Source organism: Nicotiana tomentosiformis, chromosome 2 (genome assembly GCF_000390325.3).
Source record: "Nicotiana tomentosiformis chromosome 2, ASM39032v3, whole genome shotgun sequence".
NCBI classification, from domain to species: domain Eukaryota; kingdom Viridiplantae; phylum Streptophyta; class Magnoliopsida; order Solanales; family Solanaceae; genus Nicotiana; species Nicotiana tomentosiformis.
The window spans coordinates 138,779,898-138,851,986 of NC_090813.1; the positions used below are offsets into that span (position 1 = coordinate 138,779,898).

General features: G+C 37.7%; 5 protein-coding genes and 1 long non-coding RNA gene across 8 annotated transcripts; 1 reads left to right on the top strand and 5 right to left on the bottom strand.

The window, feature by feature from the left end:
- Positions 1-4,829: 4,829 nt before the first annotated feature.
- Positions 4,830-5,376, bottom strand: LOC138905432 (uncharacterized; the record flags this gene model as incomplete). The annotated part of the gene is made up of 1 exon (XM_070193957.1): positions 4,830-5,376. A coding segment is annotated over one exon (510 nt), but the record flags the coding sequence as incomplete, so codon positions are not given.
- Positions 5,377-18,010: 12,634 nt separating this feature from the next.
- LOC104087818 (tubby-like F-box protein 5) lies at positions 18,011-20,940 on the bottom strand. The gene is made up of 5 exons (XM_009592380.4): positions 20,765-20,940; positions 19,505-19,880; positions 19,315-19,402; positions 18,918-19,047; positions 18,011-18,794 (listed from the first exon to the last, which is right to left on the bottom strand). The coding sequence occupies exons 2-5, from the start codon at positions 19,850-19,852 to the stop codon at positions 18,125-18,127; spliced, it is 1,236 nt and encodes a 411-aa protein (XP_009590675.1). The 5' UTR covers positions 19,853-19,880; positions 20,765-20,940; the 3' UTR covers positions 18,011-18,124.
- A 4,799-nt stretch (positions 20,941-25,739) lies between these two features.
- LOC104087819 (laccase-11-like) lies at positions 25,740-28,491 on the top strand. Its single transcript, XM_009592381.4, has 6 exons — positions 25,740-25,892; positions 26,210-26,361; positions 26,462-26,706; positions 26,827-26,955; positions 27,115-28,038; positions 28,129-28,491. Exons 1-6 carry the CDS (start codon positions 25,794-25,796, stop codon positions 28,257-28,259), a joined length of 1,680 nt encoding a protein of 559 aa, XP_009590676.1. The 5' UTR covers positions 25,740-25,793; the 3' UTR covers positions 28,260-28,491.
- A 690-nt stretch (positions 28,492-29,181) lies between these two features.
- On the bottom strand, positions 29,182-31,097 carry LOC104087821 (syntaxin-112-like). The gene is made up of 3 exons (XM_009592386.2): positions 30,991-31,097; positions 30,177-30,655; positions 29,182-29,739 (listed from the first exon to the last, which is right to left on the bottom strand). The coding sequence occupies exons 2-3, from the start codon at positions 30,639-30,641 to the stop codon at positions 29,182-29,184; spliced, it is 1,023 nt and encodes a 340-aa protein (XP_009590681.1). The 5' UTR covers positions 30,642-30,655; positions 30,991-31,097.
- Positions 31,098-32,553: 1,456 nt separating this feature from the next.
- LOC104087820 (phosphopantetheine adenylyltransferase) lies at positions 32,554-45,327 on the bottom strand. Of its 3 annotated transcripts, none has more exons than XM_009592383.4 (7): positions 44,922-45,327; positions 40,170-40,311; positions 40,011-40,082; positions 34,079-34,138; positions 33,615-33,709; positions 32,965-33,034; positions 32,554-32,849 (listed from the first exon to the last, which is right to left on the bottom strand). In XM_009592383.4, exons 2-7 carry the CDS (start codon positions 40,287-40,289, stop codon positions 32,733-32,735), a joined length of 534 nt encoding a protein of 177 aa, XP_009590678.1. In that variant the 5' UTR covers positions 40,290-40,311; positions 44,922-45,327; the 3' UTR covers positions 32,554-32,732. The 3 variants fall into 3 exon arrangements, with proteins under 3 accessions (XP_009590678.1, XP_009590677.1, XP_009590679.1); XM_009592382.4 differs by having other exon boundaries at positions 40,170-40,304; positions 44,922-45,325; XM_009592384.4 differs by having other exon boundaries at positions 40,170-40,323; positions 44,922-45,323.
- Positions 45,328-52,934: 7,607 nt separating this feature from the next.
- LOC117274540 (uncharacterized) lies at positions 52,935-53,560 on the bottom strand. Its single transcript, XR_004504651.2, has 2 exons — positions 53,296-53,560; positions 52,935-53,229 (listed from the first exon to the last, which is right to left on the bottom strand). It is a non-coding gene; the product is annotated as an uncharacterized lncRNA (long non-coding RNA).
- Positions 53,561-72,089: the final 18,529 nt, after the last annotated feature.

The following is a 72,089-nucleotide window of genomic DNA, read 5'->3' on the forward strand; positions in this document are numbered from 1 at the left end:
AAGCTCGGAACCCCTCTGTTTTTGTACTGCCCAGAGGTTTTCGCACCTGCGGCAACTTAGCCGCTTCTGCGCCAACCGCATGTGCGGAAAAAGTCCTGCATCTGCGCGCCTTTTTGCGCTCATGCACAAGCCACTTCTGTGCGCCTCCCTCCGCATCTGCGCACACGCAGGTGCGGAATTTCCCTCGCACCTGCGACCACTATCCCACAGTCCATTTGCGCATCTGCGCTTTCCAGGCTCGCTTCTGCGAGCTCGCACCTGCAATGGTATTTCCGCAGGTGCGATTGCAGCAGAGGGCAGAAACTTCAGCTATTTCTTCTAAGTCCGAATTTGATCCGTTAACCATCCGAAACTCACCCGAGGCCCCCGGGATCTTAACCAAATGTACCAACAAGTCCTAAAACATCACACGAACTTAGTCGACCCTTCAAATCACATCCAACAACACTAAAACACGAATCACACATAGATTCAAGCCTAATGAATTTTGAAATTTCCAATTTCTACAAACGACTTCGGAACCTATCAAATCACGTCCGATTGACCTCACATTTTGCACACAAGTCATAAATGACATAACGGAGGTATTCCAATTTTCAGAATCGAATTTCGACCCCGATGTCAAAAAGTCAATCCCCCGGTCAAACTTTCCAAAAAATCAACTTTCGGCATTTCAAGCCTAATTCCACTATGGACCTCCAAATAATATTTCGGACATGCTCCTAAGCACAAAATCACCATTCGGAGCTATTGGAATCATCAAAATTAAAATGTGAGGCCGTTTACATATAGGTCCATATCCGGTCTATTTTTCTAACTTAAATTTTCAATTATGAGACTAAGTGTCTTATTTCATTCCGAATTCCTTCCGGACCCGAACCAACTAACCCGATAAGTCATAAATCAATTGCAAGACATAATTTGAGCAGTAAATAGGGGAACGGGGTTGTAATATTTAAAACGACCGACCGGGTCGTTACAAAAGATAAATAGGATTCCTACACTATGAGATATGCCACATCATCTTTTCAATTCCCTCTTTTATATATATATATATATATATATATGTGTGTGTGTGTGTGTGTGTGTGTGTGCGCGCGCGCGTTGTTCCTCTCAAGATATGAAGTAGAAGTACAAATTTACTAATACATATAGTGAATCATATATTAATAGTCGGATGTTATGAATATATTATATTATGGATGTTCATTTAGTACTCCGTTGTAAATAAGCTTCCTGAAGAAGCTTATCTATATGGGAAACTTATTCTTTCGGTACCCCGTTATGGATAAACATTACCCCGGTAAAAGATTATCTATATCTGGTACAATGAGCTTATCCTTTCGGTACTCCGTTATAGATAAACATTATCCCGGTAGAAGATTATTTATATCTGGTACAGTAGCAGCTTACACATCAGCTTGCTTTCTTCTATAAATAGAGGAGATTTCAGTTCATTATGTACATAAGTTTGAAGTTTGAATAATATATCAGTTTCTCTCTATACTTGTCTATACTTTACAGTCTTTATTCCACAACACGTTATCAGCACGAGACTCTGCCATCTCGAGCAAATACTTTGAAAGTATCAGAGGTACGAACTTTCTTTTTCTAAATAATGTCAAATCTTTCTAAACTTGAATTTGTAGCCCTGGATATATCGAGCAAAAGCTACATGTCTTGTGTGCTTGATGCTGAAATTCATCTTGATGCGATGGTTCTGGAAGACACCATCAAGGACAAAAATCAACCATCAAACCAAGATTGTGCCAAAGCAATGATATTCCTACGCCATCATCGTGATGAAGGATTGAAAATGGAATATCTCACTATTAAAGATCCAGTCATACTGTGAAATAATTTGAAAGATATATATGACCACCTGAAGATGGTTGTTCTTCCACAGGCACATTATGATTGGACTCATATAAGGCTACAAGATTTTAAATCTATCAGTGAGTATACTTCTGCTATGTTTAGAATTATTTTCTAATTGAAATTATGTGGTGATAATATTACTGATCATGATATGTTGGAGAAAACGTTCACCACTTTTCATGCCTCGAATATGCTCCTGCAGCTGTAATATCGAGAGATAGGATTCAAAAAGTATTCTGAACTTATCTCACATCTTCTTGTAGCCGAGCAACATAATTGTCATGACCCAATTTTCCCTCTGCGTGACGTCGTGACGACACCTAGTCTCTACAACTAGGTAAGCCTAATATTTTGCGGAATAATGAAATAAAAATATAAATTTAACCAACTATTCAAAAATACATAACAAATCCCAAAACCCGGAACACTGTGAATCACAAACTACAGAAGGAAAAATCTAGTGTCTCTATACATTAGAGTCTAATAAGGAAAAATACAGAAGATAATGGACATGGGAAAGAGTAGAAGGGGACTCCGAGGTCTGCGGACGCGGAAAATATACCTTGAAGTCTCCAAAACTGTCCCGGCTCACTGATAGTGCGGTTGATAAGGTGCACCTGGATCTGCACACGAAAAATATGTGCAGAGAGTAGCATGAGTACACCACAATGGTACCTGGTAAGTGCCAAACCTAACCTCGGTCGAGTAACGACGAGGTCAGGTCAAGGCCCTACCGGAGTAAATATAATAAATTAAACAGTAAAAGATATAAGTAAAATTTACGGTAACACAATTAAAGAAATTCTTGAAAATTTAACAGTTAAGGGAGCCCTCGGCTCAGAACAAGGTAAACACAATGGGGAATCTCCCGGGATACCGTCCCGTAGTTCTGAATGAATATGCACTACAGGGGGATCTCCCGAAATACGTCCGTAGTCCCAAAGTAAATATGCAGTGCTGGGGGATCTCTCAAAATACGTCCGTAGTCCCTAGTCCCAAAGTAAATATGCAGTGCTGGGGGATCTCCCGGAATACGTCTGTAGTCCCAAAATAAATATGCAAGACAGGGGGATCTCCCGGAATACGTCCGTAGTCCCAATTTAAATATGCAACGCAAGATGAAATGGAAGGTAAGGCATCGAGTTATACAATTTATACAGAACACAGATAAGGAAAATAGGGACTTAACTAAGCATGGCGCACAGAATGTCAAATAGGCAGATAAAACATGTAAGCATGCTTCTCTAGTCTAAGCTGAACAATTAAACGTATTAGTGCAATTTAATAAGGGAAAGACAGTTTATGATTTAGAAAGGAAAAAATGGGATTTTTGCAATAATAGCCTGTGTACGTACTCATCACCTCACGTACACGGCGCCCATACCTCAATTAATATCAAACATCCTAAGGGGAAGTCCCCAACACAAGGTTAGGCAAACCACTTACCTCGAACCACTCAAATCAACTAGATATCACGTTCTTGCCACGAGTATCCGACTCCAAATGGCCTGAATCTATTCAAATTAATTGCATAATGTAAATATAACTACAAGTGACTAATTGAACTAATTAATTCGAAGCTAAAGCATAAAATTAGGAAAAACACCCAAAACGTCTCCCCGAGCCTACGTCTCAGAATCGGTTAAAAAATTACAAATTATGAACACCCATTCACTCACAAGCTCACTCGAACAAAAATCATCTAAATCCGACGTCAAAATCCCATTCAAATCTCAGATTTTCAATTGGGGAACCTTTTTCCCCTTTTCCAAACTTCTACCCTCAAATTTCATAATTAGACGAGGAAAACAATAATGGATTAATGAAATATACACGAATTAGAGTTAAGAATTGTTACCCACTGATTTCCTCTTCAAAACCCTTGCAAAATTGCCTTCTCCCGAGCTAAAATTCGAATTGGTGAAAAATGAGGAATGAACCCTCGAATCTGCCTCTTCAACCCAGCGATTTCCGCACCTGTGCTCATGGGGCCGCATCTGCGAAAAAAATCATCGCAGGTGCGAAGGTCACTTATCCGGCCTGGGGCCGCATCTGCGGGTAATTCCTCGCACCTGCGGATACCTCACCTGCGGTCCAAATCGGCGCATCTGCGCATTTCAGTAAGGCAGTCAGGCTCCGCACCTGAGCCCACGCTTCGCACCAGCGGGCTCGCAGGTGCGGTCAAACTTGCGCACCTGCGCTCCATCACCAGCCCCACATGTTCCACATCTGCACACCTGCGGCTCGCGCACCTGCGGCCTCCCTTCCGCAGGTGCGAAACACCAGAACTAGCAAAGGCACCAGATTTTTCCTAAGTCCAAATTTATTCCGTTAAGCATCTGAAATATGCTCGAGGCCCCCCGGGACCTCGACCATACATACCAACCAATCCTAAAACACTATACGAACTTAGTCAAGTCTTCAAACCACATCGAACAACACCAAAATCATGAATTAGGCACAGATTCAAGCCTAAGAATTTAGAATTGTTTTTCAAATTCTACAAACGATGCCGAACCACATCAAATCTAGTCCGAATGACCTCAAATTTTACACACATATCACAAATGACACTACAAACCTACAACCACTTTTGGAATTCCATTCCGAGCTCGATATCAAAATTTCCACTATCGGTCGAAATCGCCGAAAAAACTAACTTTAACGAATTCAAGCCTAAATATACTACAGACCTCCAAAACACATTCCGAACGCGCTCCTAAGCTCAAAATCACTCAACAGAGCTAACAGAGTCGACCGAATTCCATTTCGGATCCGTCTTCACACAGTTCTGACTGTGGTCCAATTTCTAAGGCTTAGACTCACAACTAGGGACTAAGTGTCCCAAAACTCCCCGAATTCCATAACCAATCACTCCGGAAAATCCCAAAAGCAGAAACAATGTGGGGAAAGAAGATATTAGGGGATCAGGGCTCTAATTCTCAAAACGACCGAACGGGTCGTTACATCCTCCCACTCTTAAAACAATCATTCGTCCTCGAACGAGTATAAAGACATACCTGAAACATTGAAAAGATAAGGGTACTGGCTGCGCATAACCTGCTCGGTCTCCCATGTCGCCTCCTCGACCGGCTGACCCCTCCACTGGACCTTTATTGAAGCAATATTCTTTGATCTGAGCTTTCTAACCTGCCTATCCAATATGGCTATTGGCTCCTCAACATAAGATAGATCCTTGTTCAACTGGACAGAGCTGAAATCCAATACATGGGTCGGATCACCATGATACTTTCGGAACATAGACACGTGGAATACCGGGTGAACTCCTGCTAGGCTGGGAGGCAAGGCAAGCTCATAAGCAACCTCCCCAACTCGCAGCAATATCTCAAAAGGACCAATGAACCTCGGGCTCAACTTTCCCTTCTTCCCGAATCTCATGACGCCCTTCATAGGCGATACCCGAAGCAAGACCCGCTCACCAACCATAAATGCCAAATCACGAACCTTCCGGTCTGCATAACTCTTCTGCCTGGACTGGGCTATGCGAAGTCTCTCCTGAATCACCTTCACCTTATCCATGGCATCCTGGACCAAATCTGTACCCAACAATCGGGCCTCGCCCAGCTCAAACCATCCTACTGGAGACCGACACCGCCTACCATACAAAGCCTCATACGGTGCCATCTGAATGCTGGACTGGTAACTGTTGTTGTAAGCAAACTTTGTAAGTGGAAAGTATTGGTCTCATGACCCTCCGAACTCCATCACACAAGCACAGAGCATATCCTCAAGAATCTGAATCATGCACTCGGACTGCCCGTCCGTCTGTGGGTGAAAGGCTGTGCTCAGCTCCACCCTAGTACCCAACTCCTTTTGTACGGCTCTCCAAAATCGTGATGTGAACTATGCACCTCTGTCTGAAATGATGGATACTGGGATACCATGAAGGCGGACAATCTCTTTGATATAAATCTCAGCCAACCTCTCAGAAGAATAAGTGGTGAACACTGGAATAAAATGAGCTGACTTGGTCAGCCGATCCATGATCACCCAAATAGCATCGAACTTTCTCAAAGTCCGTGGAAGTCCAACTAAAAAGTCCATGGTGATCCGCTTCCACTTCAACTTTGGGATCTCTAACCTCTGAAGTAATCCACCCAGCCTTTGGTACTCATATTTGACCTGCTGACAGTTGAGACACTTGGACACAAACCCAACTATATCCTTCTTCATCCTCCTCTACCAGTAGTGTTGTCTCAAATCCTGGTACATCTTTGCGGTAACGGGATGAATGGAGTATCGCGAGCTGTGGGCCTCCCCGAGAATCAACTCCCGAAGCACATCTACATTGGGCACACAGATTCGGCTCTGCATCCTCATCACACAGTCATCACCAATAGTCACATCTCTGACATCACCTCGCCGAACCCTGTCTTGAAGAACTAGAATATGAGGATCATCATACCGGCGCTCCCTGATATGGTCATAAAGAGAAGACCGAGCAACCACACAAGCTAATACCCGGCTAGGCTATGAAATATCCAATCTCACGAATTGGCTGGTTAAGGCCTGAACATCCAAGGATAAGGGCCTCTCAGCTGCCGGAAGATATGCCAAACTCTCTGCCCGGCGACTTAAGGCATCGGCCACTACATTGGCCTTCCCTGGGTGGTACAATATAGTGATATCATAGTCTTTAAGTAGCTCCAACCACCTCCGCTGACGCAAATTAAGGCCCTTCTGCCTAAGCAAGTGCTGCAAACTCCGGTGATCAGTGTAGATCTCACAAGTAACACCGTACAAATAATGACGCTAGATCTTCAGGGCGTGAACAATAGCTACTAACTCGAGATCATGGACCGGATAATTCTTCTCATGCACCTTCACCTGTCTAGACGCGTAGGCAATCACCCTACCGTCCTGCATCAATACTGCTCCAAGGCCAATCCTCGAGGCATCACAATAGACAGTGTAGGACCCCAAACCTGTAGGCAATACTAATACCGGGGTTGTAGTCAAGGCTGTCTTGAGCTTCTGAAAGCTCTCCTCACACTCCTCAGTCCACCCAAACGGAGCATCCTTCTAGGTCAGCCAGGTCATAGGTGCTGCAATGGATGAAAATCCCTCCACAAAGCGACGGTAATACCCCGCCAAACCAAGGAAACTGCGGATCTCCGTAACTGATGACGGTCTAGGCCAACTCTGCACTGCCTCCACCTTCTTCGGATCTACCTTGATCCCATCACAAGACACAATGTGGCCCAAGAATGCCACTGAATCAAGCCAGAATTAACACTTAGAAAATTTTGCATATAACCTCTTCTCCCTCAAAGTCTGAAGCACGGTCCTCGGTGCTGCTCATGACCTTCCCGAGACCGGGAATATACCAGGATGTCGTCAATAAATAAAATGACGAAGGAATCAAGATAAGGCCAGAACACACGGTGCATCAAATGCATAAAGGTTGCTGGGGCATTGGTCAGCCCAAATGACATGACAAGAAACTCATAGTGACCATATCTGGTCCTGAAAGCAGTTTTCGAGACGTCCGTCTCCCGAATCTTCAACTAATGATAGCCAAAATGCAAGTCAATCTTGGAAAATACCCTGGCACCCTGTAACTGATCAAATAAATCATCAATGTGAGGCAAAGGATACCTGTTCTTCACTGTAACCTTGTTCAACTACCGATAATCAATACACATACGTATAGAACCATCCTTCTTCTTCACAAATAAGATCGGAGCACCCCAAGGTGATACACTGGGCCTGATGAAACCCTTATCAAGCAACTCCTTCAACTCAGGAGGAGCCATACGATAAGGAGGAATAGATATGGGCTGAGTGCCCGGCAACAAATCAATGCCGAAATCAATATCTCTATCGGGCGACATACCCGGAAGATCAGCTGGAAACACATCAGGGAAATTCCTCACTACTGGAACTGACTCAACTGTTGGGGTATCAATACTGACATCTCTCACATAGGCCAAATACGCATCACACCCCTTCTTAACCATTCGCTGAGCCTTAAGAAATGAAATGACCATGCGGGGAGTATACTCTAAGGTACCTCTCCACTCTAATCTCGGCAAGCCTGGCATAGCCAGCGTCACGGTTTTAGCGTGACAATCAAGAATAGCATAATGGGGTGACAACCAGTCCATGCCCAAGATAACATCGAAATCTACCATACTGAGTAATAAAAAAAATCAGCTTTGGTCTTAAAACCACTAAGAGCAATCAAACACGACCGATATACGCGGTCCACAACAAGAGAATCTCCCACGGGAGTAGATACATAAACAAGGAAAATCAAAGAATCCCAAGATATCCCCAAATGTGGAGCAAAATAAGAAGACACATATGAATATGTAGAGCCTGGGTCAAATAATACTGATGCATCCCTATGACAGACTGGGACGATACCTGTGATGACTGAATTTGAAGCAACGGCCTCTGAACGGGTTGGAAGGGCATAGTACCTGGCCTAAACTCTCCCTCTAGGGCGACCTCAACCTCCCCGACCTCCACCTCGAGCTAGCTGAGGAGATGGGGTGGCAGCTGGGGCTGAAAGAATGGCCGGAGGACCCGATGGAGCACGTGGAGGCTGATAAGTCTGTGAAGGTGCACCCTTCCTGGCTCTGGGGCAATCTCTAACCATGTGATGAGTGTCACCACACTCAAAATAACCTCTCGGAGGACGCGGCAACTGAGACTAACTCGGACCTTGCCTGCTGGACTGGCCGGTAATAGCACCTCGAGCAGGAGGCACACTGGATACTGGCAGTGCATAATAGGGCTCCTAAGGTATAAGAGGAGCTGGAACACCATTGGCTGTAGGAAGAGCTGAATGAACAGGGCAACTCACAAAACCCCTACCATAGCATGCTTCCGGTGTACGAGCTCCTGAGTAATGACAAGTCTCTCAAGACCTTGTGGCCTCCCTCTTCTCTTTGTCCCGGGCGAACATGCCCTCCACTCTCCTGGCAATGCTTACTGCCTGCTGATAAGTGATGTTCATGTCCAACTCCCTGGCCGTACTGGTCCGAATACTGGGGTGAAGTCCCTCAATGAAGCGACGAACCCTCTCTCTGACTGTAGAAACTAGAGCCGGTGCATGGCGAACTAACTCATTGAATCTAACTGCATACTCCGACACAATCATAGCACCCTGACGCAGCTGCTCATACTCTACGCGCCAAGCATCCTGAGGCTCTAAGGAACATACTCACACAAGAACATCTCCGAAAACTGAGTCCAAGTGAGTGAGGCTGCCTCGTCCAGACTACTCAGCTCATAGGTACACCACCACTGATATGCCGCTCCCCTTAGCCGGAAATTGGTGAAAGAAACCCCACTCGTCTCCACAATGCCCATAGTGCGGAAAATACGATGACACTCTTCAAGAAAAACTAGAGCATCATCTGAAGCTAGTCCGCTGAAAGTAGGTGGGTGGTACTTCTTGTACCTCTCAAGTCTGAGTTGCTCTGCCTCAGAAGCAGCTACCCTGGTCTCATGCTGAACCGGAGCCACTGGGGGCATAGGAATATACTCTGTGGCCTGATCAACCTGGACTCTCTGCTTAGGAGTGCGGGCTGCGGGAGTCTGTGCCCTTCCCCCGACCTGAGATGTAGCGGGAGCTATCGGAAATAGTCCAGCCTGAGCCAGAGTGCTGAACATGCTCATGAACTGAGCTAAAGTCTTCTAGAGGGCTGGAGTAGCAATAGGGATCTCTGGTGCCGGCCCTCCAGCTGGAGCTACTGGGGGCTCCTCTGACGTAGCTCTCGCAGGTGCTCGAGCTGCACCACGTGGTCGTCCTCTACCCCGACCCCGGCCTCTGACAGCTTTGACAGGGGTCTCGGGTGCCTGATCGTCGGTCCTCCCGGTACGGGTCTTCACCATATGTAAGAAAGATTAGAATAGAATTATAGAATTTTTTATGTCAATAACTCGCACGACAAGGAGATCAAAGAAATATGATTGTTCTTAACAGTTACTTAGCCTCCCAAAGATAAGTACGGACGTCTCTGCACCGATCCGCGAGACTCTAGTAAACCGGTTTGTGACTCACGACACCTATGAACCTAGAGCTCTGAAACCAACTTGTCACGACTCAATTCCCCTCCGTGTGACGTCGTGATGGAACCTAGTCTCTATAACTAGGTAAGCCTAATATTTTACAGAATAATGAAATAAAAATATAAATTTAACTAACTATTCAAATATACACAATAAATTCCAAAATCCAGAACATCGTGAATCACAAACTACAGAAGGAAAAATCTAGTGTCTCTATACATCAGAGTCTAACAAGGAAAAATACAGAAGATAATGGACATGGGAAAGAGTAGAAGGGGACTCTGAGGTCTGCGGACGTGGCAAATATACCTTGAAGTCTCCAAAACTGTCCCGGCTCACTGATAGTGCGGCTGATAAGGTGCACCTGGATCTGCACACGAAAAATATATGTAGAGAATAGCATGAGTACACTACAATGGTACCCAGTAAGTGTCAAGCCTAACCTCGGTCGAGTAGTGACGAGGTCAGGTCAAGGCCCTACCAGAGTAAATATAATAAATTAAATAGTAAAAGATATAAGTAAAATTTACGGTAACACGGTTAAAGAAATTCTCGAAAATTTAACAGTTAAGGGAGCCCTCGGCTCAGAAAAAGGTAAACACAATGAAAAATCTCCCGGGATACCGTCCCGTAGTTTCGAATGAATATGCAGTACAGGGGGGTCTCCCGGAATACGTCTGTAGTCCCAAAGTAAATATGCAGTGCTGAGGGATCTCCTGGAATACGTCTGTAGTCCCAAAGTAAATATATATTGCTGGGAGATCTCCCGGAATACGTCCGTAGTCCCAAAATAAATATGCAAGACAGGGGATCTCCCGGAATATGTCTGTAGTCCCAATTTAAATATGCAACGCAAGATGAAATGGCAGGTAAGGCATCGAGTTATACAGTTTATACAGAACACAGATAAGGAAAGTAGGGACTTAACTAAGCATGGCGCACAGAATGTCAGATAGGCAGTTAAAACATGTAAGCATGTTTCTCTAGTCTAAGCTGAACAATTAAACGTATTAGTGCAATTTAATAAGGGAAAGACAGTTTATGATTTAGAAAGGAAAAACGGGATTTTTGCAATAATAGCCAGTGCACGTACTCGTCACCTCACGTACACGGCGGCCACACCTCAATTAATACCAAACATCCTAAGGGGAAAGTCCCCAACACAAAGTTAGGCAAGCCACTTACCTCGAACCGCTCAAATCAACTCGATATCACGTTCTTGCCACGAGTATCCAACTCCAAATGGCCCGAATCTATTCAAATTAATTGCATAATATAAATATAACTACAAGTAACTAATTTAACTAATTAATTCGAAGCTAAAGCGTGAAATTAGGAAAAACGCCCAAGAAGTCTCCCCGAGCCCACATCTCGGAATCGGGTAGAAAATTATAAATTATGAACACTCATTCACTCACGAGTTCACTCGAACAAAAATCATCTAAATCCGACGTCAAATTCCCATTCAAATCTTAGATTTTCAATTGAGGAACCTTTCCCCCCCATTTCCAAACTTCTACCCTCAAATTCCATAAATAGACAAGGAAAATAATATTGGATTAATGAAATGTACACGAATTAGAGTTAAGAATTGTTACCCACTGATTTCCTCTTCAAAACCCTTGCAAAATCATTTTCTTCCAAGCTAAAATTCGAATTGGTGAAAAATGAGGAATGAATCCTCGAATCTTCCTCTTCAACCCAGCAATTTCCGCACCTGCGCTCATGGGGCCGCATCTACGGTCACGCACCTGCAGAAAAAATCATCGCAGGTGCTAAGGTCACTTATCCGGGCTGGGGCCACATCTACGGGTAATTCCTCGCACCTGCGGATACCGCACATGCGGTCCAAATCGGCGCATCTGCGCATTTCACTAAGGCAGTCAGGCTCCGCACCTGCGCCCATGCTTCCCACCTGTGGGCTCGCAGGTGCGGTCAAACTTGCGCACCTGTGCTCCATCACCAGCCCCACCAGTTCTGCATCTGCGCACTCTCTCCGCACCTGCGGCTCGCGCACCTTCGTCCTCCTTTCCGCAGGTGCGAAACACCAGAACCAGCAAAGGCACCAGATTTTTCCTAAGTCCAAATTCATTCCGTTAAGCATCCTAAATATGCCCGAGGCCCCCCGAGACCTCGACCAAACATACCAACCAATCTTAAAACACCATACGAACTTAGTCGAGCCTTCAAACCACATCAAACAACACCAAAATCATGAATTAAGCACGGATTCAAGCCTAAGAATTTAGAATTTTTTTCCAAATTCTACAAACGATGCCGAACCACATCAAATCTAGTCCGAATGACCTCAAATTTTACACACAGGTCAAAAATGATACTACGAACCTACAACCACTTTCAGAATTCCATTCCGAGCTCGATATCAAAATTTCCACTATCGGCCAAAATCGCTGAAAAAAATTAACTTTCGCCAATTCAAGCCTAAATCTACTACAGACCTCCAAAACATATTTCGGACGTGCTCCTAAGCTCAAAATAACTCAACGGAGCTAACAGAGTCGATAGAATTCTATTCTGGATCCGTCTTCATACAGTTCCCACTACGGTCCAATTTCTAAGACTTAGACTCACAACTAGGGACTAAGTGTCCCAAAACTCCCCGAATTCCATAACCAATCACTCCGGCAAATTCCAAAAGCAGAAATAATGCGGGGAAAGCAGATATTAGGGGATCGGGGCTCTAATTCTCAAAACGACCGGCCGGGTCGTTATAATAATGGGCTATTAATGAAAAACCATGAAAGCCGACCTACTGGTTCTTGTCCATTCCCTGAAGTGAATGAGACGAACTTCCACCAAGCTAAGCGTGGAAGAGAACGTGGCCCTAGTCGTGGTCATGGTCGTGGTCGGGGAAGAAACACTAATCATGGTAATAATAATACACCAAAGAACCCTCCTCACCACCAGCAGTAAAAAAGGAAGGAACAAAAGCATGAAGCGGTGCAAGCAGCAAACGCTGAAAATGCATGCTATAGATGTGGAGGAAAAGGGTACTGGTCACGTACATGTCGTACGCCAAAGCACCTGGTTGAGTTGTATCAAGCCTCTCTGAAGAAGACAGAGAAAAATATTGAAGCAAATTTTATTTCTGAAGATAATTTAGACTTCATGCATTTGGATGTACCTGATTACTTTGTACTCCTGAAAGGAGAAACAAGTCATGTGATCGGTGATGAATTTGTAGAAATATAAATATTTAAATTTTTGTTGTTTATAGTAGATAGTATGATTATATAATTGTTGTACATAAATAAAAGTTATGCTTTGATAATGATGTTTACTGTCATATTTATTTTATTTATGTCATTTTGAAGAAATTTTCTCTCATTATACCAGAAGTGTCTGAGAGATATTTGGTAGTACAAAATTTATCAAAAGCTCCTGTGGAGCTAACTGTTTGTCTAGAAGACACATGACACAAGTAGTGCCTGAATAATATTTGATTGTGGACAATAAACTAAAGGCTCCCGAAGAGCTTACATGTAAATTTGTCATTCATATTATATGATTGTGGTCAAAACATATGTTATAATAAACCAGAAGTTTACTGATACGAATGACCATCATACTGAGACTACAAATAATCGGAAGATTGAAAATCTTCATGTTTCCACAATTATAGAGGTAAAATAATATGTATGTGAGAAGTTACCCGCCTTATTATTTAATTTGTACTATATCATGTATCACAGTAAACCAGAAGTTTATTAATGCAAAAGCAGTCACAGTAAATCAACAAGTTTTACTGAGGCAAATGTAGCTACAGTAATCAGAAATTTGCTGATACAAAAGTAGCCACAGTAAATCAGAAGTTTACTAATGTAAAATTTTATGCCATAGTAAACTAGAAGCTTACTAAGAGATAGCACATGCCATGATAAACTTGAAGTTTTCATTTGCCATTTTTAAATGAGTTATTTGAGAATTCAGATAAGCATATACTGAAGAACTAGAAGATTCTTCAAGAATTCTCTTGTGTTGCTTATTCTCATCATAAATTGATTACACCAGCTAAAGTTGGGACTAAGACCCCTGAATTCTGAAATATATAAAAGGTGAATATGGGCACATTCACCTATCATGTAAACCACTTATAAATGCATATATGAGATGGTTACATGTGTGTTTATTGTCAACCTGCAGTTTGTCATTTCAAATTGCTTTTCTCAATTAAGAGCATAATTTTCAGATTATGCAATCAAGATAGTTCATCTTGATGATGTTGGTTTATATCCAAGCTAGTTTAGCATTGAATACCTTCTATTAATGATTAAATTATTTCTTATGAGAACAAAACCTCATGTGTTGATCAAAAATTTTCTAAATTGCATACAACAGCACTTGCATGCATCAGACCAACAACATATGATAAGTCCTCCCCTTACAATTGGTTTAGGATCAGAAACCAAATATTTTACTATCTAATAACTTTTGATGTGTGGTATATGATTAATTTCTCTACCACAATGCACAAAGATAGGTTTTCCAAAGAAGATTGGAGATATGTGTTAGTTTTTCTAACATTTGGGGGATGGAATAAACAGCTGAAAAATATGCTATATAAATCGAATTATCATTAATAAGATCCTCACTTAGAACATAATTCAAGTCAAATGCCAGAAGCATTTGCTGATCCAAAATTAAATATCATATTTCAGCTGCAAATGCTCCTATTAAAATTAAAGTCCCTGAAGGATAAAGTTTATTGCACGCATGAAGCGTAGTAAACCAATCGGTTCCAAAGGTAACAATCCTTGAAAAGGATAGGAGCAAATGATCATAATGAGGAGGAAATGAGCTCTAGAAGAGCCCACGAGATAACATTTTATGAAACTCCAGAAGAAGTTCAGGAACCTGAAAATAAAGAATGTGACAAGATCTCAACAAGTTATGTAACTTGCGAACCGATACAAAATAATCGTCGATGATATATTTGATACAATATAGTGCATAATATTATAAAAGATTGTGAGGATCAGACCTATAGTCCAGACACCTGAAGATGTCATGCCATTTATATACAAGTCATAACCTATATGACTCATTTGATCAAATTTATATAAAGATCCCTGAAGGATTTAAAATGCTTGAAGCATATAATTCAAAGTCTCGAGAAATGTACTCAATCAGATTACAAAAATCATTGTATGATTTAAAACAATCAGGGCACATGTGATATAATCGCCTCACTGAATTAATGAATGAAGGCTATATAAATGATGGCATTTGTCCGTGTGTCTTTACAAAGAGAACATCATCAGAGTTTGTTATACTTGCTGTTTATGTTAATGACATAAATCTCATCGGAACTCCAGAAGAGCTCCAAAAGGGAAAAACTTTGTCTTAGTCTGCAAATTGAATATTTAGTAGACGGGATCTTTACCCATCAATCTGTCTATACAGAAAAGGTCTTAAAACGTTTTTACATGGACAAAGCGCACCCATTAAGTACACCAAATGGGTGTTCGATCACTTGAAGTGAATAAGGATCCGTTCTGACCTCCAAAAGAGGATGAAGAACTCCTTAGTCCTGAAATACTCTATCTTAGTGCAAGTGGTGTACTTATGTATCTTGCTAATGCTAACAAAGATAGTGCAAATCATATTGGTTATGTAGATGCATGTTATTTATCCGATCCCCATAAAGCTTGATCTCAAATCGGGTATGTGTTTACATGTGGAAGTACTGTCATATCATGGTACTTCACAAAACAATCTATTGCTGCTACTTCTTCAAATCATTTCGAGATAATAGTTATCCATGAAGCAAGTAGGGAATGTGTATGGTTGAGATCAGTGATTCATTTTATTCAAGGAAAATGTGATTTGGAATGTGATAAAAGATCCACAATTTTATACGAAGATAATGTTGCATGCATAGCCCAATTAAAGGGAGAATTTATAAAAGGAGATAGAACGAAGCACGTTTCACCAAAATTATTCTACACACATGATCTTCAGAAAAATGGTGACATTGATGTACAACAAATCCATTCAAGTGACAATCCGGCAGATTTATTCACTAAATCTTTGCCAACTTCAACTTTTGAGAAGATGGTATACATGATTGGAATGCGAAGACTCAAATATTTGAAACAAGGTTTTATCAGGGGGAGTAAAATACGCACTATACTCTTTTTCCTTTACTAAGGTTTTTCTCACAGGGTTTTTCTTATAAGGTTTTTAATGAGACAACTAGTTATGCATATTACTAAATATGTGTACTCTTTTTCCTTCACTGAGATTTTTTTCCCACGAGGTTTTTCATAGTAAGGTTTTAATGAGGCACATTATCGTTTAATGAACATCTAAGGGGGAGTGTTATGAATATATTATATTATGGATGTTTATTTAGTACTCCGTTGTAAATAAACTTCCTGAAGAAGCTTATCCTTTCGGTACCCCGTTATGGATAAACATTACCCCGGTAGAAGATTATCTATATCTGGTACAATGAGCTTATCCTTTCGGTACTCCGTTATAGATAAACATTAACCCCGGTAGAAGATTATCTATATCTGGTACAGTAGCAGCTTACACAGCAGCTTGCTTTCTTCTATAAATAGAGGAGATTTCAGTTCATTATGTACATAAATTTGAAATTTGAATAATATATCAGTTTCTCTCTATACTTGTCTTTACTTTACCGTCTTTATTTTATAACATCAGAAAATTTATTATATTTGTATAAGTATGTCGGTAAAGGAACAGAAATTGCATATTTCGATTGGTTGAAGGTCAAATATTTTTAATTAAACTTCATTGGATCAAAATTGAAATAAAAGGACTAAAAGACAGATCTTCCTCGAATTAAACACACGATAATATCGATCACGGTGTTTCACACTAATCATCTTTAGCTACCTTATTTTCAAGAATAAAAATTTCATTTTTATGAAGAATTAACCGTGAATATCTTTTGGTTGACCTGACAGTGTAAAATATTATCATTGTATAGAAGTTAAACTCATCGATATAGAGAGTATGATAATTAACAAAAAGTTTAATGTTAGTAATTAGTAGGCTTACGAGTGATGACCTTAGAGAATAAGAGAATCGAATATTAACTATTCAGACATCCGGCATAGTTAGCAATGCAACTAGGAGAGCCTAGTAATGGAATATGAACTATTTAGACATTCGGCATAAACGCATAGTTACCTATGACAACCTAGTTGTAAACGAGATAGGATTTTAATTTAAGTCATATATAGCAACAATATAAAAAAAATGTTCACATTGTCCTCATAGTTTATCCTATAAGAACAAGTTAATTATTATTTACCAGATCACGAATTACTGTTTATTATAGTGATTACAATACCTGATTGTATATTTTTTACAAAATCAGTGAATAAAAATTAACTAACTCAACGCAATATACTCCTCTAGCAAGTAATTCAATCCGTGCATAGTGATAATTAATTGTCATTCAACCCCAAAAACCAGGACATCCAGCAGCTAACAATAGGATTGCAGGAACAAGCAATCTCATCTCAACATGCTGCTCTTAAAAGCAGCTTACATAGAAAGAACAAGCAGTTCAAGAATCATATAAAACAAACCTTAAGTGGAGAGAAAATTAGTTATGACTTGTAAACTGGATGACAAAGTTCAAAAGGTATTATACACTTTGCAAACACATATTAACACAGGAACTTACAGAACAAGTGCTTCTATCTAAACAACTACTGTTAGAGAAGCTGCATATTTTCTTGGTACATTAGAAAATACTAACAGAAATACTAAAATCTCTCATAAGCTACATTGTTTAAGTCTGCCAAGAGGAAAAACTCCGTATCCTAGATCGCCCCTTCCCAGACTAGCAGATCTTGACATTTGCTTGTCAGAAAGTATGCACATTTGTTTGCCTTTCTCCAAATGTGTACAACATTTGCCTTGTTGGCTTCAAGCAAGAATTTGCAATCTTTAATAATAACCCTAAGAGGGTGATACAGCAAGTAGGCAATCCGTTACCACTTATAATTCTTTATATCCCATTTCTTTGGCTAATTTAGCCCCTGCTTGATGCTCCATAATTATGTAGTAAAGCTAGAAAAGCTGCATATTCCACTACAAAAATCCTAATTCATTAATAAGGCCGTAAATAGAAAACATCAATTCATAACATTATGAAGCAACAGAAGAACAACAACAATTGCCGCATACAATCTGCATGAAATCATTCACACGCTGGTTTTGTGTCGAAGCTGCTCAAGCAGATTGCAAAGGCTTGAAAGGCAGAAAGTGGGTAGCGGTAATCCATGGTGAATATATCTTTTCCGATTTTTCCAAACTGTAAAATTACTTTTTCTTGTTCCTCAGCAGGTACATTGTGAGAAGGATCTACCGATGCCACTAGCTGGAAGTTTTTTACAGAAGCCACTGTAACACGACCTTTAAAATTTAGGCACCAGCACTGCAATTGTTCATGCCATCTAGGGGCCTTGTTTTTTAGCACAAGTGACTCTCCGAGAGGCATCGACGCAGTTGAACTTGAAATACCAGCCGAGCTGACATCTTTAGCTAGCTCCTTTGCATCTGAAACTGATGGAGGAGATGGCTTCTCACCAAAAGGCTGTGGAAATGATGTTGGTGTTGGAGCAGTGCCTCCTTCTTGGATAGAAGAGAAAGGAATAGAATGCATAGCGCAATGCATTCTCCTAGGTCCTCTTGTACGGAGAACATTGAGTTCATAGGAGATGGTGGCGATACTGTAGTTGCAAGCAGGTACTGTTGGAGATACCTGCTTTGCACGGAATCTCCGACTATGTCGACAATGTTCTTGAATAGATGCATCAGTTGGGGGTTTGCTATCATATATGGTGAACTTGGTCCCAAGAAAGTTAGACCTGTTCAAATTGTTTTGGACACTATTATTAACAAAATGAAAGGACAACAACTTCGACAAGTACTTTGGAAAGGTGGTTAGGCACAAGCGATGAGAAGACAGTTAGGAGTTTGATAGAACTTGCCTCAATTTCCCAAGGTATGTATTGCTCGCTCGAGAAAAATCATCTGCAACCAATGAAATTACAAAATCTGTGCTTGTTGCCCTCCTGATCCTTCTGGCAGCCAGCAATAGCTTATCACTCTCGTCCTCAGCTGTCATGAAATAAATTTCAGATGTGTAACTTGTACAAATATTATCCAACGAAAAATTATAGACCAGTGTCACAAAGGACCCAGCAACCTAGGTGTAAGTAATTCATAAAAACTAGCATTTTGGAGGTTTACAAGATGAAAATCTATTTATCGATCAAATATACAAGTTATATCTTCAAGCTGGCAACAAGGGACACAATCATTGAAGAGGATATCAATTTCATTATGCAGTGTCAAAAGGAAAAGAAGAACAGGAATACGACTTACATGGAGTCAAGCCAAAGTAGAGGCGATAAACTGAGTTATCTCTGTCCCGTTTGATAAAGCAATGGATTGGGGATTCACGGGGACCAGGCTGGTTCAAAGCAGAACAGAAACGAAAGAGATACTTTCTTAATTTTATTTGACATTGACAATAGGAACAAGATGCTAATTGAACAGAGTAAGAATAAATTACCTGCTTCAGCGAAATGGGAAAGGTAAGTTTACCACATTCCTCAGGAGTCCTGACAATCTCTTTTGTAACTCCCCTCCATGACTTGCAAACAGATGCACAAAAGACAACCACAGTTCGAGCAGGCCAAGTTGTCTCACTCTCTTCAACCCTACGGATTATATCCAGAAGTAGCTCTGGTGGTAAATTTGCCCATTGCCCTTGTTCAATTTGATCAAAAGGGGCCACATCGGGGGCTATATGCGACCGGGTTCTGTTGCGCCAGTGCCTTCCTTCCACTCCCCTCCTCGATATATTCCCTATCCCATCTTTCATCTCCCGCAGCTCACGGACAATGCTCTTGAAGGACATTTCTTTTGATCACATCAACTAATCTCTCCTTCAGTGGCGTGGCAAAAAGATTTAGTACAACAAAGCAGCGGAGTTGCTGTATATAACCATCAACTAAATACTCTTTTGATATGATAAACCTCGCCTCCCCAAACCCCTTACCCAGAACCTAAAAGTAACCTTTCCCACTTTGCTCCCTTGGTGCTCGGAACACAACCATAATCCTAACAACTAGGCTATCATTCCCTTATCTATCTCGAGCTAATAATTATGCAAAAGAATAGCACCCAAAGGAGCGGCCTAGTGGTCAATGAAGTGGGTGAAAACTAGAGTTCAAATCTTAGCAGTGGCCAGAATTACTCAGCACATGTGCTGGTGGAGGTAGCAGAACCCGGTATAGCCAAAGTGGCGCGCAAGTTTTATAAGAAAAAGTGCAAAAGAATAAAAAAAATCCCCTTTTTAGCTACATATAACATATCTTCAGCTAGCAGATCTTACAATGTGGTTTAACCTCTATGTTTAATTAAAAGAGATTATCTCAATGTTTTTAATGAAGAATTAAACCCAATTTTTTCTCCATCTTTGCCCCTGCTCGTTAGGGTAGGGGTTGTGGAAAATGAAACAGTTACACGCACAAAAATCAAAACATTATAATATTTCCACCATTTTTTGCTTAATCCACGAATAAAAATCAAAACTTTATGAATCAAGTAACCCCAGTTCGACAATTGTGACAACAATCCTAATTCAAATCCAGAAAAAAAAATGCCAGTTTCCTTAACAATAAACAATGAATTAAAAAAAGAAGCCCAAAAATACAAAAAAAGTGGGATCCCCAGAAGATAAATCTGACGAAAAACAGAGCGCAACGAGGAGACAAAAAGGAACAATTTTTAGAGCTGGCAAAGCAATAATAAGGAAAAGGAGCAAAACCTGAGTAATTGGTGCAAAGAAGAAGAAATCAGATCATTATTTCTCTGGATCAGCTATGCATTATTTTGTGGCATTCCCACATCGCCGGAACCACCACCAAAACCGCCGTTTGCTCCGCCACCAAAAGTGTCACAAGCAGTCCTCAAATGTGATAGATACAGTTTAACGAGATATGCGTATTATCAGCAGCGTATGTTCAACTTTCAAGGTACGTACCCCCACCCACCAAATATTTTCGATTTTTGAGGGAGTTAAGGTACTTCACTTTAATCCACACAATTATACTACTCTATTTTTGTTCTTGCTGCTTCTGCCTTCTAGGAATGAGAAAAAGGTTAATTTATTTTTTTGTAATAGGGAAATTATTGGCTACGATTAGCTGTGGTACCAAAAAGTATGCGTTACGCGTGGTCTTGGCTAAACCAAGAAAATGGATATCACTAGTCAATGGTCAAGCTCATTGAAAAATCAATATATTTACTCCAAATGTCCAAATATATCAATGTACTTTTGAAAATGGTTTAATAATACCTCTCGTTATACTATTGGATTATTTATACCCCTGTATTCATACTTTGGGTTCAAATATACCCCTCATTTAAACGGAAGGACACATGTTATCGTCCTGTTAACCAATTCTAAATATCTCCTAATTAATTAAAAAGATCAATTACCTATACCCGAAAATCAATTTTCTAAAGCAATTTTTTTTGTAAAATCTGGAAAAACTGAATTTGTTTTTACTAAAAACTGAAAAAATGAAAATATTTTTTTTCCAGTTTATTACAAAAATATTGCTTTAAAAAAATAAAAAATATTTTCTAAAATAATATTTTTGTAAAAACTGAAAAAGAAAAATTGAAAAGTAATTTTCTAAAGCAATGTTTTTATAAAAAATGGAAAAAACTGAATGTTTTTTTTTATTAAAAACTGAAAAAAAAAATTGAAAATATGTTTTCCAGTTTTTAGAAAAATACTGCTTTAAAAAAAACTAAAAAATAATTTCTAAAGCAATTGTTTTTGTAAAAACTAAAAACAAAAGCTGAAAAGCAATTCTCTAAAGCAATGTTTTTGTAAAAACTGAAAAAAAAAAAAAAAATTCCAGTTTTTAGTTTTAAAAAATTATTTTTTCCAGTTTTTAATTGCTTTAGAAAATTGCTTTTCAGTTTTGTTTCAGTTTTTACAAAAACATTATTTTAGAAAATATTTTTCAGTTTTTTTATAGCAGTTTTTTTGCAAAAACTGAAAAAAAATATTTTCGTTTTTTTCAGTTTTTAGTAAAAAGAAATCAGTTTTTTTTAGTTTTTACAAAAAAAAATTGCTTTAGAAAATTGATTTTCGGGTATGGGTAATGGGTCTTTTTAATTAATAAGGAAATATTTAGAATTGGCCAACATGACGATGAGACGTGTCCTTTCGTTTAAATGAGGGGTATATTTGAACCCAAAATATGACTGCAGGAGTATAGATAACCCAATAGTATAACGAGGGGTATTCTTAGACCATTTTTAAAAGTACATGGGTAAATTTGGACAATTGCCGATATATTTATGTTAAGCAAATGAAGACATATATATTTCTTGCATATGAATTTTAACTTATTACAAAGTAAATGAATATGTATTCACATTTTGATTTGTGATTTTTATAATTAAATTATCTAATTTTACGTAAACAATAAGTATAGATAAATATCTTTTTTGAATTTAGTGGCCCCTTAATTTTATCTCTATTTTCATCTTCGTATATGATATTCATGTGTCTCAATGAGTAGCCAGAAATTAAAACACTATAATTATGGGAATTTGAATTTCAGTGCTTCCTAATAAATTATACTAAGTGAGGGACAATTTATGTCTCAATATAAATTTACCCTTTTCTTTTGTAGACATCTTATGGAAGACTTTAAAAAGACTTGTAATGGGAGGAATAAAGGGACAAATATTGACTATCATAGGGGGAAAAGGTAAAAGGTAAAAAGATTCTTAATAAGATTTTGTATTTGAAAAAGATCTTAATAATTATAGAGTATGTAAGCATATAACATGGCAACATCATGACCTGGTTTCAATAGCTTTATGCCTTTCTCATTATAATAATTGCTTAAAATTTATGATATTGTTTTCTTATTCATATCTATATGATCCCTTTCTCAAATTTGGAGAATTGATCAATTAAATTGCATCCTTTATGTTTGTTCAGGGATGATAAGTTTGAATGCGGTAATATGTCTTATCGACAATTCTTAGAATTGATAATTTTTGAGATTTTATATAAATATTATTTAAGGAGAGAGGATACAAAAACATTGTCTCAATTTTAAAAGAAATCCTAAAGATTGACTGAAGTATGATATTTAAACTGTTTTCACATAATTATTGTGGAAAACAGATTGGTACTTCTCCATCTCCTTTTCCATGTAGATAATACCTGTTTTTATGAATAATTAATTTCCAGTTTTTGTGAAAAATAGTGAAATTGAACACACACACACACATATATATATATATATAAAATTAAGGTAGTAATTATCCTTTTCAAAGAAATGAACTTCTAATGAATGTATAGAGAGTCCTTCAGGTATATATATGGATTCCTCTGAAGGACTCTCTATACATTCATTAGAAGTTCATTTCTTTGAAAAGGATAATTACTACCTTAATTTAGTAAATTAAGCGGTTTTCAATGCACATAACTATAAAATATGTATTTTATTTGTTAAGGCATTTGATAAAACCCCTTTTTTATCAATTGTTTCTCCATATTTCTCATAGTGTCTATCAAAACAAAAATTATTTAATTGAGACTAATTAGTTAGATTATTCAAAAGATAGATTATTGCACTCGATGCGTATATAAAAAGCAATAAAAGCATAGTATACGTCTTTTTATCAAATTTATCACTTTACAATAATCAATTAATAAACATTTTCCCCTCCATTGTTTATAGATTAAAAATAGCAACTTAATACGGTTTTGATAGTAACTAAGAGTCCACCAAACTATATAGAGAATCAGGTTCTCTATCAGTTCCACAACAAATAGTAGTAAATAAATAACACACAATATCTACGTGGAAAACTCTCAGCTCACGAGATTAAAAATCACGACCTACCCTAGTACGGTTTCAACTTCACTAACTTAGCAAACTTCATATTACAACATATTGCAAGGAGTTAAACTCCTAATCTTTCACTTCTTACAATGACTCTATTGTAAGCTCTTTGCAATAACTCTATTACAAAGTCACACACTTGACTAACTCTAGTCAAACAACCAAAAGCAATAATAGTTTAAATGATGTCCTACTAAATGCTTCTAAAAAGTTGTGTAGGAATTACTAGTAAATAACAAAAGACAAAGATACAACAAACTAAAGGACACAAGACATATTCAATGCTAGGATCTGGTCCTTTGTTTTGTAGCAGCTTTGTTCTTCAATGCACCTGAGGGAATAGAGGCGGTTGCACACTTGAGAGAATATATGTTTTTGTATTTACAAGTGTTAGGTCAAAACCTTGTAACATGTTGTTTATTTATGTGAGATCATGAGAGTAGTTACAAAGGCATTTCCGGTTTCTAGCAAGTTGTGCTGCTGTACTGTTGCAAGTACAATGCAACAGCTTTAACAGTTGTAAAGTTGGTTTACGCGACGACGTGAAGACCTGATTTTATCTGTTCCCTTTGCAATTCCCTTATCTGTTTTCCTTGAGAATTAAACCAGACAACAAGGTATATTGTAATGAGCACAAGGGAACTGATTGTATCAGGTTCCTATCTAGTTTTTCTACGAAATTTGACAAATCATCAAAACTCAGTATAACTTATCAGGTTTGATGGATAAGGCAACTGACACTAACTTTGAAGGCGTAAAATCTATAATGTTTAGCGGCCGTACATATTAACATTGGAGTGCTTTAATTAGCTTTATAAATTACTCCTATTGTTTTACAGTAACACAGTGGAAGTTGAAGTTGATAACATAGCACTCTTGTTCACTCCAACTCTGCAAGAGGAATACCTTAAAAAAGAATATTAGTAAGTGAGATCTAAGGTTTCCCTAAGCAAATATAAGACCAAGAGTTCAGAGAGGAGAAAAGCAAGAAAATCTTAGAAGTCAATCCATCTTTTACATAACTTGTTATACACTGTAGGGTTGTTTGTTTTACCGTATAAACAAAAATAACCCCAACATATGGTAATTAGTTGTACAACAACATAATTACTTAATTCAACATTTCGTTGGCCTTATTAAAATCTGCATATCTGCAAAAGTTATGTGGGAGTCTGTTAGCAATATATTTGGATAAGGGTAAATAAAGATTAAAATAAAAAGCCTTTATAGTAAGCAACTTCCGCATAGGAATTATCCTACGTTATTATTCACCTTATAACAATTCTCACATTATTAAACAATCTCTGCATAACTATTAACTAGTACATGAAGTTTGACTCGGGTCAGAATATGATCCGTTAAATGATCCAAGATTCACTAAAAGTTTCTGATAATCTTAATTATCAAAATGCCTTGTGAATATTTTCATGCTCAAGTGCAAAGGTGACAAAGAAACAGCTAATATTTGCATAAAGTAAAACTGTAGAGTTGGACAAATATTCCTTATTTGTTCTCTTTAACATGCATCTCTGTGCAGTGAGACTACAAACTAGGCAAAATTACTTTGTTTCTTTGACTTAACGGTAAAGTTCATGCTCTGCTGGGATTTGGTTGGTCTTACATATCTCTCATCTCTTTTTTCTTCTTAGCTTAGAGTAGCTTGGCCTTTGATTTTAGCCTCTACAATGCCTTATAAAATGTCTCTTTCAGTATTTTGCTTACAAGTTCTGCAGTATACTGCCCCCATTGAATTCCCTTTCTACCTAATCTCTGTTACAACCTCCTATGCCTTCAACAAACTGAAAATCACACATTGCCTTTGCCTTTTCTGCTATTTTCACTTATATAAACATGCCTTTCTCACTTACATCAATGCATTATCCATTCAAACAGTTGTCTTAGAGTTTCTAGCCAATGGCAAACCAAACAAGTTTCTTTCCACTTCTAGGCTTCATTGTCTTTGCATTTCTTTGTCTACCTGCTGAGGCTGCCATAAAGAAGTACCAATTCGATGTTAGTGTCTCCGATCAAACAACTTCTTTCCTTGATTGTCAGCTAAAATTTATCTCATGTTGAATTGTGTGACCATCTCAACTAAAAACTTAAGTTGTTAGAGCGAGCACGCTTTAGTTACTTAATAGTATTACACGCCCCTCCTCACGTGTGCGCTGATTCATTTTCATGAGTCAAACACAGTGATACTATGTTGAATTGTGTGATCATCACATCTAAAAGTTTATATGGTAGAGAGAGCATATTTTGGTAACTTAACTATATTACGTCTCAACGTCAGGCTTTATTCATAATGGACAACTTTCTATGTTTTGCAGATTCAAGTGGCAAATGTGAGCAGATTGTGCCATGCAAAGCCAATAGTTACAGTTAATGGGAGATTTCCAGGGCCAACCATATATGTTAGAGAAGGGGATAGAGTTCAAATCAATGTTACAAACCATGCACAATATAATATGTCCATCCACTGGTAAGAATATTAAATTCACATCAAGATTTCAAAAACCCTTCAAAGTCTGTCTAATATTTCCGGTTCTCAATCAAACATATATACATGTAAATACTTGCAGGCACGGATTGAAACAATATCGTAATGGTTGGGCAGATGGACCGGCTTACATAACTCAGTGCCCTATCAAGACAGGAAATAGCTATGTGTATGACTTTAATGTAACAGGACAAAGAGGTACCTTGTGGTGGCATGCGCATATTCTTTGGCTAAGGGCAACAGTATATGGCGCAATTGTGATACTGCCACAACAAGGAACTCCCTTCCCTTTCCCTCAACCAGATAGGGAAGAAGTAATTGTGCTAGGTGAGTCTTCGTATCGTAAATATACATAAAAGTTCAAGCCTTGAAATGCACTTTATTTTCAAAGTTTTCCTCTGCTAAAGGATAAATCAAGTGGCACTGTTTTTGTTCATTATGCTGCAGGAGAATGGTGGAATGCGGATGTTGAACAAGTGGAGAATCAAGGAAATGCATTAGGTTTACCTCCTAATATGTCTGATGCTCATACAATCAATGGAAAGCCAGGGCCACTTTTTCCATGTTCTGAGAAATGTAAGAATAAAGAGATTGACAATGCCTTCAGTCTATCAAATTGTCTGTTTGATTCCAATGTGCTATATATGGTTTTTAGTTTACTTTACTAAACAATTTTTATTATTAATAGTATTATTGTTTCATGTTCAATTGCTGGTGCTGGAATTTCTTTCTCAGATACCTATGCCATGGAAGTTGAAAAAGGAAAAACTTACCTGTTGAGAATTATCAACGCTGCTCTCAATGATGAGCTCTTTTTTAGTGTTGCAAATCATACCTTAACGGTGGTGGAAATCGATGCAGTCTACACAAAACCATTTTCCACAGAGGCCATTCTGATAGCACCAGGACAGACAACAAATGTTTTGGTTCGCGCCAACCAGATTCCAGGAAGATATTTCATGGCCGCCAGGCCTTTTATGGACGCTCCTATCTCCGTAGACAACAAAACCGCCACTGCTATATTCCAGTACAAGGGCGTCTCAGAAACCGTTATCCCCAAACTTCCTGATTTGCCTGCTCCTAATGACACAGAATTTGCATTGAGCTATGACAACAAGCTCAGGAGCCTAAATTCTCCAAAGTATCCAGCAAATGTTCCACTAAAAGTTGATCGAAATCTCTTCTACACCATTGGCCTAGGAATCAATGCTTGTCCCACTTGTTTAAATGGAACTCGGTTAACTGCTTCTCTAAACAACATCTCCTTTGTCATGCCACAAACTGCACTTCTTCAAGCTCATTACTTCAATATTAAGGGTGTGTACACTACTGATTTTCCCGACAAGCCACCAACTCCTTTCAATTACACGGGGGCTCCTCTTACCGCCAACCTCAAGACAACTCAAGGCACAAGACTTAGTAAAGTTTCCTTCAATTCTACTGTAGAGTTAGTAATCCAAGATACCAACTTGTTAACTGTAGAATCACATCCTTTCCATCTCCATGGTTATAATTTCTTTGTCGTTGGAACTGGCATTGGGAACTTTGATCCGAAGAAAGATCCAGCAAAATACAACTTGATCGATCCTCCTGAGAGAAATACTGTAGGTGTTCCAACTGGTGGTTGGACTGCTATCCGGTTCAGAGCTGATAATCCAGGTACCAAATTTTCTACTAAGTTTAAGGTTGTCATCGTTTCAACTTTCCTAATGCCTTCTGACATGTAGTTGCAATTTTCTTTTAATGAAGGGGTTTGGTTTTTCCACTGTCATTTGGAGTTGCACACTGGCTGGGGACTTAAAACAGCATTTGTGGTGGAAGATGGACCAGGATCAAATCATAATATTCTGCCTCCACCGAAGGATCTTCCTCAATGCTAATTTAACAACGCATTCTTCATTTGCAGATTGATTTCATTTCACGTTTACGGTTTGTTATTATCCCTCATAATGCAACAAATGAGTGAGGCAGCTTTGAGTATCATGCACATTTGAGATTTGTTTAGGAAATTTCCTAACTAAGAAAGGGAATTTCTGTCAAGTAATTAAAGTGTATTCGTTTGAAGGAAGGGTTGTAACAATTGCTTTCATTGAACTTGCCTGCTTTCTTCTATCATCTATTCTTGAACTGGAATGATCTGAGTTAAATTGCTTTATACGCAGGGGACTAATCAACTAGTGGAAACTTGAATAGTTGTATAGCAGCAAGTTTCCTACAGCCTAAGGAAAACTGAATGAGTGGAGTTGACCTTACCATTAATTAGAAGCGGATCGGGTTCAACTGAACCAATTGCTTTCAGCTCAAACTACATATTAAAACCACAACCTGCCTTTAGATATGGAATTTGCACCTACCATTAGTATGTGAATTCTTGAACAATCATCAATGAAGTAGGATTTAGAAGTCAGACTCCCCTTTCCAACCCAAGAAAACACTTGAAGAAGAAAAACGAAAAGTATCTCCAGAAAGTGTCACTTAACTAAACCAACATCCTAGAGTAGCTTCTTATCAAATAGAATTATTTTCTTCAAAAAATGACATTTGAAATCCAAGTATCCTTGAGAATTCTTAAAAGCCATTTCAATTTTTGGGTTGTTAATTATATTACTGAAATCTGTTAGTTATTCCTGGATTCCAGATAGGAGTTTACTGTAGTAATTTCTTCAAATGAACAACTAAAAGCATAAAAAGCATAGAGGGAAAAAGAAGTTAGATAATCATATATCCAACAAGACATGGATTCCAGTAGTCTTAATCTCTTACACTATTTAAAGCAATTATCAATGAAATACTTTCAAGTTACTAGACGAAGGATAAAAAAGTAGACGTAAAATGTAGAGAAGAAAAATGCATAGCTAGCTCCATTTTCTCATTCATTATAAGATGAAATAGACATAAAGAATTTCTAAGTAATTCTATAGTACTACTGTATATTGAAACTAAGCAAACCAGCAAGATAATCAATCCCACAGCCAATATCCAACATATCCACATCTTTCCCTTTTTCTTCATCTGCTTAGCATAGAAAAGACTGTTAGTTCCTCCACTTACAAAGCTTCTAGCAGCAGCCATATTATGCTCAATATCATCGATATTTTCACCTTGTGCCTCGACAAGAACAGCCATATCAAGAAACACTTGATGAAGCTTGTCCAAACTTCTCTGAATGTTCATTACTGCCTCATATCTTTCTTGGTTCTCAAGATTCAGTTCTGTCCTTTCTTCAAATACTTCAACTTTAACATTTCCTCCTGAAACCATCTTCTCAATCATTTCTTCAGTTGGCACCTGACCTGTTGCATTATAATACCTTCTTCTGAGACACTCTTTGTAATCCAACATGATTCTCTCCCTCAAAACCTGAAAAATAAATGAGGCAAAAAACTCATCTTTAGTAATTGCCCAATCCGCCTAAGTTTAAACAGGTTGGTCATGACTCCTTTATTTACTTGATCCAAAGCGAAATGACTCATCAAACTATGGGGTCAAAACAAGTGTAACCCGCGGGTCAAAATGCAACTCAAATCCAAACATATAAAATCAAATTTGGAGATAGGAAATTATGTAACTTTGGAAGAACTTAAACTAATAATCTAAGAAAAATGCATTAGTTTTCATATTGTTTTGAAAAAACGCAAACTAAAAAAGGGAAGATTATGTCATGTTGGGAATTGGTTATGTCCCATTATTGGCCTATCTTAACCCAGCTCATTTGACTCAAAGAAAGTTTTGACAACCCGTTTATTATTTTGACTCGCCCTAATATGACCCAGAGCACTCATTTAAAAAAACTCTACCTGAAAATCATTCATGATTTGCCTAAGCTTGAATCTCAATCCATTAGTCATGGCGATTCTTGTACGATCAACTGCAGTTCCTTCAGCATACGCCACTGATAATTTGCGACTTGCCACATTTAATTTTTCAAGTGCTTCAAGTTTTGCCTTGACAATCTTGGCTTTCTTCAAAACAGCAACCATATCTGAGTCCATTCTATCCCTTAGCCCGCGAAGAACTTTAGAACTATGAGAGGTCTTTGTTTCTTCATTCAGGTTTTGAAGATCAATTAAGAGATTAGTAATCTCTTCAATGTCATCCTTTATTGCCTGCACTTCAAGAAAAAATTGGGACAGATTGTTTTCATCTGTGGGACTGAGTTGTAATTGTCCTTTCTCCAAATCCCTCTCTGCTTCAAGATCAAAGTTGACCTGTTTTTTCAATTCCGTATAATTTAAGAACGACTTTGTCATGAGATCGTTCATTTTCACTGCACTTTCTGAAAAAGTGAAGAACCACCTACATTCAGTCCATAATAATGGAAGTATAATCGAAGGATTTTATTTTGCAAGTTGCAACATCATTAAATTTTATCATAGAATGACAGGTAGTACTAATTTTTACACAAGTCAATGCATATATAGAATTTTAACTCGTACGTGAACATCAGAAAATGGAAATATGGAGGATTGAACTCTGCCTAAAATGAAAATTTTAATGCACCAAACTTTTCTTGAAGATCGCAGATTGTTATCATATTATAATTCACCAGTAACGGGGGCTAAAGAAAAATGAAAAATATTTGGTGTCTTGAAAACAAGGAATTAAAGAAACCTGCAATTGGAAATTGAAGAAAATGGCCGTCTTTTTGTTTCTCTGCTTCTTGTTGTTCAAACTGTTTGGAGAGGGAATTGAAGGATTTAGGAGGGTCAAATTGGAGTTTTAAATATTTAAAAGTTTGATACTCTAGAATCCGCTTGAGTCCGTTGCGGTTAAATGAATCAAGAACCGTTAGGAAAAAAGGTGAGAGAGAATCAAAATATGGGATTTCGTTCTTCTTATTTTGTTTTTCCTTTAATCAAGGATTCAGCTTATTTATATGAAGAAAAATATTTAGATCAAAGTTGCGATGGATTATGGCCACCCTTAAATTGAAGTATTATCAATTATGCATGACACATTTATAATAACAACAATAATAAAAGTTTAAATCTCAAGTATGTAAAGATCAACTATATATTATGCTCAGTCTTCTTTCCTTAGGACTCGTTTCAATCTAATATTGTAAAAGTTTAATTTATGTAAAACTCGAAGTTCTATTAAATCTTGATATCATCAAAGAATTCTACCCAACATAGGACCAAAAGTTAACATTCTAACATGACACGTTTGATGCCTATAAACATTATAGGTGTATTGGTGTATTTTTATTACTATTACTGCTTTTCTGTACATAAATTCTTTTTCCTTTTTGTTTTTGTTTTCACATACTTAGTAGAGAATAAAAAATGTGCAACTGAATAATAGTGGTATCACTTTGATTCAATCTAATGACACTACTATTAGAATCATGGTCTCTTAGCTCCCGTTGGTCATAGATTTTTGTTATTTTTTTTCCAAAAAAAAAAAATTAAAACATTGTTTGCTCATGGAATATGAAAATATTTTGATAAAAAAAATTTCAAGTTACCAAAAAATGATATAGGACAGTTTTCTTGGGAAATTTTTTCCTTCCACTCACAAAACTTCAATTTGTTTTTCAAATAAAATGTATGTCCAAACACAACTTCAACTTCCAAAATTTATTTTTCAATACAACTTCAAATATTCTTTTTCAAATTTCAACCAAATCCATGTCCAAACGCCAGCTTAATTATTGAACTATCTCTTTAAATTTATTGTAGTTTACCTCCAAAATAAAGTGAGACGTGAAGTAACAACTCAGTTCCATTTGCACATGATAAACTATTAATTTCTCAGCTCTAATGTAGTTAAAATAAGTGAAAACTTCATTGGTTGGGGTATAATCAAAGATCAAGTAACCAAATAGGAGTCCGACGAGATGACCATGATCTAGGACTTTTTAACTAGAGGTCTCAGGTTTGAGCCCTAGGAATAAAGAATCTTTGGGTAGGAAGCGCTTTACCCCTAGTGGATAATCAAGTTAATTGCAAGATACTACATGGTTAAAAAAAAACTCATATTACAGGCTTGTTAAGCCCACCAAGATCCAATTACTATAGTTCAATCCCCAATCCTCTTCCCAAAAAGCAAATAGATGATAATGGGGAGAGGGAATCAGAGGGGAAAAAACAAAAATGAAAAGGTTGAGACTTGAGAGGGGGAGGGAGGAAAAAAGAGCGGAAAAGAAAGTAAGGAAAAGGAGAAACAGGGGTGTGTCTAAACATTATATTGAGATTTACAAACATTATATAGAGATTTACAAGTAACTGTGAGAACAACTCCAGTGTATGATTCTGAAAAGATTATTATTTTTTGCTACATTTTCATCCTTAAAAACAACTTGAAATAAAACAAAGAGAAACTCCTTTGGTTGTGTATAGACTAGAAAAAAGTTAGCTCTGGCTTTCTGGATGATGATCTCTGAGCTTCTCAGCTTCAATCTTTCTCAAAGCAGTAGAACTCAATTTGTCTCCACTTGATTCTTCAGAGACCAGATCTACAACTTCTATCTGCAGAACATTTTCAACATACAATTTCATAGTTGACAAAACAAAAGGAACAATTTCATAGAAAGCCGAATAGAGTTTCCCAAAGGAATCTGTTCTTAGGAGGCACGAGTCAGACCTTCAGCTGTGAGAGGCCTCTTTCAGCCCTCTTCCTGTTAACAGACAGTCCACCAGGCAATGTCTCCTTGCTATCACAAAAGAAATTTAATTAGCCAATCCTAAACTACCACTAAATTTTTTTTTTTTTTTTTGTTGAGAATTTACAAATTACTGGCACCATCAAACTATGTTGCGCGGACTCTCCAAAATGAGGTCGCACCCGTGTCGGATCCTCCAAAAATACTATTTTTGGAGGATCCGACACGCACCCGATAACATTTTCGGAGTATCCGAGCAACATAGCCATCAAATATGCTTTACTAAATTTGGGATTTTAATAAATGAACATAGCCATCAAATATGCTTTACTAAATTTGGGATTTTAATAAATGAACATAGCCATCAAATATGCTTTACTAAATTTAGGATTTTAATAAATGAATACTGCTAGAACAATGTTCTTAAGATTTGCTGCGAGGAAGCTCAAAAGTGATATGTAAATGCATAATCTATAGAAAGAACTTGGCAATGAGATGCCTAGATAACATATCTGCCAATACCCCAAAGTAGCCTCCTGCTTTAAGAGGATGGATGTCTACCAAACCTTAACAGGAAAAAAGAAAGAGATCTAAATATATAGAAGCAGAAGTAAAGATTTTCTCTATGCACCTGACAACAATGGCCTCCAAGTTCTTATCAATGATTGACGGACCATAGGGATCCACAATTGGTTCTGCTTCCACCACCAGCTCTGGTTTTATAGACTGGATACACAGTTTGCACCAAGGAACATGTCATTGTCATCACAATACAAGTAGGAAAAGCCTTCGGCACGATCGATGATGTGATATGGGTTTGATGGAGTATTAATTTGCTTCCAAATCAAACTCTATTATGCTATCGCATACTTAGTTTTTTCTAAGCCAAAGTCAAAGCCTTTTAGAAAGAAGAAGCATCTGTTGCTCTAGGAGAGATTTACATCAAACACAACAGATTGGACATATCCACTCAAACCCACCAGCTCAGCAGGACCGATACAGAAGGCTATTTCCATGTCATTAAAGCTGGAATTATACATGCAAAACCAGTTAATATAAAGATAAACAATGAACCAAATTTTGAGCTTCAAGTACCTTGATGTAATCTTGAACATTCTGCATTCTTAGCTTAATAGGCTCTATTAGATCAGCATACTGCCAAAAGGAAGATAAATATGTAAGCACTGCATAAAGAGCTACACTGGAAGGAAGATAATAAAAATTAACAACCAGAGCAAAACATTGAACCTTAACAGTGTTAGAGTAAGAGGACCAAAATCATCTGAAAACATGAGAAATACTTGAAACTCAAGACCGTCCTTATCAGAAAATTCAAGGTGTAATCAAGCTCTAGATGTTGAACATATTGGCTCATCAAATTTTCCATAGAGATGATTATGAACTAGCCTCTATGGATCATAAAAGCCCTAGAAATTTATTGATGCCACTTGCAAGGAAGCAGTTTAAAACTGTTCAAATAATATTTTTATAAGTAATGCAGTTTAAACTGTTCAGATAATATAGAAAGGAAAGTTTGGCCAAAACAGCGATGGAAACCTAGTCATGCAACTAGAACTTTGGGTTGAAAAATACAAACTTGACCATTCTGATTTGGGCAAAATGTGGGAGTATATAGAAATTTTTTTATAAAAATGTATCCTCTAAAAGGCTCCTGCAACTTCTCAGCAATATCATTTAACAACATTGAATATGGGGTATCAAGGGATAACTTGGCACCACGGCCAATAGCATCTTCTGGCCTTTACTTCAAAAGTACCATGAGTTGATAAGTAGCTTTGTACTCGTTTCTCCACAACAAGGAAACAATTGAAGGACGATCAATTTCTCAAAAGAAAATAAATCACTGTGGCATTGATATAGAACAAATCATAGTAGCTCATTACAGCATTTAGTATTATTATCAATTATCTCATCAGGAACTTTATCGTGAATGCATTCACATCGTCCTCCTTGTATACATTCAAATTCTGTATAAGTCATGTAGGCAAGTTGAAGATTTAGAGAAATGAAGAATTTCCAACGCATTCTAGATTTCCAGATATCCAAGTGATTTATACTCATATCTCTTACATCATGCTTTATATCATTCGATCTTCTGAAATGTCAAGGAACCAAATAAAGAAGACCAATCTCCAATTTTCTTCATGAGATTCTAGGCTATACATATCATCTTTGTGAGGAGGAGGAAAGATGGGGCCGGGGGGGGGGGGAGGGGAGGGAGCAGCAACTAGTAAATAAAATCCCATTTTTGTTCTCTTTTGCATATCAGCCCACCTTTTGCTTCTCAAAAACCCAAGTAACCTCCAAGGCACCCTATAGTTGAATTTGTACCTTAAGAAAAGTTCTAATAGCAATTTATAAAGCTTCCACGTGTCACTGATTAAAATCTTTATTAGGTCAATTTCCAAGAAAATTATAAAAGTAAAATTAAATTAGTTAATAAGAAATCCTTATCACATACTCCCTCTGTCCCAGTTTTAAATGACACTTCTAAATCTTGCAAAAAATTAAGTCTTTGAACTCTCATATTTTGAGCCCTGTCATTCATCTTAGATGGATGTAGCAAAATTTTGACGAGTCGTAACCAATTAGGTAAAAAAAAGATATCTCGAATCTATTAGCGGACTTGTAACGAATGGAGCTATAGACTAAGTTTTATTATGTGTAGGTTGACCCTCCTTAGTTTTACTATTACAATTTAGTTTTAGTTTATAACCTATTTTCATTTTCACCCCTGATAGGCTTGCTTTATATTCTGTAAGCATGGGATTGTAAAGGAATGTTGAATGAAAAATCTGAATTTTTATCTTTAACTTTCTTTTCTCTTTCTCTTAATTTCTCTTTCACGTTTCAATAGCGAATCCACCATGAGATTCGCTACAATAATTGGTATCAGAGCCGACAATCTCGGCCCCAATTCCGCGACAATGTTTAACCAGGGTTACTATCAACCACCGCAAGTCTTGGCTACTGCACCCATGACTGATTTCCATTTATATGGTTCACCAAATTTATACGGTTATGAGTATTACCATGGGTATTCACATCCTTACTCGTATCAGGTTGACAACACCAATCCGTGGTGTCGATGAATGCCTCAACATTAGACAACTTGCTGAAGCCTAGCTATGGCAATTTTGAGACCAACGAAAAGGTGATTCATTCAATCCATTTTCCTTCTATGAATCCATCACTTGGTTCTGTTTCTTTCGAAACCCTAGCCCCCAAATCAGAGAACTCTGATCTCGCAACATTTTCTCTACCCTATCGATACTCTAAGCATAAAAGAGGTGCCATCGGTGGCATGAAGAATGCTTGGAGGAAGAAGCGCAAATATAAGCTTGGCCGACAATCTGCTACAGCCAAGTTTTCAAGACAAAAGACGGCCAGGCGAGTTCATGTACAAGTTAGCAATTGTGAATGGGCGACCAAGTTTTCTGTTGGCCGGGATATATTGAAAGAGGACCAGCATTTGGCTGTACAAGGAAATAGAGAAATCGAGGTTCAGGTGTTCAATAAAATTTCTCAACAGATAAGCAAGGGGATGATAGTATTGGGAATGAGTTGCTGGAGGTCGAAGAAGATTTTAAAAGTAGAGGAGGTGTCTATATTGCCCGCTGTCCATGAATGGGAGAGGATTTATGCACTAATTTGCAGTGAATATGAGCCTCATTTGATCCACATCGAGGGTGAAGGCGAGGTACAAAAATATGAGGTCGAGGAAAATTTAGAAAATGATGTGGATCAGGTGTTTGATGAATTTCCCCAGCAGGAGGAACCTGGATTTTTGGGGGAACTTCAGTCCACGAAAGAAATGGAAGAAGAGAGCAGTGAGAAAATAGGTTCTCTACGCTTAGATAACATGCAAAAGCCTAGCGATGAATCTGAGTTTAACACTAAGTTGACAGAAAATCCGATCAGTAACATTCTTGGTTCTGCTCAATTTACTTCCTCTATAGTGTCACTTGGTTACAATTGGGATAGAATTGCAGTGTTTGAAGTTCCAGGTGATTTCAAATCTTACAATGGTCTTTTGGAGGCCAAGCATTTTATTCTTGGGAATAAAATGTCAGGGGATGATTATCAATATCTCAATCCTTCATTCTTGGATACTGGAAAACATGAAGAACCAGCTGATTGGGATAAGGATTCGCTGATGGAAGTTGAAAATATAAAGGGAATTGCAAAAAATAAAGCATGTAAGATTTTCGATGGTGGTCCCGAAAAGAATTGGAAGACTCCTATATATGATTCTTGTTCTTCTCATGAGGATAAGGAAGATTCAAAGCGCAATGGAGGAATGGTAGTTGATCAATCCACGCGAGAGGAGTTGAACGAAATTGAATGGCTCAAGTTAATTACTCAAAGGAACTTCAGCAACAATTTGACAAGTTGGTTCGAGACAATTAAGCTGGTTCCTGAGAAGTTAGTTTATGAGATTTGTGATAGTTGGGTAAGTCGAAAAGAAGCTGTAGCTAAGGGTTCAAGTCTAGGAGACATCTTTGAAGAAGTGTCCAGTGATAATCGATACATTTGGTGGCTCCAACATGATTTCGACATGTTTAAATGTAATTTGTTAGACACGAGGCAAGAAACAATAATACTGGTGAATGTGGACAGCAATTTACTTGACACAGTGCAAGACACAAAGTTACTGGTGAACGTTTGGAGGGATGAGGGAGACATCCTTTATCTGTTGTTTGAAGGAAAGTATTCAATCAGAATGAATGCTGAAGTTGGGAGTTGTAAGAAACTTTATCTGTTGTTTGAAGCAAAGTATTCAATCAGAATGAATGCTGAAGTTGGAGTTGTAAGAAATATTGAGCAATCTTGGAGCAGTCAGTTACCCTAGTGAATACTGGAATCCTTCATATTCTGATGTCTTTAACTTTATGCCAAAATCTGTTTGGTGCATAAAGGTCTTCGAATTGACGGGATGAAGTTTGTCAGCATTGCGTGGGAACTTGTTATGAGAACACATGTTTTCATTATAAATGAACTTGTTTATCGTCTTGACAATATTTCTGCAGTACTGGTGGTTACTTCCATTAGGCAAGAAATCCTCTGGAGCAGTTTAACTTTAATGTCCCTGCTCGTGAATTGATGCTTAATGCAGGGGTTTTAAGAATCAGAAGTTCTATGCCAGAGATCAAGAAACATGATCATCATTTGATTGAAATCACAAAGACATATTGTGGTATTCAACCTCACGCAGTTCACTGTGGTTTCATGTTTTACCTTCTTGGTAGGGATAGTGGTTTAGAAGAAGCTCTCAAGCTCTTTAAGGCTACGACAGTTTACTTGACTACTTTTGAGGTGTCATGTGCTGCTGGAGAAGATGATCACAGAGAGATAGTAGCTGAAGCTTTTGCCTTAAGGTTGGATGAGGAAAGAGTTTTCACATTTGATCCTGTTTGGCTATGGACTTTCGAGTGAGAATGCAATTGTTAGCCAGTTTTTAAGGCGGAACACAAGATATGAGAGCCATGAATTTGCTTATGGTAGCAACTTAATAGTTGAAGATGTTGCTACAGTTGTTATGCAACCAGGTGCTTATTGGAATATTTTCAATGAGGAAGGAACTACTATGGAAGTACTACCCATTCACTCCATAGAAGATGTATTCAAAAGACCTCTGTGGAATTCTTGTGTGAAGGCATGGGAGGCAAGTAATTGTGTGAGCTATGCAGTGGACAGTACTGCATTATTTAGAGGTTTAAAGAAGCTTTTCATTGACAAAGGAGTGCTTATACTAGATGCACCTTATGTTATTGCAATTACTCTAAATCGTGCAACACCTGGAGCAATCAAATGCATTTTAAAGCTACTGGCGGGATCTGAATCATGCCAAGAACTTACATCTTCAGAGGGGGACCATTCTGAGATTGAAGTTAAGTGCAATTCTGGATCAATTCTGCGGGTGCAAATGGAAAGCTTGGTTAAAGAAGTGTATCCACATTGTGATTACCCGAAGAAGGGTATATTCCTTACTAAAAGGATGGTGTTTCTTTTCTCAGTCATTATGTATTAGTTCAAGAAAGAAAATTTTATTGGTTTGTTCAGAAATGTTCGACATGGATCTGTGTTCTCCTATTTGCAAATGGGGACAGTAATTTAATCAAAGCTTTTGAACTAGTTAACGTTGGAGAATTGGTAGTGGAGTTTGCTGTTCTACTGGTTTGTTCATTGATCATTGGTTGTGAAAGCACAATTGTCTTGGTAGTTGCTGATTATATTCATTCCCAAAGGTGGGTGGCAGATAGCTTCACTGGAAGGAGCTTATAGTGCTGCTATTCAAGATGGTCGACTTTGCAAAGAAGTTACTGGAGAAGGTGCAAGACTACCTGCACTTAGCTCCTTATTAGTGGTCTTTTGTGCAAAAGTAAACCAAGGTGTTGTTACTTTCTTGACTGATAGATTTGAACAAAAACTTGAGGAAACAATTTTGATTTTGGCCCGGGAGATGTGGCACATTAATTGTTGGGTCTGCTATGGGGTCAAGAATGTTGCCTAGGAGGTGTCTTCAATTCCATGTAATGCCAAATGGCTGCAGTACCTTTCACTTCTTTTGTAGGTTGTCCGGCAGTTACTTTTCTAACCTTGAGGACAAGGTTGTTATAAGGGGGATGGAATGTAATGACTGGAGCTATAGACTAAGTTTTATTATTTTGTAGTTTGACCCTCCTTAGTTTTATTATTACAGTTTAGTCTTAGTTTATAACCTATTTTCATTTTCACCCCTGATAGGCTTGCGTTATATTCTGTAAGCATAGGATTGTAAAGGCATGTTTGAATGAAAAATCTGAATTTTTATCTTTAACTTTCTTTTCTCTTTCTCTTAATTTCTCTTTCACGTTTCAATGGCGAATCCACCGTGGGATTCGCTACAGGACTGTATACCGAAGAAAAAAAATTAAAATTTCAAGGGAAGTGAGGCTCCTGATTCTATAATAAGTACAGGAATCAAGAAACAAACTGTCTGCAGAGTATTAAGCATGAGAATCACCTGTTTGTTAGTCAACATCGGACCATCACAAACACCAATGACAATGCGATCCTTTGCCAATTCAGCTGCCGACTACAAAAGAAAGGAAAACAACTCATCGCTTAAAGAGCTTTTCGTTTATTATTTGGAAGAAGAAGGGTAAAGGGTAACGGGAAAAACCTTAAGAAAAAGGCGGTGACCATCGTGTAAACGATCAAAAGTACCTCCAAGAACAACGGCTGTGTAGGAATTAGGTGGGGATAAAGTGGACTTTTGGTTTGCTTCCTCCGTTATTGCCATCTGCTTCTTTACTTTCTGAGAGCTTAGGGACAAACTGACAATTAGATGTTGGGTATTTTAAGGATCCAATTTTGTCTTCGACAGGATTCATTTCAGCAAGGGAAAAGGGCCATATTTTGGAAATAGTCTATAATTGTTTTCCGTTATACATTGTGAAGCTACCAAACTCTAACGGCAGTCCACAGTGGCACCCAACACATCAATTAAAATACCAACGTGGAGTCCATGTCACTATTTTTTTAATAATATTTTTTGAAATAAATAACTAAATCCACTTAAATCTAATCACCCACTTAAATTTACAAAACACCATTGCTGAAAATACAAAATCCTAGCATAGAAAATTCCGGAAACCAAAATAATACAAAGCCTCCAAATTTATTCCTTTAACTAATCTTTCTGCAGAAACCTTTTGTTTTAGATAAATCACAATGATGGCAAAAAATTGCAGGAAGAGTGGGATCTTTACCGTTAAGAAAGAGAACCCAAAAGCCGCTTCAAAGAATCTTCGCTAGGCATCAAAGATTTACAAGTGAAATCTTGGACTTAAGTCCCTCTATTATCGTAGTAATTTTCCGTATGGGGTTTTAGAGATGGCTGTTGTAAATTACAATATGAACTAATTGAAAAATATAAAGAAAAATACCAAATAAAATCCCTGGAGAAACTTCAGCCAAAGTCTTGTACCGGAAGCCTCGATGAACAAATTGACTGACTGAAATGCTCTACCTTTGCCTCTACCTGAAGTAATGATTTATGGAAGAAGGTTGGTGGAAGGCGACTGATTATAGGAAGAAGTTGATATCTGGATATTTTATTTGGTGGCTGTTAAGGGAGGAAAGTTTGGTGGTTGTGATTTCTAATTTTTTGGTGGGGTTTTGCATTTTATAGGGCTGGTCGGTGGAGAAATGGTGGCGGTGACCGCCACCGGTGAATCTGATGAAGAAATCGTGTAGTTCAGGTGTTTGTGTAAATGTTTCACTGATGGGTTTCGCTTGCCGGAATAAATTTGGATGCTTTGTATTAAAAAATAATGAGCTGGACTCCACCTTGGCATTTTAATTGACGGGGTCTGGTGCCACTCTGGACTATCGTTAGAGATTAGGGTAAATTTGTTTACTGTGCTAACAGCAGGAGTATTTTTGGTTGTAAAACATAATGGAGCGCAAATGTAGACAATTTTCAATAGCACAAAGATAAATATGGCTCTTTCCCTTTCAGCAAATTGGTGAATTTATAGCGGGTTTAGCCAAACTTCTTTTTGGCCAAAAGTACTTCTTTTTGAAATGTGAAACTTTTAGAATAAAAAAATATGCTTTTCAATAGAAGCAGAATTAATTTTTGAGAAGTAGTAAATGATATATCTTTTCAAATGTATTTTTTTGAAAAGTATTTTTTGACAAAAAAATATACTTAGAAGTCATTTTTAAAAGCTTAATCAAATACTAATTGTGACTCAAAAGTATTTTTTAAGTTAATTAACCAAACACAAACTGTTTCTCACTAAAAGTACTTTTTTGAGAAGCACTTTTTAGAAAAATACTTTTCAAAATAAGCTGATTTTAGAAGCTTGGTCAAACATGCTATTAGTCTCTATGGGCTGCCTAAAGGGAGAGTACCTGGAACCGATTCGGTCCGTATCAATACCAATACTGCTTCGTCCCGTCCGTGGCGGGGTTAGGGACAAGAGATTGGGGCTAAGGGGAAGGGGTGGAAGGGATGCAAACGTTTTTGGCCATTGCCAACGACTATTTTTTTTAAAATTAACTGTTGTCTAATAGTCAAAAAATGGCTACTTTTAAAAAAGAAAAAGTTAAGGGCATTGGTTCAGTATCCGGTACCGGTTCGGTACCTTAAGGATACCAACCGAGCCGTTTTTATCGGTGCTTTGACCGGTCCCCTCCCACTTACCTTCCCCTTAGCCCCAATCCCTTGCTCCTACCCTCGGAACGGGACGGAGCGGTACTGGGACCGATACAGACCTGACCGGTTCCGAGTACTCCCCCTTAGACAACCCTACCCCATGCTATCATTTTAGGCACATTAGCACGTTTTCCAAAGTTTTATACTCACTTTTACTCCTTCCGTCCCAAATTAATTGTCATATCATCCTTCTCGAGAGTCAAATTATGTGAACTTTGATATTTTAAAGTATAGTTTTCATCATATTGACAAGAGAGTAGTACTTTTTTGTATTGAATATTTAAAATTTAATTGTAAAATATTGAATTGATTTAATTTAACTTAACTTCGAATATTAGTCAAATTAATTCTTAATAAGAGAAACATGACAGCTAATTTGGACGAAGGGAGTATTACAAAGAATACCAACAAAGAAGTTGGATATAAATTCAACTAAGATGGGAAATTACATCAATTGTAATAATTAAAGATGCCTAACGTTCCTTAATAAATAATGTACGAAAAGAATTGTCATGATATGTTCTCTACGCTATGGAAATTCAGGCTATTGAAAATACTTCATGCGATCTCAAATATTGAGTTATTATTTTTTAGCGAACTGAATTTTGTTTCATATATTTGACATTTAAAAAGATCAAGAAGTTGTTTTACTTTTTTTAATATTTAAATGTACCCTTACTATGGAGTGTTAATTAAACGGGAAAAGGGTCAAAAATATTCTTAACCTATTAAAAATGGCTCAAAAATACCCCTCATCCACCTTTTGGACCAAAAATGCCATTGACATTCCTTTTAGCATCAAAGTTGCCCCTTGAACTAACGTTTGACTTATTGGTTGTGTGGGGCTTTTTCAAAATCCACGTGTCACTTTCCGATTGATCAAATTAATGAATATAATTAAGTAGACCCAACCAACATATTCTGATACCCATATTTCTATTAAACCCAATATCCTTTCATCATCTTCATTTTCACGACACATTTCAAGAAACTATGGTTCTTGACCTCCCTCTTTTTCTTTCAATTCGTTACTTCAGTTTTTTTTCTCTTCTTTTTTCTTTCAAGTTTTTCATCAAAATTTCATTTTTTGCTTTGTAAAAGGGTTGGTTCTTCTGGTGAAAGGGGCAATACAGTTGCAAGCCTTTGTTCTAATAGCAATCTACATGTTATGTGATAGTTTGCAATGTTACTATTTTCAGTTGATGTTTGGTTCTTGTCACACCTCCTTTTTTCGAAGATAAGGGAGTTTTTCCAATTTAAGTGACATTATTCGAAATGGGATTATTTATTTGATTAGAGTCGCTACTTGGAATAATTATTATGGTGTCCCAAATCATCGGTTTATTTTAAAATCCTAAATCGAGGAAATTGACTTTATTTATGGTTCGCGAACACAGAAGATCAGGTAAGGAATTCCGTTAACCTGGGAGGTGTGAGGCACTCCCGGATTCCGCAGTTTTAGCACGGTCGCTTAACAATTACACATGGCTTAATTATCTGAATTATTACATGTTTAAAACCTTTTATGCGTTACCGCTTCTATACTGGTTTTAATTATTTTAAACAATTATGGAATTTATTTGAACAAGTCGCGATGTCACGCACTTGCTACTTTGTACACATCGCAAATCACGTCACGTGAAACGTACCCGTGATTCACAACGTGTTTATTTTAATTATTTGAAGTTGTGGTCAAGTCGCGTGAAACGCGCACTTGAGTTGGGATTTACGTATCATGACTATGCCACGGGAACCGTACCCATAGTCACGATGGTTTATTATTGATCGCGCCTAAAGCAAGCTACAATGTTCATGAGTTATTTTCCTAAACTACTTTGAGATTTGTTGTGAGGTCATTGATTATGGATATTATTAATTCAAATTAACTATCAAAAGTTCACTGCCTACTAAACTTGTTTCTACGCCAACTAAACGACAACTTGTCCAATTTAACAAACCTTTCTTAAACATTATAAAATGGTCTAAGCACTCGAGTACTCCAATTGCCAATTAACCCAGAAACCAACTCAATAACTATATCCAAACAAATAGTAAGGAGACAAACTCCATGAATTTCACAATACAAAAGCATGTGTTCATAAGCATGGCAGTATATCAAACAAAAATGGAAGGAATAAACCTCCAACCAATTTACTTAACTTTTACACATATTTATCAAATAGCCATTCATGCTCCTTTCACGTCCTTTTATATCCACGCCACACAGTAGCTTTATTGATTCAAGTAAGTAAGGTATAAACAGCTACCGATCAAACAGAAATTAAGGCCAAAGTAAACCAGAAACCATGGCTCTTGAAGTACTACGTTGGAAATTATTGAGTTCAAATAAATTTGCCATTTCAGAAAAGGGCCAAATAAGCAAAATCAAGGTAATAGACCCAATTCTCTTGTAGCATAAACCCACACCCAACGACCTAAATCAGACCCCACAGCCCACTAGCAGTAAACCCAAATCTCTTTTCGTTTTTTAGCTTAAACAAACAAAAACGCCATATCTCAATCTACCAATGAAATTAGACAAGCTTAATACTAATAAATAATTCATCTCAATAAATAAATAAATAACTGAAACATGACAAAGCTCATGAGAGCTCAATAGATGACGCGAAGATTCAAACAAAATTTGCTAAGAAAAACTTCTATAGTTGAAGGATGAGTGCAAAAAAAAGTAATAGGTGAGTAACGGACCTTTAGAAGCCTTTTCAAAAATGAACCTGGGTTTACACTTTTCTTAGCCGCGACTAACCGAGAACCTCCACGAGAACCTCAAAATCTCGTCGGAACTCAACTGCGCCCTCGTCGTCCTCGACTCAAACCCCTCTTTTTCAAACAACTAAGACCGACTCTAGCTGGGCTTTGAATCACACGGTATTTCGATGACGAGTGCTGGTTTTTAGGAGGACGAACAGTTGATTTCGGAGCCGTAAGTGCTGGTTTGTATAGTTGATGGTCTGGTTTTGTTGATTTTCAGGTGGGTTTAAGGTGAAAGAAGAGGATTTGGGAGAAGAAGAAAGAGGCGTTAGGATTTTCCTCTGTTGCTTTCTTCCGTCTCTTTTCCCCAATTTTCTTTTTTTTTGTTTTTGTGTGTCCTCTCTCCTCATGCGTGTGTGTTTATAGATTGACCATGTGGAGGTTGGTTAAAAGAACGTAACGAATAATATTGAAACATTAAAATGACTTATTGGTTTTTTTTATTTTATTTTTTAATTTTCTTAAGTAAAACCTAAAGGTAAAAGTTAAAAATATGTAAATTAAATTTAAAGTTACTTACATACTAAAAGATGATAAAAAAATTAAATATGATCAAAAATTAGTTGCTTACGGTATATTAAAGTGAATGTCAAGATCTGTATTTTAACACCAAAAGCTGTAGCTTTTCAGTTGCCTAAAATGCAGGTAATTAACTTAAAAATAGCACCTTAAGAAATGCTAAAATATACTAGAATTTTAGTCCAATAAATAACCGTATTTCATAGTGTTTTAGTGTAGATTTTAACACTAAACAAGCAACAAGCAGATTTTCATGGTGTTAAAAATGAGTGTCGAATCAGCATTTTAACACCAAAAATTACAGTTTTTCAGTTGCTAAAATGTAGTTTTTGTCAACCAAAAAATAACAGCTTTAAAATGCATTATGCCACAAAAGATATGTCTCATTCAACCAAACACAACAATATCTACAGATGGGCACTACCCGTTAGTTCCATTCATCCACACCAATTTTCTCGGAGATTTCAATGAAAAATTAATTCGGCAAAATTCTTCGACAAATTAATACTCCTACTTACACCAGAAGAACCAATATTTTTACACTAGCAAAAAATGGAATTGTGATAATAAATTTGAAAGGAAGAAGAAAAAGAAAATTTTAAGTAACGAACTGGAAGAGAAAAGAAAGAGTTGAAGAATCCTATTAGAATATGTGCGTTGGGTCTAATTAATTTATTTCTTAATGTTGACCAATCAGAGAGTGCCACGTGGATTTTCAAAAAAGCCCCACACAGCCCATAAGGTCGTCAAAGAGATTTTCACATCCTTGCTCCCATATTTTTACATCCTTGCTCCCTTTTTAAAAATTAATCTCATAAATAGTAGTAGGCTTTGTTTATTCCAAAAATGGCACATTTTTTTTACTTTTTTAGCAGTTTCACGTTGATAACTTCATTAACTAACAACTTGTTTAGATGGTCGTTACCTATTGTATTGTATCGTATTGTTACTTTAAATGCGATGTTTGTTTTGGTTGTTACTTAAATTTTATTGTATCATATCGTTAAATTCGTTGTTACGTAACGAAGAAATGTGTCACTTTATGTAACGACCGATTTGGTGTGGTTGCGTCGTTATCTTGTATTTTTCTCTTATCTCACCCTTCACTATTATTAAATAATTTTATTTTATCATTTACCCTACCTTTTATATAATAAATTTACCTCGTATCATAATTTTTCTTTATAATATTGTAAATTTATTCTTCATATTGTTGGTGCATGATATAATGAAACAACGGCAAATGATACAATCTATCCAAACATTGTATTCATCAAAGGATACAGTACAATACAATACGATACGATACATTATGAAACGATGTGTAGCAACCATCCAAACAAGCTGTAAGGGATCCCTCTACGTTAATACACTTTTTACTACATTTTCTTTTTCCTCACTCTTCCATAATTTATTTTTTCTCTTCCACAAATAACACTTACCTAAATATATCAAAGATTCTGATAGAAGAATATCTCAAAAATAATTCCCTCTGCACAATGAGAATTTTAGTTTTTTTTTTAGTTTTAAACTTTACAATTTTATTTTAACTCAAAATATACCTATAATATATTTCAAGTATATTATATTGTGATAATTTACAATGTAAATATTCCATCAATATGTCATATATATTTTTTATATGTATTTATACCACATATATAACTTATATATATACATCATAATACATTATTATATTGATATTATTCAAAGTATATTGCTAGCAAATACCTTACATAAAATTTAATCTAAAATATTAACATGCCACTAATATGTATATAGAAGAAAAAAAATATGTCACATATATTGTTTATAAACTGATAATTAATACAAATATGCATGTTATATTAGTGCAAAATATAAATGGTATATTAATAATATCTATTTAAATATAATTAAGTGTATAACTAACATATGCATATATACATGATTTTTCCTAAAAAAACACATGATTTATAATATACCAAAAACATACATTATATTTTTTTCATGAAATATATGTATTTTATTTTATTAGAATATACAGATATATATTTTTGCTAGGATTAGTTGAATAAAAATGTCCATGTATAAAAAGAAAAAAATCTGTTATGGAATGGATCGATGATATATATTTAAATATAAAACATATATAAACAACATATGCATATATACATGAATTTTTCTTAAAAAATACATGATTTATAATGTATATATACCACAAACATACATTATATTTTTTTTCCATGAAATATATGTATTTTATTTTATTAGAATAAAAAGATGTATAATTTCGCTACATTATATTATATAAAAAGATCCATGTATGGAAAGAAAAGAATCGGTTATAGAATGGATTTGTTTCCAATGAAAACATAAACATGTTATGGAATAGAGAGAAAAAATAGGGAATGATATTAAATACTAGGACTCCCTTTTTAAGCAGCTTCATTCTTGCTGATTTGAATTGAATGAAATGTGTTATATGTATAAATATTTTACTGTCATATTTGTTAATCATTAATTAATACTAATCTTTTGTATTATTTTTTAATAGTCTGCTATTAATGAAAGTAGCCCCAAGTCAAATGTTAGTTCAAGGGGCAATTTGGATACTAAAGAAAATGTTAATGGTATTTTTGGGCCAAAAGGTGAATAAAGGGAATTGTTGAGCCATTTCTGATAGGTTAAGGGTATTTTTAACCCTTTTTCGTTAATTAAATGAAATATGTAAGGAGAGATAAAGAACAATTTAAATAAACTTTTATAATAAGACTCCTAATAATATCTTCTTTAAGTACGTGCAAAAACCTTATAACACATATTTTTATTTAGGACGTTAATTACCAAACAGAACCAAACCGAGAACTAAGTTCAACCGAACAAAAGCAGAGTTGAGATCCTGTCCAGTAAAATCCCATCCAGTAAAGTTCAATAGAGCATTCATATGTTGACACGCACTCTAATACAGTTTCAATGGTCATGATCTATTTGATCTTTAACTATAGTTAATTCTTCTCTAACTTTTCTCTTTTCCCGCTGCGATAACACATACAAGTCTTCTTAATTTTTACTTTCTCCTCTCTTCATTCTTCCTTCTTCAAACTCCTTTAGAACTTTCAGCCAAATAATTTTTCAATTATGTCTCTCCCTTCTTCAAGATCTGTATAGTTTATATATCGCTCTCTTTACGGATTTGATAATTGTTTGTTCTCTTTCGTCCTTGAATATTCAGGACTGATTTTCTTTTGTCATAACAAGTCTCATATTTGACACTATTGGGTTGAAGATGCAGCATATTGTCCTTTCCTAAGAACACTATTTATTCACTAGTAATATGATTTAGTTCTATTTTAGAATTGAATTACATATAATACACGAATTGAATTATTCATAATTGTTAATCCATTACAGAACATCTCGAAATTAAAAAAAAATGCAGAACTTGCTGGAAGGGTAAGGAGAAAAGGGGGCCTAGTCTCGATTTTTCAAGAGGAAAATAAAAGTTAGAGAAGAATTAACTATGGTTAAAGACCAAATACATCCGGATCACTGAAAATATATTAGAGCACATGTCAACATATTAATGCCCTATTGAACTTTAATGGAGGGAATTTTACGGAGTGGATCTTAACCCACAAAAGCATGCCCTTTGAGCTTGATGCATTTGAAATTTTATTGTTAGTTCAGAAGTCACCTTAAGGGGTTATTAGTCAAAAAGACCAACCATTTTTTCTGGCCCACGAGGACATATCCACCAAATGTTCTCAGATACATTGAATGTAGACATTAGCATTGAGGACAATTTTACTCACAATTCACAGGGGTATTAACCCCAAGAATGGATGTCCCTGTCAAAGATCATTTTCACAACTCTACACAAAAGTAGCAACTTATCTACCATACCAAACCTGTAGAAGTTAGATCTCTTGCCAAATAATAGCACATTCTCATTCTACGAAAAAAAAGATTAAAATATTTTTAGAAGTTAGATCTCTTGGCAATGAATAACACATCTCATTCTACGAAAAATAGATTAAACTATTGAAGTGAGATATATGGCCCTTCTATTATGTATGAGTTCGGATAGACCCACTAACTCTTGATCAAATTTTATATTTATATTAAGAAATTTATTAAATATATTTACATATTTAATTGCGAACTCATTTACTATGAGTTCAATTGCAGGTTCAGAATCGATAAAGTTCATATCCAAGCCCCGTCTCTTACTAGTCTAAGACTTCATATGTAGGATATTTTGGCAAAATACATAAGTTGCCACCTAACCTATGGCCCAAATCCCCCTTACACACTTTCTGCGGACGATAATCATATTACACATGCAACCTTTCTAAAGTGTATCTAGTACACACCTCTTTTGATCAGGTCCGTAAAAAGTTCATCCGTGTATTTCACGCGTTTGACTTTAGTTTATAAACTTGACCCACTTATTTTTAACTCCTTATATTATATTAACCAACCCGACCCAACCCGACCATACCCGATCCATCTGTTAAAAAGGGTTAAACCTAATTTACCCCAAATTAACTCTCATTTCTCCATACATCTCTAAGGAGCGCTAGTGAAGGCGATTCCGTCGACTATCTCAAGCGAGGCTTTCATCTTGTATGGGAGGTAGATTTATGCGATTTTAGGTTAGTAATTTTCTCCTTTTTGCATTACCCGTTTATTTTATTAGTGGATGGGCTGAACCTAGGGCTTTTTCGAATTTTTTTTTATTTGCTTTAGAGTTTCCGGACTTTTTAAAAGGGAAATCTTTTATCATTGTCGATATTACTGTGAAGTTGTCGTATTGTTGCCTTTACAGAGAGTTTTTTTATAAAAAGATTTACTTTGTGTTTGCAAACCGTGTATAAAGTTAGAGTTTAAGTGATTATTGTAATAGCATTACTTTGAACAATGTGATATGCTCTTGTCTTTGTCTCCACTTTTGTATTTCATCTGTATTTCTTTATTTCCAGTTGTTGCATGTGGCAGTCGATTTATTTTTTCCCTTGTTAGTTTGCAGAAAAATATCTTTTAAATTGATTACACTCAAGTGGTACCATGATGGGGTCTTAGTTCCTGGTAACTTTGCTCGTTTTGTGTGGGGTAGTCAAACATTGACTTTAGATGTAGATGTGGATTTACCGTCTTTTATTGAACTGATAAACTACATTAAGTTATATGAATTTAAGAATGTGGCTGAGCTGTATATTTGTCCAATGGATAGGACAGATAAATTGGTAAATATTCTCACAGACAAGGATATATTAGATATTTGTAATGAATTGGAAGATGGGGATACCTTAGATATTTATGTGACTCGTGTTGTCCCTTTAAATGTTGTTGACATAAATGAGGCTAGTAAATGGGTTAGTGGGAGTAATAGTGGAGCTTTTAAGAGCACAATAATCTTAGAAGAAGAAGATAGTGAGCCTGAACCTACCCCTGCTCCTTCACCTTCAAGAAAACAAGAGAGTGAAGTAGATAGTGAATCAGATGATGATGAGGGTGAGGATGACAATGAGAATGATTCAGACTTTGATAATCCCGATAGTGATGAGAGTGATGGAGTAGACTTATATGTTCCTGATGATAATGATTATGGATCTGATATTCATGAAGAATTTGGAGAGTGTAGGGATGAACTGAGGAAATATAGGAGAAAAAAGAGTGAAAGGCCAAAAGATAGGGGTGATATTAACCTAGGTGATGCTGAAGTTGATATTGGTTTTGATGAATTAAGAACCGGTAGCAAGAAAAATATATACACAGGCTTAGTAAGGACAAATGAGCCTTATTTTGGGTCTTCTGATGCTGAAAGCTTTCCTTCATATGCTGAAGATGAATTTGATGAAGAACATAAGGATAGAATGGCTGTCAAGGGGAGGAAAAAAGCCCTAATATTTGATCCAACTGTCAAGAAAATAACCTGGGAGTTGAGGCTGATTTTTTAGAGTGTTGATGATTTTAGGTTGGCTGTTACTAAATATGCAACCTTCACTTCCAATCAAGAGGTTGTGAGTTCGAGTCACCCCAAGAGCAAGGTGAGGAGTTCTTGGAGGGAAGGATGCCGAGGGTCTATTGGAAACAGCCTCTCTACCTCATAGTAGGGGTAAGGTCTGCGTACACACTACCCTCTCTAGACCCCAATAGTGGAATTATACTGGGTTGTTGTTGTTGTTACTAAGTATGCAATTCAGAAAGGAGTTCAAATTGAAAAGTATACTAATAAACCTGGTAGGGTGAGGGTAAAATACATGCACCTAAAATGTACATGGATGTTGGTTGCAAGCAGAGATGGCAGATCCAACAATTTTAAGGTAATAAAGTATTGTATTATCCACAAGTGTTACAGAACAAATAAAAACAAGCTCTGCAACTCCAGATACCTTACAAAGCATTACAGGGATAAGATTATATCTCAACCAAACTGTAGTGTCTATGGACATGACAAAAGGAGCTACCCCAAGAAACCAAGGCCTGCCGATTCTACTCCTACAAATGCTTTTTATAGAGAAAGATGTGGAGGAAGAGGAAGAGGCAGAGGAGGAGGAACAGGAACAACTGCTCCTAGAGCTTCAACTTCAACTACTTCTGCTCATGCTGCTGTTGGCAGAGGAAGAGGAACTAGTAGAAGTAAAAAAAGTAATACACCTTTAGCTTCAATTACTTTTGCCCCTGGAATAGGAAGAAGAACTAGCAGAGGTAGTGGAAGAGGAACTAGAAGTTCTGGATTTAGATTGTTTCAATCAAGCAGTGGGTTCATAAGTTTTTTTAGTAAGTACTTCAAACTTAACTTTATGTCTTGTTTGGTTTAACTACTTTACTATATATTTTCTGTTTTGGCAATCTGTTGGAGGTAAACCAAGAGTGGTTTCTCATGGTGGTGAAAAGAGGTCCTCAACAGATATTCATGAATGTACCTACAAGCCAACAAGTGGAGTAAAATAGAATGGTAGACTAGCCATTACTAGAAGACAACTTGAAAGAACCGTTGCATCCCATTTCAATCTAAGTCAAACAAGTTCATCATCCTAGCCATCCAAGAACAACTATATATAGTTGTGTATTGAATGTTGTTATTGTGACTGTTAAGTTATTTTGGAACTGTTGTTAGGTTATTTTGAAACTGTTGTTAAGTGGTGTATTCAATGTTGTTGTTGTTGTTATTATTTTGGTATACTGTTAAGATGTCAACCTATATTTTTATTAAGGCGGGCTGCTATTAGGTGACTGTAATGAACACCTTTACTCTCTGATGATATGTGGTTTAAATTGAAAATTTCTGGGCAGATTCATCTCTTTAGTGTTACTACTTTAGTATTTCAGCATTTGAGCTGTATTTTAGGCAGCAATTTCAGCCACTATCTAACTGTGTACGCATTATATTATCTGCATTTTCAGCTCATATAGCAATAACCACAAACCAAACAACATTAGTAATTGCAAAAAAATTCATTCATTTCTAACAAAGGGATACAAAATCCACCAAAAAGCTTCATTCATTTTCTTACATTATATAGCAATCTTTAGAACTACCAAACACAATCAACTTTAATACAATTACAATTAAAGTCAGCACACACAATCTCCTCCAACTTCTTTGATTCCTATTTTCCTTCAATAATGCATCAAACGCCCTCTTCTTCTTAAGCAGCCCCAAAATCATAATTTTTAAGTGTTCTGGAGTTGGCGGATCAAACCACACAAAGAAATTACATGTCGAGCGACTGTCCCTCTAAAAATCGAAGAGAAAAAATTATTAAGGAATATAAAATCGATTATAAGTACAATTGATATTTACCTCATAAAATGGACATCCGTAAAATTGACGACCATGATTATCAACACTCCATGACTGTATCACCACAACTTCTTCATCACAGTAATAAAATTTTCTTAAATTATGCATTTCTCCTAACCCTAAAATTGAACCCGAGAAATTGAACCTTAATGTTGAAAAAGAGAAGTAAGAAGTAGAAGAAGATTGTAATATTGGCAACAAAAAAATGCATAAGAAGATGTCAAGAAGAAGAAATTTTCTGCAACTTCGAGCTTTCAAGGAGGAAGATGAAGGTGAATACAGGTCCAATTTGAGAAGAAATGGGTTAAGGGCCCTTTTATTTATTTAAAAATGGCCGTTGGGATTTGTTTCTGGCCGTTGATTTAAGTCAGAATTTGTCTGCTTCTACTATCCACACGCTTCTACCGTTTTGTGTTACACACACTCAAACCTGGTCAAAAGAGGTGTGTATTAAATATAGTTTAGAAAGGTTGCGTGTGTAATATGATTATCGTCCGCAGAAAGTATGTAAGAGTGATTTGGGCCATAGGTCAGGTAGCAACTTATGTAATTTCCCAGATATTTTTGATGAGTTCTCTATTTACATTAACAATTTTGTATTGTATATTGGTCCATCCATACTCTACTCTAATGACGGGGGATAAGCAGGTAGTCTCGCTTAGGGTTAGATTTGGAAATCTGTCAGGCACAACATTTAATAACGTGGGGTCTATTAAAATTCTCATCACACATAGTATTAATTTGTACTTTAGTGTCTATTTGATAGCCACGTGGCTAAAGCTACTTTAATGACTATTGGGTGTAATTTTTTCCATACCGTAATTATTTAACTTGAGGGACTATTTGATTTAGATTAAGTTCAGTATATGTAAATTAACCCACCATGTTTAAAAATTTAGAGACTATGTACAAATACTTAACTTGAAATTTTATGTTGAGATCTCACATAAAATTTAAAAACCTTTTTTTGGTTTGGACGTTTTTATGTGATTAGCTTTTCAAATAGTCTTTATTTTAATTACATAATATATAAATTATTGCATAGAGTGTAAATTACAACTTATGAAATAAAATTATAACATTGTTATAGATGCCAACTGTTAGAAAATTATTGTTTAAATATAATTAATATTTTAAAAATTCAAAAGTTTAAATGAAAGGGTATGCCTTTGCTTGAATGGATATGTCTGTTACTTTTGTAACGGTTTTGTCTATATAAAGAAATTGGTTTTCTCTTTCAAACAAAATTAAATTCTAAAACGTTATTTTACGGAGAGTTCTATACAACCTTCTGCAAAGTACTTTTCCTTTTCCAATTTCCTATTCTAAAGATCAAGTTTCATAGTTTTTGCTTTCTAATAGAATTTCTCCACTGTTTGCTTAGTATAGAAATTCATAGGCTTGTCATATCCACTAAACTATTTGCCAATAATCCCATAGCAATCTCGCAGATGAGAGGGTTCAAATATCGCTTTTAGGAAAGCGTTCTGTACGTGTTTCAAACCTTCTAATTTGTCGTCGTTATTCATATTTTTTATAACAATCTAAAAGCGATATTTGTACAGTTTTTTTATTTTGCACAACAGAATATTCTTCATTGTTGTTGATTTTTTCATCACGAGTTAGAAGGACATAGTTCCCTGTTACGTTTTGGATTCGTCGGTTTCGAACACCATTGTTCCTTTTAGTTTCGTTACTGTTGACTTCAAAGGAATTAAAAGGAATTTGGTCTTGTGTTGCTTTTCATGGATACTGATACAATCAAACTCATGAACCAAGACTTTGTCCATCTTGATCGATTTGATGGTGCAAATTTCACAAGATGGACTGATGGAGGGACAAATTGAAGTTTATGCTTACTGCTTTGAAGATCTTTTATGTGCTTGATCCAAATCTTTCTCCAATTCCTTCGCCAAAGGATGATGATTCTGAATAACTCAAGGCATAACGAAAAAAGAGGGAGGAAGATGAAATCATGTGTAAAGGTCACATTCTCAATGCACTTTCAGATCGCCTTTATGATCTTTACAATGTCGAGCCTTCTGCTAAGAAGATATGGAATGCCTTGGAATTCAAATATAAAGCTGAGGAGGAAGATACCAAAAAAAATTTGGTTTCAAAGTATTTTGAGTTCAAGTTTAGCGATGATATGCCTATTTTAGCACAAGTGCATGAATTACAAATTATTGTAAATCATTGAGGGTTGCGGGAATTGAACTTCCTAAATCTTTTCAAGTTGGTGCAATTATAGCAAAATTGCCACCATCATGGAAATGATATAGGAAGAAAATTCTCCATGATTCTAAAGAATTTTCTTTGGAAGAAATTCAAAAGCACCTTCGAATCGAAGAGGAATCGAGGAAGAGAGATAAGAATGAAAATTCTTATAATGGCAATAATAAAGCCAATGTTTTGAATAAGCCCTCAAACAAATCCAATAAATAAAAGCAAAGCAAAGGAATTTCTCTCGGTCCTAAAAAGGATCAAAAAAAATTCAAGAAGTCCAAACAAGGAGGTTGCTTTGTGTGCGGAAAACCTGGCCATTATGTTAGAGATTGAAGATTTAAGAAAACTCAGAAATCAGAAGTGAATTCAACAAAAGAAAATAAAGAGATCGTTGTTACTGTGAGCGAGATCTATGCCATACAAGGTAAAGTTTCTGGTTGGTGGTATGATACATGTGCCACAGTTCATGTTTGCTACGACAAGTCCCTTTTCAAGACTTACAAAGAAGCAACTAATGAACAAGAGATTCAAATGAGAAATGAGGGAATGTCCAAGGTTTTTGGCAAGGGAAATGTCGAACTTGCATTTACTTCGGGCAAGATGGTTACTCTTACCAATGCCTTACATGTTCCCGATCTGAATCAGAATCTTGTTAGTGGGGTACTTTTGGACAAAACAGGTATTAAATTTGTATTTGAATCGGGAAAATTAATTTTGTCCCGAAATGGTGTCTTTGTTGGAAAAGGCTATCCTACTGATGGAATGGTCAAATTGTCTGTAACTAATGGTTTTATTATTAATAATAAGAATGATGCTTCTGTTTATATGTTGGATTCAATTTCTTTATGGCATCATAGATTAGCACATATTGGCCGAAGTACTATGAAAAGAATGGTTAAAAGTGGACTGATTTCTTGTGACTTAAAATAATTTAAAAAATGTGAATTGTGTGTTAAATCTTAATTGAATCAGAAAACTTTTAAAATGTTGAAAGAAATACAAACTTGTTAGATTTAATACATTCTGATATATGTGAGTTAAATGACATGCTAACTAGAGGCGGCAATAAATATTTTATAACTTTTATTGATGATAGTTCTAAATATACTTATGTATATTTATTGAGACACAAAGATGAAGCCTTTAATTGTAATGACCCAGCCGGTCGTTTAAAAGTTATAGTCCCGATCCCCTATTAATTGCTTCTCTCATATCTATTTTTGCTATTGTGACTTGCCGGGAGGGTTCGTTTTGATTTTTGGAATGTTTTGGTACACTTAGTCCCTAAATGGAGGGTTAAGGCTTAAGTTTTAGACCATAGTCAGAACTGTGTGAAGACGACTCCGGAATAAATTTTCGTCGGTTCCGTTAGCTCCGCTGGGTAATTTTGGACTTAGAGGCATGTCCGGATTATGTTTTGGAGGTCTGTAGCTCATTTAGGCTTGAAATGGCGAAAGTTGAATTTTTGAAGATTTTGTACAGTAGTGGAAATTCTGATATCGGGGTCGGTTTTTGATTCCGAAAGTTGGAGTAGGTCCGTAATGTTGAATATGACTTATGTGCAAAATTTGTGGTCAATCGGACGTGGTTTGCTTGGTTTTGGCATCGGTTGTCGAATTTAGAGTTTCAAGTTCTTTAAGTTTGAATCGGAGGATGATTTGTGATTTTAGCATTGTTTGATGTGATTTGAGAATTGGACTAAGTTCGTATCCGGTTATAGGACTTGTTGGTATATTTGGTTGAGGTCCCGAGGGCCTCGGGGTGATTTCGGGTGGTTAGCGGCTTGATTGGAGTTAGGAATTTGCAGTTGAAGTGCTGCTGCTACTGGTGTAACCGCACCTGCGGAGTGGGAACCGCAGGTGCGAGCCCTTAGAAGCGAAGAAGGAGCCGCATATGCGGCCAAGAAGGAGCTGGGCAGGAACCGCACGTGCAAAGATTTTCCCACACATGCGAGAGTCACAGATGCGGGCAGTTGGCCGCAGGTGCAATGCATTTCCGCACTTGCGGTAGTCGCAAATGCGACAGAGAGTCCGCAGGTGCGAGATGTCTGGACATAATACTTAAATGCAAAGGTTCGCGATTTTTGCTCATTTTCAACATTTTGAGCTCGGAAATTGGCAATTTTTCGAGGGATTTTCAGATAGAGCTTTGGGGTAACGATTCCTAACTCATTTTTGGTTGTATTTCATTAATCTATAGTTGTTTCCTCTATTTAATTTCAGATTTTTGATTGAAAAGTTGGGAAAATAGGGGAAAAGTTCCCTAATCGAATTTCTGAATTTTGATTGGGATTTAGATATCGGATTCAGATAATTTTGGTACGAGTGAACTCGTGAGTGAATGGGTGTTCGTATTTTATGACTTTTACCCGATTTCGAGACGTGGGCCTGAGTCGACTTGTTAGGGCGAATTTCGGAATTTTTATTAAATATTGATTTCATTCATTAGACGAGTCTATTATGGTTGTATTTATGATATGTAATTACTTTTGGCTAGATTTGGGCCATTCAAAACCGGATATTCATGGTAAAGGCATTTTAACCGATTGATTAAGCTTGGTTCGAGGTAAGTGGCTTGCCTAACTTTGTGTGAGAAAAATTTTCCGTAGGATTTGTACTGTTTTTGATATATGAGCGCCGTGTACGTGAGGTGACGTGTACATACACGGGCTAATTGTGTAAAAACTCGATTTTTTCTACTAAGTAATAACCTGATTTCCTTCTTATTTGAGTTCCATTAGCATGTATGGTATCCATCTAGACTAGAATAACGTGCCTACATGTCTTAACTATTTACTTGAACTACGTACAATATGTTTAGTGAATTTACTTGTCTTTCCTTAACTGGTACTTAGGTTGAACTGTAGAATTTCGTGTCGTAACTATTGAATTCTATTGTTTGGCTGCATATTTACTTTGGGACTACAGAACGATATTCCGGGAGATCTCCCTGTACTGCATAGTTACTTTTGGACTACGGAACGGTATTTCGGGAGATCCCTATGTACTGCATATTTATTTTGGGACTACGGAACGGTATTCCGGGAGATCCCCCTGTACTGAATATTTACTTTGGGACTATAGAACGGTATTCCGGGAGATCCCCATGTTCTGCACATTAACGTTGGGATTAAGAGATGGTATCTCGGAAAAACCCAGTTGTTATCTCTGTGTACTGAGCTGTTGTCTTCTATGATTTCATTATTGTTAAATTTAAGTCTTTATTTTACTACGGTATTTCATTTTATCTTATGTTATTATATATATACCGGTAGGGCCCTGACCTGATCTCGTCACTACTCGACCGAGGTTAGGCTTGGCACTTACTGGGTACCAATTGTGGTGTACTCATATTACTCTTCTGCACATGTTTTTCATGTGCAGATCCAGGTACTTCTTATCAGCCGCACTATCAGTGAGTCGGGACAGCTTTGGAGACTTCAAGGTATATGTGCCACGTCCGCAGACCTCGGAGTCCCCTTCTACTCTTCTCCATGTCCATTATCTTTTGTATTTTCTTTTGATAGACTCTAATGTATATAGACACTATATTTTCCTTCTGTAGTTTGTGATTCACGATGTTTCGGGTTTTGAGAATGCTATGTATTATACTAAGGAGTTGGTTATTGTACATGCCAAACGACATGATATTCAGTTATGGTGTTATTGCTACAGTTAGTTGTTGAATTTATGTTTTTATTTTATTATTCCATAAATATTAGGCTTGCTTAGTCACAGAGACTAGGTGCCGTCACGACGTCACACGAAGGGGAAATTAGGTCGTGACAAGTTGGTATCAGAGCTCTAGGTTCATAGGGGTCATGAGTCACAAGCCGATTTATTAGAGTCTTGCGGATCAGTACGGAGACGTCTGTACTTATCTTCTGGAAGCTATGGAACTGTCAGAAAAATTTCACTACTTTGATTCCTTGTCGTGCGAAAATTGTTGACTTCAAAAATTCTAAACTTCCGTATTCTATTCTCTCATAGATGGTGAGGACACGTACAAGCGGATCTGATGACCAGGCACCCGCGCCCCCTGCTAGAGCCGTGAGAGGCCGGGGCCGGGGTAGAGGCCGAGGAAGTCCACGTGGTGCAGCCAGAGCACCCGCACGAGCTGCTATAGAGGAGCCCCCAATAGCTCCAGCTGGAGGGCGGACACCTGAGGTACCTATTTCTGCACCAGCCCTTCAGGAGACTCTAGCCCAGTGTTTGAGCATGTTGAGCACCTTAGCTCAGGCTGGATTGATTCCACTTGCTCCTGCCACATCTCAGCCGGGGGAGGAGCATAGATTCCCGTCGCCGGTACTCCAGAGCAGCGGTTTAGGTCGACTAGGTTCCAGAGATTGTACCAACGCAGTCGGTAGCTCCAGCTCAGCCCGAGGTTAGGGCAGCAACTTTTGAGGTGGAGCAGCTCATACTTGAGAGGTACAAGAAGTACCACCCACCTACCTTCAGCGGATTGGCTACAGATGATGCTCAGGGTTTTCTGGAGGAGTGTCATCGTATTATTCGTACTATGGGCGTAGCGGAGACGAGCGAGGTTTCTTTTACTACATTCCAGCTTAGAAGAGCAGCCTATCAGTGGTGGCATGCGTATGAGCTGAGTAGTCTGGATGAGGCAGTTTCACTTACATGGACTCAGTTATTAGACATATTTTTGAGAGAGTATGTCCCACAGAGCCTCAGGGACTCATGGCGCGCGGAGTTTGAGCAGCTGCACTAGGGATCTATGATTGTGTCAGAGTATGCAGTCTGTTTCGGTGATTTGGCCCGACATGCACCGGCCTTAGTTGCCACAGTTCGAGAGAGGGTTCGACGATTTATTGAGGGATTCCACCCCAGCATCCGGATTAGTATGGCCAGGGAGTTGGAGATGGATATTTTTTATCAGCAGGTTGTGAGTATTGCCGGGAGATTTGGAGGGCATGCTTGCGCATGACAGAGGGGAGAGATGCCAAGAAGTCTTGAGAGACTGGTTATTATTCCAGTGCTCGTGCCCCAGCAGCTCGCCATGGTAGGGGTTATGTGAGTCGCCCCATTCATTCAGCTCTTCCAGCCGCCAGCGGTGTTCATCTCCTTCTAGACCCTATGAGCCTTATTATGCACTGCCAGTATCTAGTGTGCCTCCTGCACGGGGTGTTCCTAGCGGCCAGTCCAGCAGATCTGGCCCGAGCCAACCACATCAGCCACGCCCTTCCAGAGCTTGTTTTGAGTATGGCGACACTCATCATATGGTGATGGATTGCCCCAGATTTAGGAGGGGTGCACCTCCATAGACTTCTCATCCACAGCGTGCTCCACCGGGTCCTCAGGCTATGATTACAGCACCAGCTGCCACCCCACATGCTCATCCATCCCAAGGTGGAGGTCGGGGAGGTAGAGGTTGCCCTAGAGGGGGAGGCCAGGCCAGATATTATGCCCTTCCTGCTCGTACAGAGGTAGTTGCTTCTGATTCTGTCATTATAGGTATTATTCTAGTCTGTCATAGAGATGCGTCAGTATTATTTGACCCATGCTCTACATACTCCTATGTGTCCTCTTATTTTTGCCCTATATTTGGGCGTATCTTGGGATTCTTTGAGTTACCCTATTTATGTGTCTACTCCTGTGGGAGATTCTCTTGTTGTGGACCACGTGTATCTATCGTGTTTGATTGCTCTTAGTACTTTTGAGACCAGAGCCGATTTATTATTGCTCAGCATGGTGAACTTTGATATTATTTTGGGCATGGACTGGTTGTCGCCCCATTATGCTATTCTTGATTGTCACGCTAAGACCTTGACGCTGGCTATGCCAGGTTTACCGCGATTAGAGTGGGGAGGTGCCTTAGAGTATACTCCCAGTAGAGTTATTTCATTTCTTAAAGCTTAATGAATGGTTGAGAAGGGGTGTGATGCGTATCTAGCTTATGTGAGAGATGTCAGTACTGATAACCCTACAATTGAGTCAGTTCTAGTAGTGAGGGACTTTCCAGATGTGTTTCCAGCTGATCTTTCGGGCATGCCGCATGACCGAGATACTGATTTCGGCATTGATTTGTTGTCGGGCACTCAGCCTATCTATTCCTCCATATCGTATGGTTCCTCCTGAATTGAAAGAGTTGAAGGAGCAATTACAAGAGTTAATTGATAAGGGCTTCATTCAGCCCAGTGTGTCACCTTGGGGTGCTCCTGTCTTATTTGTGAAGAAGAAGGATGGTTATATGCGGATGTGTATTGATTACCGCCAGTTGAACAAAGTCACAGTGAAGAACAAGTATCCATTGCCTCGTATTGATGACCTATTTGATCAGTTACAGGGTGCCAGGGTATTTTCCAAGATTGACTTGCATTCAGGTTATCATCAGTTGAAGATTCGGGAGCCAGATATCCCGAAGACTGCATTCAGGACCGGATATGGTCACTATGAGTTTCTTGTTATGTCTTTTGGGCTGGCCAATGCCCTAGTAGCTTTTATGCACTTGATGCACAGTGTGTTCCAGCCTTATCTTGACTCATTCGTCATTATGTTTATTGATGACATTCTGGTGTACTCTCGTACTCAGGAGGATCATGAGCAGCACCTGAGGACTGCACTTCAAACCTTGAGAGAAAAGAAGTTATATGCAAAATTTCCAAAGTGTGAGTTTTGGCTAGACTCAGTGGCATTCTTAGGTCATACAGTATCGAGTGATGGGATCTAGTTGGATCCGAAGAAGATTGAAGCCGTGTAGAGTCGGCCCAGACCGTCCTCAGCTACAGAGATCCGGAGTTTTCTTAGTTTGGAGGGGTATTACCGTCGATTTGTAGAGGGTTTCTCATATATTGCAGCTCCTATGACCAGGCTGACCCAGAATGATGCTCCGTTCAGGTGGACAGAGGAATGTGAGGAAAGCTTTCAGAAGCTCAAGACAACTTTGATTACAGCCCCAGTATTGGTATTGCCTACATGTTCGTGGTCTTATACTGTATATTGTGATGCATCGCGGATTGGTCTCGGTGCGGTGTTGATGCAGGATGGTAGGGTGATTGCCTACGCGTCCAGACAACTGAAGGTGCACGAAAAGAACTATCTTGTCCACGACCTTGAGTTAGCAGCTATTGTTCTTGCCTTAAAGATTTGGCAGTATTATTTGTACGGTATTCCTTGTGAGATTTACACCGATCACCGGAGTTTGCAGGATTTGTTCAAGCAGAAGGATCTTAATTTGCGTCAGAAGAGGTGGTTGGAGCTGCTTAAGGATTATGACATCACTATTTTGTACCACCTTGGGAAGGCCAATGTGGTGGCTGATGATTTGAGTCACCGGGCATAGAGTTTGGGGAGTTTAGCATATCTACCAGCAGTAGAGAGGCCACTGGCATTGGATGTTCAGGACCTAGCTATCCAGTTTGTGAGATTGGATATTTCTGAGCCGAGTTGAGTATTGGCATGTGTGGTCTCTCGGTCTTCTCTTTATGATTGTATCAAGGAGCGTCAGTATGATGACCCCCGTCTGCTTGTACTTAAGGACACGGTCCAGCACGATGATGCTAAGGAGGTCACTATTGGAGATGATGGTGCATTGAGGATGCATGGTAGACTATGTGTGCCCAATGTAGATGGTTTGCGTGAGTTGATTCTCCAGGAGGCTCATAGTTCGCGGTACTCTATTCATCTGGGTGTCGCAAAGATGTATCAGGACTTGAGGCAACATTACTGGTGGATGAGGATGAAGAAGGACATAGTGAAGTATGTTGCTCGGTGCCTAAATTGCCAGTAGGTGAAGTATGAGCATCAGCGGCCGGGAGAGTTGCTTTAGAAGTTGGAGATTCCGGAGTGGAAATGGGAGCGAATCACTATGGATTTTGTTATTGGGCTCCCACGGACTCAGCGGAGGTTTGATGCAGTTTGGGTGATTGTGGATAGGCTGATCAAGTCGGCTCATTTCATTCCTGTGATGACTACCTATTCTTCTGAGCAGCTAGCTCGAATCTACATCCGTGAGATCGTCAGGCTTCATGGCGTACCCGTATCTATCATCTCTGACTGGGGTACGCAGTTTACATCACAGTTTTGGATAGCTGTACAACATGAGTTGGGTACTCAGGTTGAGTTGATCACAACATTTCACCCTCAGACGGACGGGCAGTCCGAGCGCACTATTCAGGTATTAGATGATATGCTCCTTGCATGTGTGATAAATTTTAGGGGTGCTTGGGACCAGTTCTTGCCACTTGCGGAGTTTGCTTACAACAATAGTTATCAGTCCAGCATTCATATGGCACCGTATGAGGCCCTGTATGGTAGGCGGTGTCGGTCTCCAGTGGGATGGTTTGAGCCGGGGAAGGTTAGATTATTGGGTACGGACTTGGTTCAGGATGCCTTGGAGAAGGTTAAGGTGATTCAGGATAGACTTCGCACAGCTCAGTCCAGACAGAAGAGTTATACAGATCGGAAGGTTCGCGATGTTGCGTTCATGGTTGGAGAGTGGGTCTTGCTCCGGATTTCGCCCATGAAGGGCGTTATGAGGTTCGAAAAGAAGGGTAAGCTAAGCCCAAGGTTCATTGGCCCTTTCGAGGTGTTGTGGCATGTTGGAAAGGTTTCTTATGAGCTTGCCTTACCTCCCAGCCTAGCAGGAGTTCATCCGGTATTTCATGTTTCGATGCTTCAGAAGTATCACGGCGATCCGTCTCATGTGTTGGATTTCAGCTCAGTCCAATTGGACAAGGATCTATCTTATGTTGAGGAGACAATGGCTATTTTAGACAGGCAGGTCAGAAAGCTAAGGTCAAAGAACATTATTTCCAGGAAGGTTCAGCGGAGGGGATATCCGGTCGAGGAGGCGACTTGGGAGACCGAGCAGGATATGCGCAGCCGTTATCCTCATCTTTTCACCACTTCAGGTATGTCTCTATACTCGTTCGAGGACGAACAATTGTTTTAAGAGGGGGAGAATATAACGACCCGGCCGATCATTTTGAAAGTTATAGCCCCGATCCCCTATATCTATTTCTGCTATTGTGACTTGCCTGGAGGGTTCGCTTTGGTTTTTGGAATATTTTGAGACACTTAGTCTAAATGGAGGGTTAAGCCTTAAGTTTTGGATCGTAGTCGGAATTGTGTGAAGACGACTCCAGAATGGAAATCCATCGGTTCCGTTAGCTTCGTTGGGTGATTTTGGACTTAGAGGCGTGTCCGGATTGTGTTTTGGAGGTCTGTAGCTCATTTAGGCTTAAAATGGCGAAAGTCGAATTTTTGGAGATTTTGACCGGCAGTGGAAATTTTGATATCGGGGTCGGTTTTCGATTCCGAAAGTTGGAGTAGGTCCTAATGTTGAATATGACTCGTGTGCAAAATTTAGGGTCAATCAGACGTGGTTTGGTTGGTTTTGGATAGGTTGTCGAATTTGGAGTTTCAAGTTCTTTAAGTTTGAATCGGAGAATGATTTGTGATTTTAGCATTATTTGAAGTGCTCTGAGGATTCGACTAAGTTCATATCGGGTTATAGGGCTTGTTGGTATGTTTGGTTGAGGTCCCGAGGGCCTCGGGGTGATTTCGGGTGGTTAGCGGCTTGATTGGAGTTAGGAATTTGCAGTTGAAGTGCTGCTGCTACTGGTGTAACCGCACCTGCGGAGTGGGAACTGCATGTGAGATCCCTCATAAGCGAAGGAGGAGCCGTAGATGCGGCCAAGAAGGAGCTGGGCAGGAACCGCTGGTGCGAAGATTTTCCTGCACCTGCGAGCGTCGTAGATACGGGCAGCTGGGCGCAAGTGCGAAGGGGAGCAGCAGGTGCGATGCATTTCCGCACCTGCGATAGTCGCAGATGCGACAGAGAGTCCGCAGGTGCGAGATGTCTGGACAGAACCCTTAAATGCAAGGGTTCGCGATTTTTGCTCATTTTCAACATTTTGAGCTCGGGAATTGGCGATTCTTTGAGGGATTTTCAGAGAGAGCTTTGGGGTAACGATTCCTAACTCATTTTTGGTTGTATTTAATTAATCTATAGTTGTTTCCTCCATTTAATTTCGAATTTTTGATTGAAAAGTTTGGAAAATGGGGGAAAAGTTCCCTAACCGAATTTCTGAGATTTGATTGGGCTTTAGACATCGGATTTGAATAATTTTGGAACGAGTGAACTCATTCCAAATTGTATCATCTTCAGGCCAGTGTAGTTAAATGGGAAGCTGTTGTAGCTTTAGGGAAACGTGATCTGAATCAGTCTCAATTCTGGCACTTGCGACTTGGTCATATGAATGATAAGGGATTGTCTTTGTTGAGTAAGCAGAATTTGCTGAATGGGTACAAAAATCAAGTTTTAAATTTTTGTGAGCATTGTGTGATTGGTAAACATACAAGGGTAAAGTTCAGCAAGAAGCCCGAGCACAAGACCAAAGACAAGTTAGATTATATATATTCAGACTTGTGGAGTCCAAACAGAGTTTCTTCCAAGAGTGGTGCCAGGTATTTTATGACTTTGATTGATGATTACTCAAGGATGGTGTGGGTGTATTTTCTGAAAACAAAAGATGAGGTATTTCCGACATTTGTTAAATGAAAGACGATGGTTGAGAGGCAGACAGAAAGAAAACTTAAGCGTCTTCGAACTGACAATGGGTTGGAATTTTACAATTCTGAGTTCGATAATTTCTGCAGTAGAGAGGGAATAGTGAGACACCGCACTTGTGTCGGAACACCAAAGCAAAATGGTATTGCAGAACGTATGAATAGAACGCTTTGTGATAGGGCACAAAGCATTCTTTCACACTCATGTGTTAGCAAGGATTTTTGGGCTGAAGCAATTAATACAACTTGTTATTTGATCAATAGATCTCAATCCACAACTATTGAGTTCAAAACTCCTTTTGATGTATGGTCCGGTTTACCTGTTGATTATTCAAATTTAAGAATATTTGGTTGTCCTGCTTATGCTCATGTGAGGGATGGAAAACTTGAGTCGAGGGCAAAGAAGTGCATATTTCTAGGGTATGCAACTGGAGTGAAAGGTTATAGGTTGTGATGCACATATCAAAAGACTCTAGGGCTAATTATCAGTAGGGATGTAACATTCAATGAATCTGCCTCACTTGACAGTCAGAGGGAGAAGGCAATAGCGAAAATAAATCATGGTGTCAGTGATCGTATAGAGCTAGAAATTTAATCTCCACTAGTTCAGCCCAGTAGTTATAAAGTAGAGGAAGTGAAGGAGGTACAAAATATTAATCAAGATGATAATGTTGATACACCTGCGCAACAATAACCATATAGCATTGCAACAGGCAGAGAGAAGAGAGTAATCAACCGACCGCAAAGGTTTGCAAACGTAGTTGATGGGAATCTTCTTGGATATACGAATCATGTGGGATTGTTTTGGCAGTTGCAAAGACCGTTGATGCGTTTGAGTTTTATAGCAATCCAGAAGCTATTCCGGGTACAGAACCAAATCGACGAATTAGTGCTATGGCTGAAGAGATTGACTGTCTTAATAAATTTAGGCGCTGCCTAGACTTGGTTGATGTGTGCGGCAATGGGTAGAGCCCTTGCGAGGGCCGAGGGCAAGGTAGAGAGATGTTGTTCCTGTTAATGAAGAGAATTCAAGCCAAGGGGAAGATTTGTTATTTTGTGGCTTGAATTATTTCCTTGTATTTTTAGGAAACCCATAATCCCTAAAGGTTTAGGAAAACCCATTGTCCTAATAGATTTGGGAAAGGAAAACCTATAGTCCTTATCAAATTAGGAACCATTTCTCTTATAGATTTGGGACTATTTAGGATCTATATATAGGGGTTGTAGTTGTGGATTCTATACATTGTATGGTGCATTTCTTCTCATTCATAGTGAAAAACTCTCTATGCTTCTTCCCCGAGAATTAGGCTTAGCCGAACCTCGTTAAACCCTTGTGTTGATTTTTCTTCTCTATTTGCCTTGTGTAGTTGTGTGCTAGTTAACCCACGATCTTCCTCAACATAAATACTAGGGTTAGAAGTAATGCGTGCATGAACAAACTAGACCAATTATTCATTTTGAAATGAATAAACACTAACTTGCAACTTAACATTCAGATAATTTTAACTTGCGATAAATTTATATCAAAATTACTACTTCATAATATAACTAGAAAAGAGCAACGCCTAGGGGCAAAGATGCTTGTATAAAAACTGTTACTTGGCCAAAAATGCATGTAAGAACTGTTACTTTCTCTTTCAAATTTCTTTCAGTTCCTGATAAATGAAAGAAAGAATCAAAAAAAAAAAAAAAACTCAAAAGCTATTTAAAATAGAGCCAATTTGCAAGTTTCAACTTCTTCTTTTTGGCACATATTTTAGGAAGAATAACAGAAAAATTGAAAATATTAAAACTATCTACAAAAAATTATGTACCTTAGTTTGACCAATATTCTATTGACCTCACCAAATTTAAGATAATTAAAAGTAATAAAGTAATTTAACTCTATCATTTTGTCAAGTACTACCGGCATCAGTTATGTGCACAATCGAAATTTTTTCCAATTTTTTTTCTGGTTAATGTAATTTTTCAAACTAAAATGTATGCATTCCAACAACAAATTATATTTTCAAATCTCACGCTTTCATTTTTGTGCATCCACCACTATTTTTGTTCGAAATTAATGTTTCTCTATTCGGTAGTTAAGTTAAACAGACCAAGACATTGATATCAAAATTATTTAATTATACTCCGAAATAGTTCTTAAAATATTTATAGCAAAATCATAAAATGTAGACCACGGTAAATAGTTGCCAAAGAAAATTTGCAATTATATTAGAAAATGTAGACCGCAGTCTATAGCTCCCAAAGAAAATTTATAATAGTATTGCCGGAAGATGTAGATCACAACACATACTTATACTTATGATAATAGCAATGACAAATGTAGACCCAAAATTTATAATATTTTGGAACAACAGCTCAAATTTATAATTGACCTCAAATGTTTTGTGAAAATTTTCTACATTAAGCACAGTGTTATTGGACCCGAACTCAACACGGGCTATCTTTGTAAAATAGCACGGGCTAGCCAGTTTTCGGACCGGTAATTGAAAAATAGACAACGTTTGTAAAGTCATTAAAAAATAGCTACTATTTTGCTGCAACACAGAAAGTTCTAGCATATTATACTGGAGATTGGAGCACTTGTGTATGAACTTCCAACATATTATGCTGGACAAGTATATGATGTTGGAACTGCATTATATTATGATGGAGTTCCAGTATATTTATACTGGAACTCCATCATAATATATTAGAATTCATGCATAATATACTGGAATTCCAATATATTATACTGGAAGTTCACATGTAAATAATTCAAACTCCAGTATATTATGCTTGAATATTTTTCGGATTTTGAACAGTGTTTTCGTTCAGATTTATCTTTACATGAAAAGTGATTAAATTTCGATTACTCTTGAAATTATGGCTATTTTTTAATTACCACATATAAATTTAACTATTTTTAAATTTCACCCGCTATGTCTAACTAGTATTGAATGAAACATTAAAGGATGCAAGCTATTTTATTACTGTACTTCGTTAGAAAATAATGGTATTATACAATAGGCATGAGCTAATAGGCAGAGGATTAATTGCATAGATTTTTAGCCAATGCGGGAGTGAACAGTCGATTTATGTCCCACGTGGAGCAATTTGCAAGTTACTAAAACAACAAAGAGGTAATATTGAATTTATCCAAATATAAGTTTTTTTTTTCATTAAACAATTAATTCTTCAAGAACCAAAGCTTGCCCTCTAGTGTCACGATCCAATTATCACAATAAGTCGTGATGGCACCCAACATCGCCGTCAGACAAGCCAACGGTGAACTACTAACTTAATTATTTATTTTATTATTTTTAAAATAGTGAATCTTATTAGATAAGGATATTAATGCATTAAAAATCGTAGATACATATAATTTAAATAAAACATAAAGTAAAAGTGTGTCAATGTTAAGCAAAACCATAAACAAATTCTAGAACATCCCCAAGACCCGATATCACAAGTGCATGGGCGTCTGCTAAAGAGTGCAATAATAATAATACAATATCTGTCTGGATTATAAAAGGACAGGATAAAATAAATAACTAAGATGGAGACTCTGAGGGCTACGATGCGTAGTATAGAAAGCATCTCACCATAAAGTCCCCTCAGCAGTTATGCCTATGCGCCAAGATAATCACCAAATGAACATGTTAGACCCTACACGTTTAGTGCAGAAGTGTAACATGAGTACGTAAATCAACGCGTACCCAGTAAGTATTTAGCCTAATCCGGAGAAGTAGTGATGAGGGGTCGACATCGACACTTACTAGTGGTCCAACAAATAAAATGCAGGAATCATAAGCAGGCATGAAATACGATCGGATCAATATAATAAGGAACAATAGATAACGAAATCCGTTAGAAAATTATCATTAGTTTACAAATCCCCAAGTGCCACATACCATCTCTGAACTATCAACTAAATATCTGATCTCAGGTCATAAAGAGAATATCATGAAATTTTCAAGTTCAATCAAGAGGGTAATCTCGTGGGTATTCGGACTCTTAGCAATTTTATGCACGAATTATGCCGAGGTCGTTCGGCTCGTTCCATAGTCGTGTACATACAATGCCGAGGTCGTACGGCCCGATCCTTGGATGCATCTCAATATATACCTCCGATGTCACGATCCAAAATTCATTAAAGGTCGTGATGGCGCCGGACACCGCTGTCAGGCAAGCCAAAATTTAATAATTACCTTAGTTACTCATTTTAGTATATTTTAAAATCGTAATTTCCTTTAATTTAGTAATAAGAGATAAAATTTACAGAATGAATGAAAATATTTTCCTCTATTACAATACAACACAACCCATAATCACCCCAAAATCCGGTGTCACAAGTGCATGAGTATTTACTGGAAAAATAGAATAAAATACAACAACTACCCGGAATACAAATTGGATAGGAAAATGTAAATACTCTGAAGGAAACTCTGTTGGCTGTGGTCGACAAATGGAGTACAACTCACCTAGGTCCCCGCATGTATACACGCCTCTGCTCTTACAGGGTCTTTAGACATATACGTACCGGCACAAAAATATGCAGCAAGTGTAGTATGAGTACGTAAGCAACGTGTACCCAGTAAGTATCTAACCTAACCCCAGAGAAGTAGTGACGAGGGGTCGACATCGACACTCACTAGTGGTCCAACAACATAAGGTATAGTAAAGAAGTAAGTAAGTGTGAGACAGAATAAATAAATAAAATAAACAAGTATTAATCATGTGGTACAAATCCCCCTCTTCACGAGGAACTCAAGCTCTCCATTAGAATTTTTCTCCTTAACCGGAGCATATATATATATATATATATATAGAGAGAGAGAGAGAGAGAGAGAGAGAGAGAGAGAGAGAGTGGATCTCATCAATTAGCTTACCATAATTCAAATCCGAAAATTCACAGATACACTGGCTTCTTGCCCAGTTTTACGCACGATTTCATGGGATATGATATAGAAAATGCCGAGGCGTACGGCCCATCCAACATAATAATAAAACTGTGCACTGCCGAGGGTCGAACGACACGAACCATAGATGCATCTATTAACCTGCCGAAGTGAATGACCCGCTCCCATGAGAGTGTGGTACATAAATCCTGCTGAGGCGAATGTCCCGATCCTATAAGAAGTGAAATACATAATCCTGCCGAGGCGAACGGCCCGATCCCATTAGAATAAGAAGCTTTGATGGGTCCTTGACCCCACTCACGAATAAACGTGTGAGTTGAAATTTCTTTAATGAAAACCTTTCGATGAAACATATATATATACCTTTCGATGAAACATATATATATATATATATATATATATATATATATATATATATATATATAATCATGAACCCAGAAAGTCTCTACAATATCAAGTCTAGTCTCAAATAAAATGTAAAGCAGGAGAATTAATAAACGAGAGACTACTCAAAGAGTACATCTATAGCATGATGTGAACCTAAATCTACCCGGACAATAACATGAATGTAGCCACGAACGGGCTCTCGTCACCTCGCGCACACGTAGCCCCCACAATATGTAGTACACATCAAATATATCACCTAGGGGTAATTTTTTCCTCACAGAGTTAGACAGGAGACTTACCTCGCTACGAAATTCCACAACTGGCTCCAAATCCTTTATAACACCTCAAACTGATGCCCGTCGCTCCAAAACTAGCCAAATAAGATGCAACCCAATCAAAATATACTCTAATACTCATAATTAATCAATTTAGACGAATTTCCAACTCCGCTTGAAAAGTTGATAAATAATCACCCTCGGGCCCACGTGCCCGGATTCCGAAATTTTTTGAAGATAACTATTACCCATGACCTCACGAACTCAAATATATAATTTATTTCCAATTCCATGCCCAAATTCGTGGTCAAAATTCAAAAATACCAATTTTTATGTTTTTTTTTCAAATTCCCAATTCTCTACAAATTTTCAAGTCTAAATCCCTATATAAACTTTGTATTTAACTCACAACTAGAATAAATCACTTACCTCTTGATGATGATGGAACTCCCTCTCAAAATGCTCTCAAAAATCGC

Bases quoted from the DNA above. Each gene is read 5' to 3' on its own strand.
- LOC104087818 (XM_009592380.4), bottom strand. From the start codon at position 19,852: ATGTCCTTCAAGAGCATTGTCCGTGAGCTGCGGGAGATGAAAGATGGG. The intron at 19,403-19,504 runs GTAATTTATTCT...GCTTTGAACCAG, and splicing joins TTCCCATTTCGCTGAAGCAG to CCTGGTCCCCGTGAATCCCC. The intron at 19,048-19,314 runs GTAAGTCGTATT...ATTTCATGACAG, and splicing joins CTACTTTGGCTTGACTCCAT to CTGAGGACGAGAGTGATAAG.
- LOC104087819 (XM_009592381.4), top strand. From the start codon at position 25,794: ATGGCAAACCAAACAAGTTTCTTTCCACTTCTAGGCTTCATTGTCTTT. The intron at 26,956-27,114 runs GTAAGAATAAAG...TTTCTTTCTCAG, and splicing joins TTTTCCATGTTCTGAGAAAT to ATACCTATGCCATGGAAGTT. The intron at 28,039-28,128 runs GTACCAAATTTT...CTTTTAATGAAG, and splicing joins GTTCAGAGCTGATAATCCAG to GGGTTTGGTTTTTCCACTGT.
- LOC104087821 (XM_009592386.2), bottom strand. From the start codon at position 30,641: ATGAACGATCTCATGACAAAGTCGTTCTTAAATTATACGGAATTGAAA. The intron at 29,740-30,176 runs GTAGAGTTTTTT...TTTATTTTTCAG, and splicing joins AAATCATGAATGATTTTCAG to GTTTTGAGGGAGAGAATCAT.
- LOC104087820 (XM_009592383.4), bottom strand. From the start codon at position 40,289: ATGGCAATAACGGAGGAAGCAAACCAAAAGTCCACTTTATCCCCACCT. The intron at 40,083-40,169 runs GTTTTTCCCGTT...TTTCTTTTGTAG, and splicing joins GTCACCGCCTTTTTCTTAAG to TCGGCAGCTGAATTGGCAAA. The intron at 34,139-40,010 runs GTGATTCTCATG...TCCTTTTGGCAG, and splicing joins CGATGTTGACTAACAAACAG to TATGCTGATCTAATAGAGCC.